Source organism: Salarias fasciatus, chromosome 17 (assembly GCF_902148845.1).
Source record: "Salarias fasciatus chromosome 17, fSalaFa1.1, whole genome shotgun sequence".
NCBI classification, from domain to species: domain Eukaryota; kingdom Metazoa; phylum Chordata; class Actinopteri; order Blenniiformes; family Blenniidae; genus Salarias; species Salarias fasciatus.
Window position 1 is genome coordinate 17,895,171 of NC_043761.1, and position 51,641 is coordinate 17,946,811.

Below are 51,641 nucleotides of genomic sequence, written 5' to 3' on the forward strand. Positions count from 1 at the left end.
CTGATTTTATTATCTTTATATAGCTTTTTCTCTGAAATACAGATATAAGTCATAATATTATGATCAGTCAAAGTTTATATATCATCGATAAATTAATATAATTAATTATGAACTTTATGGGATTCAAAAAGTGGGAAATTGGATATTTTACACCCTTTTGTGGGGATTTCTCATCTCATAAACACAGTCATTCATACACACACACATAAAGCAGAGTCACCAGTTAACATTAAAAAAAAAATAGGATTAAATTTAGACTGCTTGCTGACAACTGGGAGAACATGATCTGCATCAGACTGAGACAAGGAGAGATTTTAAATATATACAGGATCAGGGCTGAGAATCCCTGACTTACCACACCAAACAGAAGCACAATTATGATAAAGTTTCTACAAGAATAAATATAAAGGCTGAAGTCAAAGTATATATATCATCGATAAATTCGATAAATTCATATAATTAATTAAGAACTTTATGGGATTAAAAAAAGTGGGGAAAATTGGAATATAAAGGCTGAAGTCAGTATAAAGAAAACAAATCAATGAGAAGTCCCAAAAAAATTAGATTCAGATACTCCAAAACCTGCAGAGAAATTCTGATATATAAAATAGTGTGGCAATAAAATAAATTTAAAATAGCAAAAGTTTTCAAATAAAATCAAATATAAAAATGACATTTCTTAGAAACTTAGATTCTCAGTGAATTTCCGTTTGAGGCAGAATTGGGTGACGGGCTCAGAATAAGGGAAATGGCTAAACACTGCCCTCTCGTGGTAAATGTAGGTACAAGCTTTCATTACTGTTCCTGTGTGTCTTCTAAATACTTCTGGTTCTCATAAAACTGAAACCTACTAAAACGTTCAGAGTCAGAAACTCTGAAATTTTATTAGAATATTATAAATATATTTATATGTAGCGTTAACTCCATTAGCTTTGTTAGCTCTGTTAGCTCACACTGAACACGCTGAGCTCTCAGCTCTGCCTCGCTGCCTCCGTTCACTCAGACAAAGCTTAACAAAAAAAACATCTGTGCACAAAGTTCACCGTTGAGGATCGCGTGACATTATTTCCATCTTTATTCTTTTTCATTTTAAAAAAGTCCAGCCGAATGTTTACATCTGTCTTCTTCGGCTGCTGCTTAATGGAGCGACTTTGACCACTGAGTGCTCCTCACTGCCCCCTGGTGGCACAACGCTGCACTGCCCGATGCTGCACAGTGGACAGTCACCGGGTCCGTTATTTCACATTTGTCAGTAAGATATTTATTAATCTTGCAGATTTTCCATAAAGTTGAAAATGGTGGATAAATCTGTTTCAATGCGGGTTTTTATCTGTTTGTTGAGGGAGGAGGATCAGAGAGAAAATAACGAGATCCCAGGAGTGGGAGCCAGTGCACTCAGGGGGTTTGGAGATCAGACCGTGCTCATATCATCTCTGGCAGATGGGAATGCTCAGTCCCGGCCTTTTATGCCATTGGACACATGCATGTCACACCACTGGATGATTAACACCGCCTACAAGCTGAAGTAATTAATGTCAGTTATGTGAGATCTTTTTCCAAGATCGGTCCACAGGCTCACCATGGCAGTGGAAAACCCAACATCTCTGTCCTGCAGCTGTTTTAGTGGAACAGAGGGAGAAGTGGTTTGCAGTGACACTAGAAAATTATTCATTTTACTTGCAAGTGGTCTTAATGTTTTGGTTGATGTTTGTAAAATACCAGTTTCGGCTTTACAAAGCGTCATGATGACCTTCAAATTTCAATATATAATAAATAACCTTTGGCTGGTCCTATTATTATGGCTCATATCTCCATTTGAGAGGAAAAAGCTATATAAAGAACATAAATCACTCGCTTATATGAAAGCATTGCAATGCACACGCGCGCGCGCGCACACACACACACACACACACACACACACACACACACACACACACACACACACACACACACACACACACACACACACACACACACAAAACCAGAAAGATGTGTAACTTCTCTGAATTTCTGGGTGGGTCTTTGCCACTTAAAGAAAAATAAAAAACCTTGATGAACTCCAACTACCAGAAGATGGATGAACGAAAAATCCTGTGTGAAGATCTGGAAAAAGAATAATTATGTGTGAAGTTTGGGAAAAGCTTACAGTGAAAATACTGATGTTTAACTGTCATTTGACCCGGAAATTTGTCAGTTCTCACTGAATCTATTTCTATTAACTTTGCTTGAAGTGAATGTGAAAACTATTTTGTGACATTCAAACAAATAAAACTAAATATCTTCATTATTTTCTGTCTGATCCTCCTCCTTCTGTAAACAGATAAAACTCCGCATTGAAACGGATTCCCCCTCCTTTTTCAATTTTATGGAAAATCAGCAAGATTAAATATCTTTCTGACAAATGTGAAATAATGAACTCGGTGACTGTCCACTGTGCAGCATCGGGCAGTGCAGCGTTGTGCCACCAGGGGGCAGTGAGGAGCATTCAGTGGTCAAAGTCGCTCCACTAAGCAGCAGCCGAAGAAGACAGATGTAAACATTCGGCTGGACTTATGGAAACTTTCTTAAAATGAAAAAAAAAAAAAAAAGAATAAAGATGGAAATGATGCCACGCCATCCTTAAAGGCGAACTTTCTGCACAGTTTTTTTTGTCAAGCTTTGTCTGAGTGAACGGAGGCAGCGAGGCAGAGCTGAGAGCTCAGCGTGTTCAGTGTGAGCTAACAGAGCTAACAAAGCTAATGGAGTTAACGCTACGTATAATTATATTTATAATATTCTAATAAAATTTCAGAGTTTCTGACTCTGAACGTAGGTTTCAGTTTTATGAGAACCAGAAGTATTTTTTTAATGTGTATTTTCGGATGTTCATACACTTTACATTGCTTCGACAGCTGTTGTAGATGTTTTTGCCTTTAATCAGGTTTTGGTCATAATTACAATTTCTGTTTCATTCTTTGACTTGAATTTTATTTTTGTATTATGCATAAACATTTGTGTGTGTGTCATGCTGAGAAGCACAAAGAAAATAAATAAAAATTTTATCACAAAAAATGAGAACCAGAAGTATTTAGAAGACACACAGGAACAGTAATGAAAGCTTGTACCTACATTTACCACTAGAGGGCAGTGTTCAGCCGTTTACTCAACAGTGTTCCCTTATTCTGAGCCCGTCACCCAATTCTGCCCCAAACGGAAATTCACTGAGAATCTAAGTTTCGAAGAAATGTCATTTTCATTTTTGATTTTTTTGAAAACTTTTACTATTTTAAATTCATTTTATTGCCACACAATTTTAATTGTCAGATTTTCTGTTCAGTTTTTTGAGGATCTGAATCAAAATGTTTTTGAACTTCTGATTGATTTGTTTTCTTGAGAATACTGACTTCAGCCTTTATATTTGTTCTTGAAGAAACTTTATTATAATTGTGCTCCTGTTTGGTGTGATAAGTCAGGGATTCTCAGCCCCGATCCTGTATATATTTTTTTACATCTCTCCTTGTCTCAATCTGATGCAGATCATGTTCTCCCAGTTTTCAATAAGAAGTCTCGATTTAATCCTCAAAGTTTTTTAATGTTAACTGGTGAGTCTGCTTTATGTGTGTGTGTATGAATGACTGTGTTTATGAGATGAGAAATCCCCGCAAAGGGTGTAAAATATCTAATTTCCCCCACTTTTTTCCCATAAAGTCCTTAATGATTTTAATTTATCGATGATATATAAACTTTGACTGATCATAATATTATGAATGATATCTGTATTCCAGAGAAAAAGCAATATAAATATAATAAAATCAGTCATGTGAAAGTGTTGCAGCGTGCACGCTCACACACGCACACACAATGATTTTACAGGCTGCTTTTTTCATGTTATGTAAACGGTCACATTGCATAGTTATCTTTTATCTTCATCTCAATGAGGCTTTAAAACATCTCAAATAATTTTGAATAATCAATAATAGTCATACTGTCCACTTCACTGTTCCTGTTGCCGTTGTCTGAAAGACTCTGTGTGAGTCTTTGCCAATCAAACAAATAAAATGAAATATTTCTATGATATTCTCTCCTATCCTTCTCCTTCAGTAAACAGATAAAACCCCACATTGAAACAGATTTCCTCGCCTTTTTGACTTTTTTGGAAAATCAGCAAGATTAAATATCTTTCTGACAAATGTAAAATAATGAACCCAGTGACTATCCACTTATGGGACATCGGGCAGTGCAGCATCTCACCACTAGGGGGCAGTGAGGCGCATTCAGTGGTCGAACTCGCTCCAATAATCAGCAGCCGAAGAAGACAGATGTAAACATTCGCTGAAATTTTTTAAAATGAAAAAGAATAAATATGGAAATAATGTCACGCCATCCTCAACGGTGAACTTTGAGCACAGTTTTTTTTAAGTTTGTTTGAATGAACGGAGGCAGCGAGGCAGAGCTGAGAGCTCAGCGTGTTCAGTGTGAGCTAACAGAGCTAACAAAGCTAATGGAGCTAACGCTACATATAATTATGTTTGTAATATTCTAATAAAATTTCAGAGTTTCTGACTCTGAACGTTTTAGTAGGTTTCAGTTTTTTCAGTTCAGTTTAGTAGTTTCAGTGTGTATTTAGAAGACACACTCGGAACAGTAATAAAAGCTTGTACCTACATTTACCACTAGAGGGCAGTGTTTAGCCGTTTACTCAACAATGTCCCCTTATTCTGAGCCCGTCACCCAATTCTGCCCCAAACGGAAATTATTCTTCCTTATGTCCGAATTGTTTAAAAAAAAAAAAAAAAAAAAAAAAAAGTAGTGAGGTTATTTTTAAAAACATAAGGAGTAGAAAGTACCGATGATTACATGAAAATATAAGGACTAGGAGTAGAGTTATTTCAAACAGGTAATGTACAGTTTTAGCCATGAATACATACTTATTGATTCAGTCTCTTTGACATTTTCATCTGTTTCAGTACAAAACATGCTTTTTTTCACAATACACATCAATGAAAAATGAAAACTGATCTATTTCCTCATTCTTCTCTCATTTAAAGAACTATCATCTAATTTTGAACAGTCATGGACAACAAGAAAAGAAAAAGTGCTTGAGATTTAAACTGCACAGAAAACTTTCAGCTGCATTCATAAAAAGGCCTAATCAAAACATAAGAAACATGTTCTGACTCTACCGTGCCTACAGAATCCAGATGATTTGACTTTACTGAGGATAATATTGAGCAATTAAACATTAAATGTTAAATTCCCCCCAGAAGCACACATCTATCACATCTAGTTCCATTAACGGCCAGGTCAGTTAACTATGTTTGATTATATTTGATTTAAAAGTAGATTTTTAGCTTCATTTTAAGTTTGACAGCAGCTGAAAACACATATAGGTAGTGTCAGATGTTTGCAATTGAAAGCCATCCTCAAGTCTCTTGCTGTTTAAACACATTAAGGAAAGACTGCATTGCCTTTATATCAACATACCTCTGTGAGAAGCAGAGGATGTGAATTTTCAGAAAAAAAAGCTTGAGAGCAGTTTTTTTAAGTTCTGAACTCAAAAGTTCAAGTTGAGCTGCTGTCAGGGAAAACCTTTTTTCTGCACTTTCTGGAGCTAAACTTTGCTGCTAATCAATATTTCACTGGAATGGCAGAAAGTTGTTAAATAAATCTGAATCTGAATAAAGTGAAATTTCCTGTTTTTCTTGAAGGCTTGTTGAAAATGTTTCACTATCATGACTTTTTTCAGTTCAGAGGGAACTCCATTCAGGAAACGTTCAGTGGGGAAACCAGGCGGAACCCGTGACTGCACTGGTCATCCTCCCGCCCCGCCCTGTCGCTCAAAGAGCTGTCAAAACGAGACGACCTCCCACTCCGATGATTCTCTGCAGTAAAGATCCTATCAAATCCACAGAATCCACTGATCAGATTTCTAAACAGATTGAGTGCTTGAGTGAGAACAACTGCATTTGTTCACCAGATGTTCAAGAAATATAGACGTTTGTTCTTGAGAACGTTGACATTATTGATGTGTAGAGCCGAGGTGGTTTGGAAGAATCCAGGTGTGGATCAAACAAAGTGAAGGAAAAAAAAGAGAAAACTCCTGTGTACAGATCATTTCTCACTGTGTTTCATGAAATAATGCACTGTTGATGACAATAAAGCTTCTTGATTCTTAATCACATATTATTTCACAACTTATACGTAACTTATACTGAAGTTTCCCAGCCTGAAAAGTGCAAAAGTAGTGAAAATCTATATCTAGCGCTTCCCTTTTCTGTTCTTTTACATGAATAATAACAGTTGAAAGAAAAAAGAAACAAAAAACAAGAAATTTGTAATTTAAAAAAATGCATAACTTAAAAAGAGAGAGAAAAAAATGTACAAATAGATCTAGTTTTACGACCAACAACTTGCTTTTCCAAACAACAACAAAAATGTTTTAGAAATCATGTATACATTTTTCACGAGTTGGTGGAGACGGTTTAATCGAGCTTAGTTGTGTTTCATGAGTTTGTAAATAAAAACAACTGACGAGCTGAGAATTCAATTCATTCCATGTCGAGCCATGTAAAAAACATATATTTTGTTTTACTTAACCATACTCTGGAACAAATTACCAAAAAAAGAAAAGTGAGCCTTCGAGGTAACAGATCTGACTCTTTTCAGTGAGTCGTAAGGATCAACTCTCCAAACAGAGTCGAAATTCCCGTCTCTACTTTAGGACTACAAACGGCGTGAGGCCACGCCCACTTTCCCAAACCGGAAGCGGTCACAGATTTCGCAGCGGAGTGGCTCATCTTCTTCTCACACTACCTGCGGCGCCTCTTTAGCCGCGCTCTGGCGTCCTTGGGAGACGCTGTCCTTGTTAAACTTTAACCGGAGAGGACCGGGGGTGTTTTCTCCTCCCGCTCCGCTGGCAGCATCCCCGCAGGAGGAGCAGCGAGGAGCAGGGAGGATCAGGGAGGAGCCGGAAGGAGGTACGAGTCCTGTCTCTGTTAGCATCTCTGCGTTAGCTTCGGGGGAGGAGAGCCGCTGTCACCGAGCTGAGCCGAACTGAGCCGAGCCGGGCCGAACCGAGCCGAGCCCAGCCGAGGATTCACGAACTGCCCTGAGAAATGACATTATTTACATTGTTCCATGAATCAGAGCGTCCGAGTCTGGAGCCTTCCAGGGACGTGGGGCCACGGCAGGTGGTCTTGAGGCTGTGAGATGGAAATGAGCCTGGTTTGTGTTTGTGGGTTTATTCTGTCATCATGCTTGTTCAGGGGACTGACACTTTGTGGTGATTTCATTACTAAAACAACTAAAAAACAGCACTGAGTAGTGGCCCAACATGAACAAAAACAGAGTTTTCAGTGTTTCTTCCATTTCTGTGGAGCCAGTCATGAATTTTAAAATGCAGACTATAAACAAACCTTTCTGAAACTGAAACAGTAATACAAGGCATTTTACTTTGAAACATTATCAAGTGAGGAGGGCCTTGTCGTCTGCTGAGCCATGATATCCCTCTGTTCTTGGTCTCAGGTGTTTCTGGGTCAGAGTTATGAGCTTCTACAGTGGATCCTCAGGTTTTCTTTACGGGCGTCAGGTCTGGAGAAAGTGCAGATGATTGAGGAAGGCCCGAGGGACCGTGCAGGTGGTGGAGCGCGCAGACCGCGCTGATGGGAACAGTTTCCAGTGCCTGCAGTTCAGTGGCGGTCATCCTCCAGGTCCACAGTGTGGGATGTGAACCAATGGCCTTAAGGCCACATTGAGTTCATTTGGAAAGGTTAGAGTGGGTTTTTGGTTCATCCTGTAGTTCTACCTGAACGTCCTGAGTGGGTGGAGGTGGTGGACGCCTCCTGCTGTGATCCACCATCGGCTCCTTGGAGGCTGTTGTGTGTTCGCTGAGTTCAGGTTTGCAGATCCTTGATCTCTCTGCTGTAAGATAATGTCTGCTGGACCTGTCCTGTGTATGAAAGTGTCTTTATTGACACACGCACACAGTGTGACGCATGTGTGTCCACACACCAAAAACCAAGCTCACCCAAAGCCAAGTAAATCATTTACCCCAAAGTGGCACATCCAGCTGAAACCCTCTCTTATCAAGACACACACACACCGGACACACACCATATCCACCTGTGTAATTCCCTGCTTCGTGTTGTGTCATTGAGCAGCAGCAGCAGCAGGAGGAGGAGGGAGTGCGGTCTGAGGAGTGAAGACATCAGTCTCAATAAACGATGGCAAGGACTGAGTGGAGAGGATAAAACCCACATACACACACCTGAACACACACTCTCTGCCTCCTGCGATGGACCAAGAAGCAGCAGCTGCAGCAGCAGCTCGGGAGGACGCCGAGTCGCCGCTCATGTACAGGATAGAGCGGCCCGTGTACGACGAAGCCTTCATCCGGACGTCTCTTCTGAAGCGTAAAGAAAAGTCCTCCACCGTCCGACAGCGGCTGGCCGAAAAGATCCAGTAAGTCACACACACTTTCACCCAACTCTCCAGACTCAAACCTGCTCAGTCTGCTCCGGTACGTTCAGACATGCGAGGGGAATGTGGCTTAACGCCTTCCTCCCTGAGGAGACACACACACACACACACACACACACACACCCACACACACACACACACACACACACACACACACACAGTCTTGTATTTCTATCCTTGTGGGGACCGTCCATTGACTCCCATTCATGTCTAGCCCCTAACCCTGACCCTAACCCTAACCCACACCACAACAAAGCCTAACCCTAAAGAAATGTTTTTGCACTTTTACTTTTTTCAGTAACAACAACATGGTCAAGAAAACACTGTTTCTCCTACTTAGGACCGGAAAAAGGTCCCACAAGGCACGTCGTTCCACGTTTTGCTATCCTTGTGGGGACATTTGGCCCCAACAAGGATAGAAATACAAGAACACACACACACACACACACACACACACACAGGCACACACACACACACACAGCCATCCAGTGATAAAACCATAAAGATGTGACACTTCTGAGAGCAGTCGGACGGGCCGCGAGTCAGATGAGCTGTGACTGGATCTCTTTAACAAGACGCTCCACTCCTCCTGAGAGCAAACAGTGTGTGAACGTGGAGGCCTGTAATCAGAAGGAAAGCTGCTGTTTGTGTGTGTTTGTGTGTGTTTGTGTGTGTTTGTGTGTGTGTGTGTGTGTGGCTGGTTTCTCTTTCTGGCCGTTGAACCTGTAAAAATGTGTCTCTGCTGGCGTCAGCGGTGTTTCTCAACTGGAATGACACAGTACAGAATAACTGCAGCTGCCTCTCCACTCCTTTCTCCAATAAAACACTTGCAATGGATTACTGTTATGAAAAAAAAAAAAACGCTGACTCATCGTGAACCGCGGCAGCGTCTTCCTCCACTGACATCCCTGCTATAGAGCATCTTCCTCCTCCTCTCACTGACGGGACTGACTTGTCTGGTTTCCCAGGTGTTCGTCGCAGAGAGCCAAGGCGCTGGCTCTGAGCTTTCTGCCCATCCTCACGTGGCTGCCGAACTACCCGGTCAAGCAGTACCTCTTCTCGGACGTGGTGTCGGGCCTCAGCACCAGCGTGGTGCAGCTCCCTCAGGGTCAGTTCCCCGTGGCGTCCGGCCGCCAGCTCCCACTCCCGGCTGCACGCCGCCGGTGTTTTGGTTGTTCTCTGTTGACTGAACCCTCTCCCGCGGTGCTGCTCCTCAGGGCTGGCCTACGCCATGCTGGCCGCCGTGCCTCCAGTCTACGGCCTGTACTCGTCTTTCTACCCCGTCCTGCTCTACACCTTCTTTGGCACTTCCAGGCACATTTCAATCGGTGAGAAAATCTCCTGGATCTCTACGTACAGTTAGCCGCTGCAGCTTCATCACACTCGACCTGTTCAGAAGAAAAATGTATTCTTTACCCGCTTTAGGTCCAAAGATAACACTAGCTCCTGCTGACTCAGCTGTTCTGCCAGAGTGTGTGTGTGTGTGAATGTGTGTGTGTGTATGTGTGTGTGTGTATGTGTGTGCGCTCTGCATGACATGCCTCCTGACGTGAGCGGTGTAGAAAGCGGAGCCGGTGGCCTTTAGGCTCGGACAGGTCGCTGTCCGCTCTGATGCCAGGGTGCACGTGACCGGCTCCGAACTGAGGGGCCGTAAAGCCTCCGCGGACCCTCTCTTCTCCTCCCAGAGTTCCTCCGTCTCAAATGTCGGCACGTGACCAGTGGGTCAGCTCCAAGTCTGCCAACCTTTGGAAACAAAAGCGCTGATCTGTGCGCACACACACACACACACACACACCCCGACAGCCACATGATGATACCTGAAGAGCTGGCAGAGGTCTGGAGGGAATAACTGGGCCGCTGTTCAACTGCGAGGCAGCGTGGGGGAGAGAGACAGCGGCTCTGCAACTCGCCGACATTCTGCTCGCAGCACCACAGTAACGGGAACGAAATGTTGGTGATAATTACAGTCATCAGTCGGGTTTCTGCAGGGAGTGGAGGAGTTCCACTGTAGTGAGGAGGGGTTTGTTTCTTTAGGACCGCGACGCTGTTTGGTTTGTTTTAAATGACTCGTGCTGATCCACATTAACACATGTTTACACTCACAGCAGGAACCCCCCCCCCCCCCCCCACAGCCCTCGGCAGCTCATCTGTCTGGCTTGTTTCTTTTCAACCGCACGCTCCAAGAGTTCTCAAATGTCAGGCTAACCTTTAAGTCCGTCTAACAGAATGAGTGCGATAAACCAAACCGGCCTTTAAAGAGCTGCTGAAGACGCAGCGCCGCCGTTTCTCCTGCAACAGGACAAAAGCTGAAGTTCTGGCCCAGCGGGGGAACGATGTGGCCTTTATGCTGCACACACTTTAATGAAGCCCTCCTGCGTGTGTTCCCGACCATCAGGCACCTTTGCGGTCATCAGCCTGATGATCGGCGGCGTGGTTGTGAGGGAGGCCCCGGACTCCATGTTTTACGTCCTGCCTGTCAACGGGTCCAACGCGTCCCTGGTGCTGAACGTGGAGGAACGTGACGCCCGCAGGGTGCAGGTGGCGGTGGTGCTCACCACGCTGGTGGGATTCATTCAGGTGAGACCTCAGGGGAAACGGCGTCGGCGTCTCTACAGCGAAACTGAGCCGGTCCTCTGCGCCGCCGCCGTTTCAGATCGTCCTGGGCCTCCTCAGGTTCGGCTTCGTGGCGATCTACCTCACCGAGCCTCTGGTGCGAGGCTTCACCACGGCGGCCGCCGTGCACGTGGTCATCTCCCAGCTGAAGTACCTGCTGGGGGTGAAAACGCAGCGCTTCTCCGGACCGCTCTCCGCCATCTACGTGAGTCTGAGCGACTCCCAGCTGTGTGTTTTCAGAAACGAGGCCACGTCCGCACGACAGAGGTTTCAGTGGAAACGTCGTCGTGTGGACGGGTCCTGAGAGCGCCGCGTGCGTCTCCGCAGAGCGTCCAAGCCGTCCTCAGCGACATCGCCAGCACCAACGTCACCACGCTGCTCCTCGGCCTGGCGTGCCTCGTCTTCCTGTACGGCGTCAAGGACGTCAACGAACGCTTCAAGAAGAAGCTGCCCATCCCCATTCCCGGGGAGATCATCATCGTGATCGTGTCCACCGGCGTCTCGTACGGTTTGTCCCTCTCGGACGGCTACCGGGTGGACGTGGTGGGGAAGATACCAACAGGGTTCGCTGCTCCTTCTTCTTCTGCGGCACTAAACACAGGATGTGACGGCGCCGTGTCCGTACTGAGGCTGTTCTCCCATGTGCCCTCAGGCTCCTGCCCCCCTCCGCCCCTCACTTCTCCCTCCTGCCCAGCCTGGTGACGGACGCCTTCGCCGTGGCCATCGTGGGGTTTTCCATGGGCATCTCGCTCGCCAAGATCTTCGCCCTGAAGCACGGCTACAGCGTGGACGGCAACCAGGTGAGCGCAGTCCCTCTAGCTCAGCCCGTCACGCCAGTCCGGAGCTGATCTGACGAAACCCGCTGAGGTTTAGAAAATCACAGCGTTGGTGGAGCTGCAGCTGAACTCTGTGCTCGCTGACGCAGCCGAGGCTCTCTGGAGTTCACTGTGGTTGGCGTTTCAACACCGGTATTGACGCAGTGTTATTCAAACACTGCAGGGTCACTCCTAGCTTTCTTTTTTTTTTTTTTTTTTTCTTCTTCTCCAGGAGCTGATCGCGCTCGGCCTCTGTAACTTCATCAGCTCCTTCTTCCAAACCTTCGCCATCACGTGCTCCATGTCCAGGAGTCTGGTGCAGGAGAGCACCGGAGGGAAAACGCAGGTAAAGAGCGCCCAGGTTGACTCACTCCCGTCGGGAAGGGAAGGTGTGACGCGCGTCTTTTGTGGTCAGATCGCCGGCCTGCTGGCGTCGCTCATGGTGCTGCTGGTGGTCGTGGCCATCGGGTTCGTCTTCCAGCCGCTCCCCCAGGTGGGTCACGGCTCCGACCGTCGGTCCAGCCGGAGAGTCGCCCGCCGCTCTGATGTCCCTCTCGCCTGTCTCTCCCAGACCGCGCTGGCCGCCATCATCATGGTGAACCTGCTGGGCATGTTCAAGCAGTTCCGAGATATCCCCAGTCTCTGGAGGACGAGCAAGATCGAACTGGTTAGTCCGTTTTTTTTGGTTTTGATCTTGCATCTGTCTTCATGTCAACAGAGAGCAGCCTCCAGGTGCATGTAATTTGACACCAGCTTCATCCGCCTACTTCCTTTAGCTGCCACAGAAGAAGTCAGAGATCAGATCCATGATAGTCGCACCTCCTGTAGCTCCACCCACAAAAAACAAAAAAACTCCAGGAAGCATCATCGTGTCTGTAATTGGACACCAGCCTCATTATAAACTTATTGGCAGCAGTTTCCTGTTGAATGTCTCCTTACTGGTGTGAATGAAGGGACTCCACACCCCCATCCGCTGGTGGACTGCGGTACTGCAGGGCTGTAGCTGATTCCTCTTCCTCAGTTATTTCACCGCGGTTCAGATTTCTTCTTTTTGTTTTTGTGTGTGCGTTTCCTGTCAGGCGATCTGGCTGGTGGCCTTCGTGGCCTCGGTGCTGTTGGGTCTGGATTACGGCCTCCTGGTGGCCATCGCGTTCGCCATCCTCACCGTGATCTACAGGACTCAGAGGTACGGCTGCAGCTTCCACTCCACCCAGCTGGTTTTACTTGACGGATGTTAACACCGCCCGCCTGTGTTCAGCCCTAAAAGTTCCGTCCTGGGCCACGTCCCCCACACGGGCCTGTACTGTGACGTGGACGAGTACGAGGAGGTGAGCGGTCGACGTTTAGCAAACCGTCTCCAGGTCCGCAGACGCAAACTGTGGATGTCTGCTCCGTTGGTTCCCAGGCAGCCGAGTACGAGGGGATTAAGATTTTCCACTGCAACGCCTCAATCTACTTTGCGAACTGCGACCTCTACGTGAACGCCCTCAAGGAGAAGGTAATCCCAGCCGCTGTGTGCGAGATTAAGTTCCCCGAAATCCACAGAGGAGGAGAGGGGATCCCAGCTTTCTCACAATTACAGAAAAACGTTAAATCACTGTGAGAAAGGAGGTTTATTGTGAGATCAACAGACTTCAGGTCAATCTCTTAATGTCCGGATTGAGCTCCACATACATGAATTAGCTTCCTTTGATTTCGCTTTTTCTTTCTCTGTCTTGTTGTAGCAACAAGTCCATCTGATCGCTCTTGTTTGCTGCAAAATATGGCGTTGCATTATGCGTGTTTCTATAAATTCATGGCTTTGATGCTCATGCTCGTTGGAAAACTGCTTTTAGTTGGTGCCTTTGTGCAGTCTGGGTTCTGTATTCAGGTCTCATGAAATGAAACTGGACTGAAACATGCTGTCTAACATAGATAACAGGATTAAAAACAGGCCTGGCAGCCAGTGAGCTGTTGATTTTATCGTCTTGTAACAGTGTGATGAGGGTTTGAAACCTCCTCAGGCTCTGTGACGTGGGGAGTGTTTTCCTTCACACTCCCGGTGATTTTCGGGCCCGGGCTTGTTCAGCTCCAGGCGAACCCGACGTGTCGTTTAGCGGCTCTGATCTCCAGTTTGTGCGCAGACAGGAGTGGACCCCGCCTGCATGAACGCCGCCGGCAAATCTCCCCCGAAGCCGAAGGGCAAGACAAGCAGTAACCACTCCTCCCCGATGAGGATCTGTGCCAAAGTGAGTCCTGCTCCGGGTGTTTCCGTTGTGGTGGAGGACCGTCGATACACTGCCGCTGAGGTGTTCAATCTCTGCAGTATCAGGACGAGGCGGTGACCCACGAGGTTCTGCGTCAGAACGGCGGCCCGGCGGAGTCCAACCCCGAGGAGGCCGTCTTCCTGCAGCAGCAGCAGCAGCGCGCCGCCGTCCACTCGCTGGTCCTGGACTGGACGCCCGTCTGCTTCATCGACTCCGTGGGAGCCAAAGCCATCAAGCAGGTGGGGTGAAGTTCCGCCTCGCCGCCTTCGGAGCGAGCCGGAGGCGCCGAGCCTGACGCCTGACGCCTCTCCGCAGGTCATCAAGGAGTACGCGGCGGTGGAGGTCGGGGTGGTCATCGCAGGCTGCAGCAGTGAGTCCGCGCTCCGCCTCGCGTCGTGACGGTGGGAGGGTGGGGGTTCTGACGCTCTCTCCGCCCGGATCCAGGAACCCTGCTGTCGGAGCTGGACGCGCTGCAGTTCTTCGGTGGGAACGTGGGCGCCGAGACGCTGTTCCCCACCGTGCACGACGCCGTGCTGCACTGTCTGCACCGCGGCCGCCAGAGAGCCGCCGCCGCCGCGCCCTGAAGCACTCCAAAGACCGGAACCACTCATGTGCCCAAAGCAGCGACGGTGAAGAATTCCAGTGGACATTCCCACGGCCTTGTTCCTCCACGCTGCACTTTCCTCCTCCTGCTGCAGCTCGCCGGGCCTGAGCCGGCGCTGATCAGAATGTTAACTTTCCCTCAGTTTGTGTTAAACAGGTCAGGATGCTGGTTACTGTACGTTTGCACTGCCGTTTCAGACACTTGGTGTAGTTGTGCTGTTCTTTTTCTAGGAACACCAGGTGCCTTTTCATGACGCTCAGACACTCAGATGTGGAATAAAGTTTATTTTTAAGTGAACAAATCGATTCGACTCGGTTTCTCCGGACACCAACATGTCAAAACACACACACGCACACACACACTCAGTTGTAGGTCATGTATCTGGGGGTGGCGCTGAACTTGGCGTAGGACTTGATGACCTTGTTGACGGCCTCCAGGAAGTCCTTCTCCGTGGCGATCTTCCTGCGAGCCCTGATGGCGAACATGCCGGCCTCCGTGCACACGCTGCGGATCTCAGCACCTGGTCGGGTTGGAACGAAGCCAGATGAGATTTTACAGAAAACAGCTCAAAGCTCAGGTTTCTCACTGAGCTATAAAGTTTACAGAATATTAAAATAGGTTTAATCCAAGTAGACGTTCCTGCAAAAATGTATCTTGTTACACTGCCCTCATGTGGCCAAAGCTCCACTCTACCGAAGTTACACCGTTTTCTCTTTCTTCTGTCATGTTTTAAAAAAAAAATCTTCTTGTTTTGAAAGAAAATTCTCCTCAAAGTCTGAAAATGTCAAGAAACTTGAAAAGTTCAGGAGTAAAGTGTTAAAGCGGAGAGGAAAAAGGAAACATTGGGCAGAAAGTTTCATTCCTTCAGGTCCAGAGCTCATCTTGAGGGACTCAAATAAAAAACTACTCTGATGTACTCCAGGTTTGCTCCTTTCAGTCTTTGTCCTAAACGCAATGAAGTGTTTATCTCTTCAGCAGTGGTCAGCCACCAGAGAGTCGCTGGAATCTCTGGTAATAAGCTGGAATTGAAGACCAGCAGTCGGAGCCAGCTGGCCCATCAGACATCTGCAAATGTTAGGAGCTCTGTGACCTCCAGGGGGCGCCACAAAACGGAGAAAAAATTCACCCTTAAAGCGATACTTCAACATTTTGGCAAATTGGCCCATCTAGGGCAATTCGGTAGTCATTTAGAACAGCATACTTACTTTTTTTGTGAGGGCGAGCTGTTGTTTATTCAGCGGTGCGTCTGAGGAGAGCTTCACGGCGGACATAATGGAAGTGGACGGTACAGTTGCTTCCCTCGTCAAACTCATCAAATACTAGGGGTGTTTAAAAAAATCGATTCGGTGATATATCGCGATATGACGTCACGGGATTCTCGCATCGATTCAAAATACGTCCATATCGATTTTTAATTATGTATTTACCCGGCAAATATCCATTGCGGCGTCTTTTTGTGTGCTGCACTTTTACTCCTGGCCACTAGTTGGCAGCACACCACACCAAGAGCTTTGCAGAGCCTCCAGTCCGCCAGAGGAAGAACAGCATCTCGCGAGAGCTCTCCCGGTGGTTTCTTTACACTACCGTCTCGCGGTAACTGGATCACACAACAGTCTCCTGCGGCGGAGGAAGTGGGAGACGCTCCGAGGAATATTTATAAAGCCGGAATCTGGACGCACTTTGGCTTTTACAACCAGGACGGAGGGACAGATAAGAGCCACGCCATTTGTAAAATGTGCTTTGCAAAAGTCAAATACCGCGGAAACACCACCAACCCACATGCATTTGAGCAGGATGTCCCCATGCAGGACACCCTGAGGGACCTGGACAGTGTGAGGGACAGGCTGCGTCCCCCCAGGTGTGAGAAGGAGCGTTGCCTCCTCAGCAGGTCCTTCCTCCCTGCTGCTATCAGATTCTACAGCCAGCACTGCTCCAACCAGTCCAAACACACACCACACTGTTCTAAATGACACTCCTGTGTATTTGTCTTCTCATGTCTCACATTTTTCTATAATATTGTACATATGTCTGTCCTATATGTATATTTAAATAATATGTAACTCATATCTGTTATTAATATTATAGTTTACATATGTGTTCTGTCTTAAATATATATTTAATTTATATTTGATTTATATCCGTTAGTGTATATCTGTTATTTCTTTATATCCGTCTGAAACTTATATTTAAACTATATTTAAATTATGTCATTTAGTTTGTATCTGTTATTTAATTATATTTATCCTAAATTTATAGTTAATTTTTCTATGTATGGTTGGACCTTGTAAATTCTCATATTTTGCATTTCTTTTTTTTTTCCTCATTGCAATTTCCCCCTGTGAGACAAATAAAGGAATTTCAAATCAATTCAGTTCAAGGTTTTAAAATGATTGCACTTTATTTTCTCAAAACATGTTACATTATTGAAGGTATATGTAGCCTTTATTTTTATTTACTGTTTAAATGAAAAAGTAGCCTGCAACTTGTTTGCTGTTAAATATAGTTGCTTGAGTACTTCTGTTGCATTTGGGATGAATAAAATGTGTTTCATACAAGTTTTCTCATGAAGTACTACTAGTTTACAAATTTATTGTTCCTAAAGTATCGCAATAATCGTCATGAACATTGGTATCGGGATATATCGGGATACATCGAATCGTGACCCATGAATCGTGATACGAATCGTATCGCCAGATACTAGGCGATACACACCACTATCAAATACACAATCCAACAACCCCACAACACACTTTGGTGGACACGTTATAATCCGCACATTCACTACGCTGTGAAACACCAACAAATAATATTGTAGCGTTACGACATTGAAGCAAATATTGGGAACTACTTTTTCTTTTGAGATCACTACGCCCAGACGCCATGTTTAGTAAGTAGTTCCGTCTTAGCAATCTTCGCAAAAAAACTCTCAATCTCGTAATTTTGCATTAATATTTCACAGCGTAGTGAATGTGGGGATTATAACGTGTCCACCAAAGTGTGTTTTGGGGTTGTTGGATTGTGTTGGATTGATGAGTTTGACGAGGGAATCTACTGTACCGTCCACTTCCATTATGTCCGCCGTGAAGCTCTCCTCAGACTCACCGCTGAATAAACAACAGCTCGCCCTCACAAAAAAAGTAAATATGCTGTTCTAAATGACTACCGAATTGCCCTAGATGGGCCAATTTGCCAGAATGTTGAAGTATCGCTTTAATTATAGAAAAAAAATAGCAATTACTACTAAGTTAGAAAATGGAAAAGCTCGCAATGATTCAATTGTAAAATTAATTTTACTACAAAGATAACAGAAGAGAAGCCTCCACGTTCAGGTTCTCCTCTAATCACTAACACTCCTGTCTTCAGACACAACTTTAACATATTTAAATTCCACATGTGCAAACATTGGGCTATCAACACTTATCTAAAAATAAACACTTGAATCTACTTTTATATCTGATTAATATGCAAACTGGTTATTTAAAGTCATGTTGATGTATTTATGATTCATTACCATTATAATCATTTATTGACTTATTTATGGGATTTTATTTTGTCGTAATATTGTATTTCAGCCTTTATTGTATTTATTAAGCATGAATAAATTAAAGACAAAGGTAAAAATAATGCTGTTTTAGAAGAGTATGTAAATTGGTGCCATATAACATCTGGCCTCGGACGTGTGTGTGTGTGTGTGTGTGTGTGTGTGTCTCTCTCTCTCTCTCACCGGTGCTGTTGGGACAGAGGCGAGCCAGCAGCTCGAAGCGGATGTCTCTCTCCACGCTCATGGAGCGGGCGTGGATCTTGAAGATGTGGGTGCGGCCCTGCAGGGTGAAGTAAACACTCGTGTGTAAGAAGTCATTTTATCTGGAATCACGCAGAATGTTTGGACCCGGCGGGGCTCACCTCCAGGTCGGGCAGGCTGAACTCGATCTTCCGGTCCAGACGCCCGGGTCTCATCAGGGCCGGGTCCAGAGTGTCGGGCCTGTTGGTGGCCATCAGCACCTTGATGTTTCCTCGGGGGTCGAAGCCGTCCAGCTGGTTGATGAGCTCCAGCATGGTCCTCTGCACCTCGTTGTCTCCGCCGGCGCCGTCGTCGAAGCGGGCGCCTGGTGGGTTCAGGTTCAGAGGGTCTGGGTCTCAGAGCCATTTCTTTAAAGCACCAGAGAAGCTGTGTGACGGGGCGGCGGCGCGCTCGTACCTCCGATCGCGTCGATCTCGTCAAAGAAGATCAGGCAGGCCTTTTTGGTCCTCGCCATCTCAAACAGCTCACGCACCATCCGAGCTCCCTGCGCGCACACACACACACACACACACAGCATTAGCATTACTCCTCCTGTCCACTCAGCCTGCACTCGGCGGTCCCGGTCTCCGGCAGACTCACCTCTCCCACATACTTCTGCACCAGCTCGGAGCCGATGACTCTGATGAAGCAGGCGTCCGTCCGGTTGGCCACGGCCCGAGCGCACAGGGTCTTTCCTGTCCCGGGGGGTCCGAACAGCAGCACGCCTTTAGGAGGCTCGATACCCAGATTCACGAACCGCTCGGGCTGAGCACCAAAGAGACAGGAAGTGGAATTATGCAGCTGCAGTCCTGCCTGGACTGAGGGGACAGAGATGAGAGAGGACTCACGTGGAGCAGTGGAGTCTCCACCACTTCTCTCAGCTTCTCGATCTGCTCCTTGCATCCTCCCACATCACTGTAGGTCACGTCAGGCTTCTCCTCCACCTGAAAAACACACAAGTCTTTAATAAGGACTGGAAGCTGACTACGTCCAGCTGTTTCAAAGCTATTTAGCTTCAATATTAAAGCTCGGAGGAACAATCACTGCTTCTGACCTGCATCATGGTGACAGTGGGGTCGATCTTCGGAGGCAGAGGAATGTGGATCTGATACTTGTTTCTGTCGACCCTGGAAGAACACAAAGACATTCAGAAGACCGACGCGTCGGCTATTCAACACTGGTACGAAGAGTCGGACTTACCCGACTCTCATGCCCTCCTCGATGTCGGTTGGAGCCACCTGGTCGCTCAGATCGACCACAAACTTGGCAAACTGTTTGACATTGATGATATATTTTGGATCCTCTGAATCTGCATTGATGATCTTTGTGCATCTGAAAGAAAACAATATTCAATGTTTAAATTTCCAGACAGTGTGCAGATATCAGAAAGATCCACGGGAGTGGGTCAGAGTAGAGACCGAGGTCGTTTTACCTTGCTACCTGCAGCGGCTGTTCACTCTGCAGAGTCTGTTTGTCTGCAGCCAGATCCCAGAGCGCAGGAGGAGCCAGGCCGGTGTCAGACTCCTTAATACCTGTTAAAAATACACATTCAGCTCCAAACGTTTTCTTATGACTGAGTGTTTTATTGTGTTCTTATTGTCAAGCCATTCTTCACACATACAGTAGACACCATTATGAGATTCTAAAATTATTTTCATACTTACTTATTGATATTTTAACCTTATTTTCCAGTTAATTATATTCTATTCATTGAGGAGCAATGCTGTAAAAAAGATCTCCCTCTGGGATTGATACATTACTTTATGTGTTATTTAAAACATGCTCCAACAGTAAATTAATATTATTGAGTCCAGTGAGGTAAATAAACATCCTCCTGTTTCTATACTGTGGAGTTGTTGATGCTGAGAGGCAGAGCTTCCAGTCTGAGGTACCTCAGGTTTGTCATCTTTCAAAGCGTTTCACTGACAGGTGGTTAACAGGGGCCGTAAGCCACTACTGGGTACTACTGAGTAATACTAGCTGGTGAATGTGAAGTAGTGAATGTTATTAATAGTGTAAAGCGCTTTAGGGACTGCTCAATCGGTGGAAAAATGCTAAGTGGAATCCATTTCCTGAGCTGAACTCTGCCTTATCACATAGATTTCTACAGCTACGGAGCTTCAACACAAACCTGTGAGCTCGTTGATCTTCTTGAGCAGCTGCTGGATGTCATCCTCCACTTGTTTGATCTGTCTGGAGTAGGTGCTTTGACCCTAAAATCGGAGAAGTACGTCTCATTCCAGCCTTCCACTATAACAAATACAACCGAAAACGTGCGAGAGAGTCGAGTTTTTTTTAACTCACGTATGTTTTGAGCAGAGCGATGTCTCCCTCGTCCAGAGCTGTGAAAATATTAGCATGTTAGCATCGATCCTACTGTAGGATGCAGAGATTTCTACAAGATTAAAATCAACCGTATTAATTACAAACATGCTTAGGATGAGGTTTTATGAATTATTTGTAATACACGCGTTGATTTAAAAAAAATAATAATAATGTACGCCAACGTTAGCTAAACAGTTAGCTGGGGTTCCACTTTTAGCAAATTAGCCCTTAGAAAATGAGTTGTTTATCTACCTCTTATCGGCGCATCATCTTTTTCCTCCTCCTTAATCTTCCTCTGGTCGTCTCCTAAATAATCCGGCATATTTACCAGAGAATGAAAGGTTTTCTTTGTGTGGAATAACTCTGAGCTGCGTCGGCTGCTAACCTCAACAATTACACAGCAGCTTTGACTAACCGGAAGCAGCAGGGGAACCAATCACAGGACTTACTTCCTGTAAAGCTGTTTTACTAAAGATACATATCTTTATGCGGTTAAAATTTTTGATAAAACTTATTTGAATTTTGTGTTTTTTCAGTGTGTATTATTTGTTTTGAGCTTCAACCTAACCACAGAATGAGTGAGATCGGAACGTAAAGCTTGGAAGAGTGGAACGTTTAGCGTGTCGCCGTGGTGTCAACCCGGAGCGGTTAGCACGCACACAGCGGCGGGGTGTAGGAGGCCCATGTGGTGCGTCAATGAGCGGGACTCAAACTGCAGCACATCGGACAGCTTTCTCTGTGTAACCGGGGCCGCGGGGTGTCGGTGTGGGCCGCCGCGGGAAGATGCTGCCCGAGGCGCAGGACGGGGAGGAGACGACGGTGTTCGCCGCCGCTGCCGGTAAGGAGAGAGGCAGGCCACACCGGAGCTAACTGCTAGCCGCGGCTAGCCGCTGTCACACCGGGTCTCTGCTGGGAGGCTTAGCACAATGCTAGGAGGAACGAAAAGAACAAAGTTTCCCTGAGACATGATTAGATTGATAAATTGGAAGGCTGAGTGTGTGTTGGACAGTGTCTCTGTCAGCTCACTGCTTCATCGTGTCGCCTGCTGCCAATAAAGCTCCTGTTTTCCTCCTTCACCGGCCTCTTATGTAAAGTATGAAACCTTCCAAAAAGTTTGACACGGGTCTTTGTCACTGGAGAGCCTCAATTTGTAATGCTTCCTAGTGGGTAATAAAACTCTTGTTTGCTGTTTGTACATCTGACTGGCGCCAGTGTTGCTGTCTAAACCACAAAGTCCAGAAAAAGACCAGATTGTCCCCAGACCAAAACAAGATCCAGACTTTAAGGAGCAGAGACCGAATCAAGAATAAGACCTCAAAAATTTGAATGCTATGTGCTCTGGATTCACCTAAACACTCTAATGGGAAGAGAATGTATCTCCACACAAGTTGGATTAAATGGTTTAAGTCCACCAACCTGTGGCTCATGTTCAGTGTCCACTGGAGATATTTACTGATAAACGCAGAGTGCAGGGAAGCTGGAGGGTCTCCAGGAGATGGACACGTTTTCCATTCATTGTTTCCTTCAGCTGTTTGTTCTGCTGCTCTGCAGAGTCTCTCAGCAGGTTTTCAATGTGGCTGATTCCCTCTCCCCCCGTTTCCACTGGATGATGAGAAGCCGTCTCTCTCGCAGCGTCTGTGCAGGTCCAGGTGGAGCCGGTGGGCCGCTGGTTCGAGGCCTTCGTGAAGAGGAGGTCCAGGAATGTGTCGGCCTCCTTCCAGGAGCTGGAGGAAGAGGAGGAGTCCTCTGAGGAGTCCGAGGACGAGGAGCTGCAGCTGGAGGAGCACCCGCTGCTGCGAACACTCGACCCGAAAGACTGGAAGGTGAGAGAGGAGGATGAACATAAACGTGTGGAAATACTTCCATTACAGCCCTGTCATGTAATCTGTCACAATGTCGTCGGGCTCATTTGGATTTTTTACATTTCTGTTTCCGTGTTGATCAGTCGGATCAAAATGAGGAAAAATTGAGCTTGTGTTGACACCAGTGGTGACTCTGACTGTAATCTGATGTGTTTCAGAACCAGGATCACTACGCCGTCCTCGGACTCCCACACCTGAGATACAAAGCCACACAGAAGCAGATCAAAGCTGCACGTGAGTATCTCTCCCGCCCCGGATCGTCTCGGCGCTCCAGTTTGACCCCTGCTGACCTCTGCTGCTCCTCTGCAGACAAAGCCATCGTGCTGAAGCATCATCCAGACAAGAGGAAAGCCGCAGGAGAGCAGATCGTGGAAGGAGACAACGACTACTTCACCTGTATAACTAAAGGTAGGCAGACTCACTGCTGGGAACGTGTGTGTGTGTGAGAGAGACGGGTTGAGCTCAGTGTGTGTGTGTTTGCGCCTCAGCTATAGAAGTCCTGTCCGACCCTGTGAAGAGGAGAGCTTTCGACAGCGTGGATCCCACCTTCGACAACGCCGTGCCGTCCAAAGGCGAAGGAAAGGAGAACTTCTTCCAGGTGTTCGCTCCCGTTTTCGAGAGGAACGCCCGGTGGTCTTCCAAGAAGCTCGTACCCAGCCTGGGAAGCCTGGACTCCACTTTTGAAGACGTGGATAATTTTTACTCTTTTTGGTAAGAACATGTTGGTTTTTTGTTTGTTTGTTTTCGTTCCAGCTATTTATCATGGAAACTAGAAGTCTTCAATCTGCACTCTGACAGGTACAACTTCGACTCGTGGAGGGAATTCTCCTACTTGGACGAAGAGGAAAAGGAGAAAGCAGAATGGTGAGCTGCAGCTCGTCACAGCTGTCCATCGTCCACCGGAACACGTTTGTCTGAGAACTGTGGTTTGTGTGCAGTCGAGATGAGCGCAGATGGATCGAGAAGCAGAACCGAGCCTCCAGAGCTCAGAGGAAGAAAGAGGAGATGAACCGAATACGAACACTAGTCGGTAAAGTCATGAACACAAAGACCTGGAAGTGTTCCGTTCACTGTGGGTGGAAAAAGTGTGAACTCGCTCGTCTGTCGCAGATACGGCCTACAGCTGCGACCCCAGAATAAAGAAATTCAAGGAAGAGGAGAAAGCGAGGAAGGAGTCTGAGAAGAAAGCAAAAGCTGAAGCAAAGAAGAGAGAGCAAGAGGAGAGGGAGAGAGTGAGTCCTTCATTCAGACACGGTTGGATGAGAAGTGGAAAGCCGGCGGTCCCTCGCTGAGCGGCGCCGTGTTTCCCTCCGACAGGTGCGGCAGGCGGAGCTGGAGGCGGCTCGTCTGGCCAAAGAGAAAGAGGAGGAAGAGGCCAAGCAGGCGGCCCAGCAGGCCAAGAAAGAGAAGGACATCCAGAAGAAGGCCATCAAGAAGGAGCGGCAGAAACTCAGGACCACCTGCAAGGTGAGTCCGCTCAGACCGCCCGGCCGGGGAAACAGGGTCTGGAAGCACTTCTGCTTTTCCTCCACAGACCTGGAATTACTTTTCTGACAATGAAGCGGACAGCGTGAAGATGATGGAGGAGGTGGAGAAACTCTGCGACCGGCTGGAGCTCACCAGGTACGACATCGTTCATAGATACCACAGCAGCGCCCAGCTGAACGGCTTGTTTTAGTTTTAAAGCATGTTTTGACCCTGATGGGTCTGAATGATCTTAACTGGACTCTGGTTTATTGGTATTTAGACCAAGAAATGCTCAGCTGGTCTGTTTCCCACCACATTAAAAACTGACCTTGTTTTCTGTGGCAGCTTGCAGTCACTGAATGAAATCCTGGCTTCAGCCTCCAAAGACGACAGCAAGGCAGCCGTGGACAAACAGGTAAACAAACAAAAAAAGTTTCAAAATAAAACGATGCGTCGTGTGTTGACTTCCTGTTTCTCCTCCTCAGGTGCAGGAGGTGAACGCTCAGCTGCAGAGGGAGAAGGAGGCGGAGGTTCTGGCCCGGCAGGCGGCCCGCGGCGCCGAGCAGGCCAGCGGGGGTGGGGGCGGCGGGGGGAAGGGCTGGAACGAGGAGGACCTGCAGCTGCTCATCAAAGCCGTCAACCTGTTCCCTGCAGGAACCAACGCCAGGTCAGGACGATCCGCCGCTTTGACTCATGGGAAAACAGCCTCGCTCCCTTCGCGCCGCTGACGACGGCTCTCTCTCTCTCGCTCGCTCTCTAGGTGGGAGGTCATCGCCAATTACATGAACCTGCACTCCACCAGCGGCATGAAGAGGACCGCCAAAGACGTCATCAACAAAGCCAAGAATCTGCAGCGACTCGGTGAGCTGCAGACCGGAGGCCTTTTCACTCCGCTGTCGGAAGAGTAAGAGTGTTTCCATCGCGCTGAGCCGTGTTCCTCCCGCCTCCTCAGATCCAGTACAGAAAGATGAGATCAACAAGAAAGCCTTCGAGAAGTTCAAGAAGGAGCACACCTCAGTGGCGCCCTCCATAGACAACGCCATGCCCTCGGAGAGGTTCGACGGTAAGAGAGGAGAGAGATTGTTCCGAGTCTTTTCGTCTGTGGGGAGAATGAAACCACCGGGTTGACATGTAATGTTGCCGTCAGCCTCGGCCAGTGAAGGCAGCGCGGCGCCCTGGACCACCGAGGAGCAGAAGCTTCTGGAGCAGGCCCTGAAGACGTACCCGGTCAGCACGCCCGAGCGCTGGGAGAAGATCGCCGCCGCCGTGCCCGGACGCAACAAGAAAGACTGTATGAAGAGGTACAAGGTACGTGGAAGGGCTCCGGTTCGGCCGCGGCTCAGCGTCGCTCCAGCCTCCTGATCCTTAAAGACGCGACGCCGTTCTTCTCTCCGCAGGAGCTGGTGGAGATGGTGAAAGCCAAGAAAGCTGCTCAGGAACAAGTGGCAGGAAAGAATAAGAAATGACAAGAACCACAAAAAAAAAGAATTAGAGTATCTGTGTTATTTTAACATTATTGTGTTGGTCTTTATTTTATAATAAAACTCCCGAGGAAAAAGATCGAACTTAAATATTTGTTGTCGGGGAGGGGGTCAGAGTCTCTTCTGTTCAGATTGTGCTGGTGTCCTCTACTTTTCCTCTCTCTGGTCTGTGGAGCTAAAATCCTGCCACAACCTCGCAAACACACGAATCCTGTTTTTCTCACACCCAACGATTCACAAGTACACTCTGTGGTTTGTGAATACAAAGCATCATTCACATTTTGATTCGTAAATAATAAACCTATAAAGTAAATAAAACATTTTAAACAAATACAAAACATTTCTTCAATTACAAGAAAAAAGTATACAATTCAAGTAATCAACCAATCTTGTCGCCTGAGAGGAAAGTTTAGGGTCCGACTTGTCCAGGACAAGGAATTTTCCAACAGACGTGAGGCGCTGCACGGGCGCCGCCATGTTGTTTATCTGGACAAGTGCGCGAGGGCCATTTCCGGTGATCTCATTTCCACCGGAAATGACGTAAGAGGTCAAGTAACAAAAACTAAAACCATCCCAGAAGTGTTATATTTTCAATAAAGATAAAAAAAAAAAAAACCACCCCAGAAGTGTCAAAAGCTTGCAATATCACAGTGTCCACCAGGGGGGGCTCCAGACGGCTGTGATTCCATAGACTCCAATTCAAAATGAAACATCAATAAAACTGGATTGGCTTTTTTTTTGTTTTCTTTTTACAGTTTTTACAGTTCAGAGTTGTTTTGTTCATTGCATTTCACTGTCCGGAGGAGAGACCAGGTGGTTCATCTGAAAATATATCAATATTAATTTTAGGATAAAATAATAGGGAACGTGAGCTGGGATCAGACCGTCGTGACACAGGTTAGTTTTACCCTACTGATGATGTGTTGTTGCAATAGTAATAGTAATAGTAATTACTATAGTAATTACTATTTATATAATAGTAATAGTAATTACTATTTCAACAACACATCATCAGCAGGGTAAAACTAACCTGTCTCACGACGGTCTGATCCAGGTCACGTTCCCTGTTAGTGGGTGAACAATCCACCGCTTGGTGAATTCTGCTTCACAATGACAGGAAGAGCCGACATCGAAGGATCAAAAAGCGACGTCACTATGAACGCTTGGCCCCCCAAGCCAGTTCTCCCTGTGGTGACTTTTCTGACACATCCTGCTTAAAACCCAAAAAATCAGAAGGATTGCAATAGTGGTGCAGTGGTTAGCACTCGTGCCTCACAGCAAGAAGGTCCTGGGTTGAAATACCGGCCGTGGCTCAGGCCTTTCTGTGTGGAGTTTGCATGTTCTCCCCATGTGTGTGCGTGAGTTCTCTCCGGGTACTCCAGCTTCCTCCCACGGTCCAAAAACATGCATGTCAGGTTAATTGGTTACTCTAAAATTGCCCTGAGGTGTGTGAGTGAATGGTTGTCTGTCTCAAAATGTCAGCCCTGCGACAGACTGGCGACCTGTCCAGGGTGACCCCGCCTTCGCCCGCAGCAGCTGGGATCGGCTCGAGCCACCCATGACCCCGAAAGGGAGAAACGGTAGAAAATGAATGAGTAATTTTTATATAGAGTTAAAGTTTTTACAATGAGGGGGCGTGGCTACTTGATTGACAGGTCTGCTCTGGAATGATTGACAGATCCTTCCAGCTGCTTTCAGGAGGTTTACTTTCAGGAGCTGACATTCAGATTAAGTTCTCCTATAATTGTTATTTTCCACAGTTACTCAGTTTGTTGACTAGTTTTAATGAGTTGTTTCATTGTAACCATGAATAGTTCCTGGATTAACTACTCAAAAAAGACCCTCAAAGGCATTGGCGGTTCTGGGGAGGGGCCAACAGGAGCCAGTGCCCCTGCAGCAGTGAGTCTGGAAACCCCGGTGGATTCTGTTATCCAGTTTTTTCTGTAATTTCTGCATTTGTAGATAGTATTACAGTAAATATGATGTGCGCCCGACAGGCGCTTCTCCCCACAAACTCTCCAGCCTGTGAATCCCTGAAGAGAGAGCCAAGATCCTGCGCTATCTGCCGGCACGGTGCGGCGGCGGATGTTCCCGGTGTTGGTTGTGGACCTGGTCAAATGCATAAACACTGTAAACATTATTATTGACGAGTAAATGATATGAAACACCATGGAACCAGTTCACAGAAGACCAGCACATGATCACACAACAACACAGTCCTGGGCTCTGTCAGCCCCGCCCCTTATCACACTCTGGCCCCGCCCCCTCGCTGTCTTTTTGTCCTCTCCGGCTCCAAACTTCCAACATGTCAGCCTCTGAGCTGACTTCATCTTATGATAATAGAAACAAACGGGTGGCGCCACGAATGGTTGCCACTTGAGTAAAACTGAGCTTTATTGTCAGTTCGGGGGTAGAATCCAAAATTCATCCAGCTTGTCCCCATACCGAGGAGGCATACATTACCAAACATAAAAATAAGATAAATAGACAATAAAACGAAGAAAAAGACTGCAAACAAACAAAACAAATTGACTTGGAGGAGCCATTTATCATTTGGACCACTAGGGGGAGCAGGATGGGTGAAAGCCATAAGGAGCACAGTGATGAGCTGCAGGTGTGTGAGAGGGTCAGCAACAAGTCTTCTGACCGTGTTTGTTCGGTGTGTGGGATCGTGTCGTGCTCGGCAGGTGGGAACTTATGTGTGAGCTCTCCTGCTCCAACTGTCTAGCTCTAAACTGTGGATTTATACGCACAGAGGGAAATGAACGGGTCACCGCACCCAAACAGTGAAAGTGAGTGGAAGTTACTGACTGACTCGGCGTGGACACGCATCCAAATCAGTCCTCCCTCTCCACCCTCAGAGGAAGTCAGAGTGGGAATGGGCTGCACAGATATAATATAATGTAGCCGTAGAATAATGACAGGTCTACATGTGTATGAAATATCAGACAAGGCCACTCATAGTGACCTCCATCGTTCACTTAACTTTCTATCTCAAATTTCTGCTTTGACTCAATAAAATCATCTTCGGTAACACTTTACTTTAAGCACCCGGTGTAACACATTATAAGTACTTATAAACACTCCTACATGATCACAATGCTTTATAACTCACTATACAGCACAGGGTTAGGGTTAGGGCTCGGTCCTAGCATTCTGATCATAACTATAGCTCCACCTGTTATAATGGCATTATAATGCTTTATAAATATACTTATAATGTGTTGTTCAGGGGGGCTTCAAATAAAGTGTTACCTCATCTTTACTCTCTACTCTGCTCTGCCCTTTAACCCAATTGTTAAAAAAATTTTTGGAGACTATATTATTATATACATACATACAATATTAATATTGTAACGCCCTCAGTGTGTACACAGGAATGAAGAGGCAGACTGTTTTGCTCAGGATGCCTTCATTTTGAATCACACACACTTCAAGGGGTGTGCACAAGGTAACACATGAAATCAGAACTTCCCATGGTCCTTTGCACCGCCCCCGCCTCCTTGCTCTTCAGCAGCCGCTACAATATTTGTTCTCGGGGAAGGAGTCAAAAATCTCTTCTGTACAGATTGTGCTGGTTTAAATTCTTGTATTTGTTTTCGTGTTTGTATTTATTCATTTCAGGCAATTACTATACAATAATGCACAAAGTAAAGAAAACATATTCACAAAAGCAATAAACAATGTAACAAGTAACCAAATAACAGAGGATTTCATTACGCCTGAAAGGGAGTGGGAAGAAGAAAACTTATTTAATCACACCCCCAATTATCCTTAATACAATCAGAAAAATTCTCACTTCCATAGTTACATATACACACATAGAGATTAATAATTCATTGATTTCGATCCACAAGACGAAACTTTGAAACAAGGTGGCGTTACCACTGGTAACAGATAACACATACTTAAATACAATACACACTTATATACCAACAATGGTAATGAACAGTATACCAAGAATGGTAAAAAAAACAACATAAACACACTCAGTAATGTTGATGTGAATTCAAGACCCACATTCTATATACTGCGACCAAACTGTACGTTTATATTGGAGTTTGAATCTATGAACACTGAGTATCCAGGTTGTTCCACAACTTAACCCCACATACAGATACACAAAAACGTTTACTGGTAGATTTAGTTTCTGGTATTTTGAAATTTCCATACCCTCTTAAATTATGAACTGTCTCTTTTAATTTGAAGAACTGTTGTATATTATTTGGCAATGTTTTATTAAATGCTTTGTACAGAATAATTGATGTGTTATATTTCACAAGATTATTGAATTTTAATAACTTAGACTGAATAAAAAGATTGTGAGTATGTTCTAGGAATCTAGCCTTGTGACTGATCCGCACAGCTCGTTTCTGCATTATGACTAGGGGATATATTGTGCACTGGTAAGTGTTCCCCCATACCTCTCCCCCTACACTGTAAAAAAAAGTACCCCCCATCTACTCAATAAAATTAAGGCAACACATTACAAGCAATATTATTAATTAAATTCAACTATGTTTGATATTGAGTAAATTTAAGTGAAATAAGAAGTGTCATAATTACCCATTTAAAATGAGTAAATTCTGATTCAAAACATAACTGATAACTAAACTAAAATATTAATTTGAATTGAAATAAACTGAAACTTAGAAATGAATTATTTATAAAAAATAATTTAATTCTACACTTCAATGATATACAGTTTAGTAATAATCATCTAAATTAATCAATGAATTTATTTAATTATTCATTATCTGCCGCTTCTTCCCTTTCGAGGTCGCGGGTAGCTCGAGCCGATCCCAGCTGCTGTGGGCGAAGGCGGGGTCGCCAGTCTGTCGCAGGGCTGACACATACATACAGACATTCACATCTAGGGGCAATTTAGGGTGACCAATTAACCTGAATTGCATGTTTTTGGACTGAGCACACACGGGGAGAACATGCAAACTCCACACAGAAAGGCCTGAGCCCCGGCCGGTATTTGAACCCAGGACATTCTTGCTGTGAGGCACGAGCGCTAACCACTGCACCACCGTGTGGCCCCGTTAATTATATCAATTAAATCTTATTTTTAATTAATCACAAATTCAACCATTAATGTAGAACTCTTGACTTTATTTTAAATGCCGCCAGCATCCTAAAATTGAAACAGTACAATGCTTGACCACAGTATAGTGCAAATGATACAACCCAACATTTGAATACCTAAGCTGACACATCCTTGGTTTTCTGTCCATTATTTTTTAAAAGGCAGTAGTTAAATGATGGGTAAAATAAATATACAGAAATCATCCAATGAAATGAAAGTGTAATAAAGTGCATGGAGACCATATCAATAATAAAAATCAAGAAAATAAAACACTCCACATTAAGCAAAACGTATGAACACACTACTTTTTCTTCCACGCAGGTATCGTCAGTCAATGTAATCTGTAGATATTGACAAATGCAGCATGTAAAAAAAAGCTGAAAAAGAGGGGGGGGGGGGGGGGGCGGGTCCTGAATCAAACTGTAGGGTAACACCATAACAATGTGCACTTCAGAGCAAAAGTCTGATCCCAAAGTGTGTTAAACGCTTTGAACCTGCTATACTTAAAGGATAGGTTCGGTTTAAACAGTTTTCACGTTGTTTATAGAATGAAGTACCACAATATCCTCACCCAGAAGGCTTTTCTGATCCAAACAGTGCTTCAGGAGAAAGTTAGATCCAAAATCGAGCGGCACACATCCCTATACTGTTAGCAGATGGGGCATGTGTATATCCGCTCCTAAAACGGCTTTAATCGTCCAAAAACTCATTAGTTTCAACAATATTTCATCATAGTCCGCTCAGCCTCTCCTCCACCACAGCCCGGTGTCGCCAGATATGTCATATATGCAGATATATGTTCGATTTGAATGTACTACTTGGCGTTCACGCGTATCTAGACACCTACATCTACATAGCAGGGATCAGAAACATGCGTTCGAATCGGCAGTTGAAAAAAAACACACAACAACGCTGCAGCTTCCACAGCTCCTGCTTATGTCACACCACCGCCTCGACATATAGACATAGATATCTAGATGTAGGTGTCTAGATACGCGTGGACGCCAAGTAATACATTCAAATCGAACATATATCTGCATATATGACAATCTCGCGACACCAGGCTGTCGTGGAGGACAAAAAAAAAAAGAAAAACTTAAAAGAAAAGAAAGACAAGACAACCTATACCTTCAGCTTCATCTCTCAACATTTCACTCGGTGAAAGTTATTTACACAATTTTAATGTATTAAAGTGGACCTATTATGCTATTTTTCAGTCACGTCATATAGGTCACAGACACCTAAAAACATAGTGTATAAGTTTTTTTTGCCCCAAATTCGTCCTATGTTCGGAGTTTGAGCGTTCTAAAAAGTGGCTCTGTGGAGCCTTCTTCAGAACAGTCTGTTTTTGACAGCCTATTTTCCGTGATGAACTTGAACGCATCTGGCCAAGCCCAACTTGTAAATTCACTGTCGTTCAGAAAGCACCTTACAGGAAGTTACACCGGAAGTTTCAAAATAAAACACAATGCACGACCTCACGGACGTAAACTTTTCCCTATATGTTGTTATTCCGCCGCCTCGGGAGGAGAGAATCAGCTCAACAGGGTCCCAGACAGTAGCGAACGCGGAAATTACCGTTTTTATATAGAATGAACCAAACAAAAGGAACTATTGGATAAAGAAAAGCTCTCATTTGAGATCAAAACATAAACCATGGACTCATCCTTGCTGGAAGTCTATAAATTACAGATCATTGTGGCTGGACGAGCAGAGCGACCTTGCAGAAGCGAAATGAGGTGTTTTTTTTATTTTATTTTCTGTTTATATGATGTGTTGTTGGTGTGACATCGAGAGCAGAGAGGCTCTCAGAGCAGCAGCCCTCTTCATCCGGACGGCGCTGCCGGTGTGTGTTGACTTTGCGCCCGGTGCGCAGTGCGCCTCCGCTGGGCTCCGGAGCTTCGCAGCCTCCCGGCGAGGAGAGGAGCGGCCGGGCGAGCCGTGCGTCTCCGCCGGCTTCGGGACCAGCTTCCGTGGAGCAGCTCCGGGCCGTTTACCCTATCGGCCCCAACTCGGCCCTGGAAGTCAGACGCCCGGGCGCCGTCACAGCCGCGGCCGACTCAAAGCGCCTCTCTGCTGGGGAGAGGAGCTCCGCTACGTTCCATCCGAGCTAACTGTGGCTAAGTTAGCGAAAACTGTCAGCTGGTCAGCTGACCCACCTGAAGACGGTGGAGGAGCTGACTATATGAAAACACTGGCGATGGATGAGAAAATACAGCCGAAATGAGCGACCTTGTCAGTACCCGATCCGTACCCGGAACACGATCCGTACCAGACGCCTCTGCGCATGCGTCAGCACCCCGCACATGCGCAGAAGTGGGCGTATTTTACGACACTCTGCGGTGGTAATTAACTATAAAAATATATATTTTAATTGCTGCCAACTGTCACACATTGGCTGGATTTACACGCTCCCACGCCACATCCTCCATTTCTCCCGCTGAAATGTCTTTTCAGGGACTTTGTTTTCGATTTCGGCTCAAAAGTGATCTGTGATCTACCTGTTCAGCCTGTGAACTCGCGATCGTTTAGTTTCGTCTCAGAGGCCGTGCAGAGACGAACTAACGCCGTCAGGTATGTGTGTTTTCAGTATTTATGCTCTTAAAGTTATAATTACATTTTCTAATTAGTTTATGTCTGTTGTGAGAACATTTTAAGGCGTTTTGAGCGCTTTGTGGGCCCTATTTGGAGGGTTACATGATTAATTAGTGAAGCTGCTTCACTCCGTCCTCCCAGCCTGCTCCTTGTTACCATCTGGTTTGTATCGATGCTGATCAATCAGGGACTCCAGAGCAGGATTCATTATTGTTTATCAGTTTTGGGATACACCTGTTGTTCTTATGAGTTCGTTTGCAAGCTGAAATGTGATCAAATAAAACTAAACAGACATATCTCTACAGTTACTATGCATTCAATAATTCATGTCTACAGGACTGTCTCAGAAAATTAGAATATTGTGATAAAGTTCTTTATTTTCTGAAATGCAATTAAAAAAACAAATGTCATACATTCTGGATTCATTACAAATCAACTGATATATTTCAAGCCTTTTATTATTTTAATATTGCTGATTATGGCTTACAGCTTAAGAAAACTCAAAAATCCTATCTCAAAATATTAGAATATCATGAAAAAGTATACTAGTAGGCTATTTAACTAATCACTTGAATCGTCTAAATAACTCGAAACACCTGCAAGTGTTTCCTGAGCCTTGAAAAACACTCAGCTTGGTTCAGTAAACTAAATCACAAGTATGGGGAAGACTGCTGCTCTGACTGCTGTCCAGAGGACCATCACTGACACCCTCCATCAGGAGGGTAAGACACAAAAAGACATTTCTCACAGAGCAGGCTGTTCACAGAGTGCAGTTTCAAAGCACATTCACAAAAAGTCTGTTGGAAGGGAGAAATGTGGCAGGAAACGCTGCACAGCCAAGAGAGATGACCGCAGGCTGAACAGCATTGTGAAGAAGAGCCGCTTCCAGACTTTGGGGGAGCTTCAGAGACAGTGGACTGAAGCTGGAGTCCAGGTATCAAAAGCCACTGTTCACAGACGTGTCGGGAAATGGGCTACAATAGCCGTATTCCCATGGTCAAGCCACTTCTGAACTCAAGACAACGGAAAAAGCGTCTGACTTGGGCTGTGGAAAAGAAGCACTGGACAGTTGAAGAGTGGTCCAAAGTCCTCTTTTCAGACCAAAGCAAGTTTTGTATTTCATTTGGAAGTCAAGGCGCCAGAGTCTGGAGAAAGGCTGGAGAGGAGCAAAATCCAAGTTGCTTGAACTCCAGTGTGAAGTTCCCACAGTCAGCGATGGTTTGGAGCCATGTCAGCTGCTGGTGTTGGTCCACTGTGTCTCATCAAGTCCAGAGTAAATGCAGCTGTGGACCAAGAGATTTTAGAGCACGACATGCTTCCTTCTGCTGAAAAGCTCTATGGAGATGATGATTTCATTTCCCAGCATGATCTGGCACCTGCCCACAGTGCCAGAACCAGCAGTAACTGGTGTACTGACCATGGCATTACTGTCCTCCATTGGCCTGCCAATTCCCCTGACCTGAACCCCGTTGAGAATTTGTGGGGTATTGTCAAGAAGAAGCTGAAAGACACCAGACCCAACAATGCAAATGAGCTAAAGGCTGCTATTGAAGCATCCTGGGCATCCATAACACCTCAGCAATGCCACAGGCTGACTGCCTCCATGCCACGCCGCATTGATGCAGTAATTCGTGCAAAAGGATTCCCAACCAAGTACTGAGTGCATTAATGGACATTTTCAAATGTTTGATTTTGTTTTGCTGTTATAATTTTGTTTTTTTACTTGGTCTGAGGAAATATTCTAATATTTTGAGATAGGATTTTTGAGTTTTCTTAAGTTGTAAGCCATAATCAGCAATATTACAATAATAAAAGGCTTGAAATATCTCAGTTGATTTGTAATGAATCCAGAATGTATGACATTTTTTAATTGCATTTCAGAAAATAAAGAACTTTATCACAATATTCTAATTTTCTGAGACAGTCCTATATGTGTAGAACTTAAGAACAGTTTTATGGTCGCTTGTTAACGATTTGTTTTCACATATTAAAAAAGGGGAATTACAACACACTTGTTTGTGATATTCACCTGTTCGGAGACTGGTTCACTCCTGTAGGTTTAATAAACCAACATGAGGTTTGATAAGACAGGGCCAGTGGCAGGAGGGAAGAGGGAACAGGTTTTATCAAGATCAAAATAGCCTCAGGACGACAGAACTCGAACAGCTTTGTTGTTTGCTGATTCAGTGAAAGGAAAACAAGAAAACAGTAACATTTAAGAGCTGATTCTCTCTGTTCTTTGTCCAGTCTTCATAGATGATGGGGCTAAACCTGTCCCAGAAGTTTGCCACCATCACAGGGCTGGTCCTGGTCCTGGTCCTGGTCCTGGTCCTGCCCCACTCCGGTGCAGATGCAGTGTGTTTTCTGTGGTGGGACTAAACAAGACCAAGACCAGGAACAGCTTGGCTCTGGTTGGAGTCCTGGAGTCCTGGAGCCCTGCTTCCAGTGGCAGCCCTCCCCCTCCCCAGCATCTGGGCCTCAAAGACCACGACTCAGTACAAGAAGACTCAGAGCTTCAACATTTTGACTACAGCATCCTTTATCCACAACCTGAGACAGAGTAATGGGATTACAGTTTGCACATAGATACACCAGCCTTACAGTACTACACTGCTAAATAATATTACATAGAAATTGAATAAGTTTTATTATTCCTTGCTCCTTTTCAGACCTTTTTTGTTTGTATTCTGTTCTTTGTTTTTCAATTCATTTTTTAAATGTTTGAAATTAATTCCTTCTCTTATTCATACATGCAAATTACATTTTGTTGTCGGTGGATTTGTTCTCTGCACACTGGAGTTGAGTGTAATCAAATGTAATTAAAAATAACTGCAGCGACAAGACTTTTCTCTGGTCTGTGTAACAGTGTGATGTGATGAAATTACGCAACTGTTGTGTCAGATGTTTACTATTGAAACTGTGTTGGTGTAACGTCACATCTGTCTGATAATGTACAAAGTCATAAAGTGTGGAGAGCCAGGGACCAGGCCCCGGAGAGCCTGGTACCAGGCCCCGGAGAGCCTGGTACCAGGCCCCGGAGAGCCTGGTACCAGGCCCCGGAGAGCCAGGTACCAGGCCCTGGAGAATGGGACTCTGCCTGCAGGAGGACTGCAGAGGCTCAGACACTGTCCAGAGAGGCTCCATTCACCACAGGTACATTTAGCTGAACTGAAGTGTGTGTTGTGACACACAGTGAAAGCCTTCTGATTCAACAGTCTATTATGATTAAATTCTTTTTAAAGCTTCTTTTCACAATTAATGTTAATAAAAGCAGATGTGCAGCCCATGGTTCAGTCAGATAACACTGTCCACATAAAGAAAGTGATAAAACAATGTGGGTGATGTCAATAAGTATTAATCACAAGCAAAACTTTGAAATAAGAATTACTGTGTAATAAATAATTTTCATAATGTATTCCATTGCTGAGACTGACTGAGGACGCTAATATATATTTTAGTCTTCATTTGGCATGTTCTCCCTGTGTTGTAAACTGTTTTCTTGTCTGTCTCATCTGCTGATCGTCTGCCCGTCCTGCAGGGGGAGCTCTCTGTTGCTCACACTGAGTTTTCTTCCATCATTCCTGGTTGAGAGTTTTCTTGGGAGTTTTATCTCAGTGGATGTGAGGGTATAAGGACAGAGGATGTTGTTATGATGCTGTGTAAAGCGAATACAGACAAAATATTTGTAAAAATGGCTTTACAAATAAAATTACCTGGCTTTGTTTAACCATTTAGAGTTTAGCTTGATGGTATTTTTAATATAAGATGTTTAAATGATCATTTCTGTGTGAGATAATAGGATACATTTATCTTTCTAAACTAGACAGACACACAGGTCGTTTTTTAAGTATGTAATTTTGCTAAACTTTAAACGGACATACGCCTTAATAAAGTTTGTCCCAGTAGAGTTGCCGTAACGAGCTGTCTCGCCGTAAATCATGTCGTGATGATGAGGGCACATGCGCAGAAGCGTCTGGTACGGATCGTGTTCCGGGTACGGATCAGGTACTGACAGACCTGTCCGGGGGCCGGCCAGGGTCTGGATTCTCTTCCGGGGGGAGTGGCGTTCCTCTTTATGACGTCAGGAAGAGGGAGATTTCAGAACCGCGTGTTTGAGTGTATATTTTATTAAAAGTGGAGCCACAATTGAGGGAGGTGACTGAATTTTTCACTTCTGGGGGATCATACAGAGGCTCTGGGAGGCAGTATGACTGTAAATACACCTTTTTAAAGTGAATTTTGCATAATATGACTCCTTTAACAATAGCCTATTAAAGAAGCATAGGAAAGGTAACCGCAGAAAACTGTAACCTATCTGCAACCTACATATTATTTTGATACTTTTTACATGAGAAAATAATGTACATTTCTACAACTTAGTTAATAATTGTCATATTGCAGATAAATATGGAAAAACCATGCAAGCCTTCAAGTGTCTTGTGGGCGGGCAGCATTCAAAAGACAACTTCCTGCTTCAACAGGAAGTGGTTCTCAATTAAAAACTGTTCAAAAACATTAAGTTGGATTCATTGATTTATCTCTGTGTTTGGAATCACATAAACAAAATGCATGTTTTTTGTCTAACTAAAATAAGTAGATATTTCTCCTAACATTTTTATGTTTTGTTTAATCAAATGATTGCGACAAAAGCAAGAACATAATAATATTGAATATCATTTACCTATTAAATTGATTATAATTTACATGGCCATAGATTCATTTATTACACTGTAGTTTTCCTCTCTCTGGTCGATGGAGTTGAAATCCTGCCACAAGCTCACAAACACACAAATCATCTTTTACTCACACCCAACCATTCACAAGTACACACTGTGGGTTATGAATACAGAACATCATTCACAACTAATGATTTTGATTGGTAAAGAAGAAACAAACCTATGAAGTAAATACAACGTGTTTAATAAATACAAAGAAACATTTCTTCAATTCCAAGAAAAAAATATATAATTCAAGAACAAACTAAAATCTTTCAAGTACAGAAACAATTTTCCGACAACGTGACTTTTGGCAGACTTTCTGTTGGCCCTGAGTCATCAGGAGACAATGTACAGCAGAGCATTGTAATTTTAAGAAACTGAAGCCTCAAGAAGAAAAAGGGCGATGCTGCTGGATGATGCTGGAGAACCAGTGCAGGATATTTTTGCGACATTCCCTGACAAAGGAGAGCCGAAAGACCAGGATAAAGCAGTGGAGCTACTTGGAGCGGTCCAGAGAGAAAGACACACAGCACAGTTGCTGCATCGACCTTCTGGAAGCTGGATCTCAATGCAGGATACCAGCAACCTGAACTATCAGCTGAATCCAGACACAACACCACGTGAGGTCTTCCAACACACAACCCAAAATGGGCTGCATGGAATACCAGGGTCAGAAACTCGAGAGAGGAAATCACATTTGGAGCCACCAAGATGCACATTGTGGCCTCTGCAAGGGTTTCTGGTTTTGGCCGCAGGAAAATCACAGCATACTGGCCACAGGCCCACGCAGAAGCTGAACAGTTCACCAGGACAGCAGGAGACGCCTGCTCCAGCCTGTCACCATAGAGACAGCTGCAGCAGTCGGTTGCTAGGCAACTGGAAGAATGACGTCATCAGAATCAAACATGAAAGCACCAGTGTCCTGCGACAGGAGAAACTGTTCACTTAACAAGCACAGAGCAACAGAACTCCACTTCAAGAGCGACTCAGAAAGATTTTTACCCGCGTTTCTCTCACCAAACCAGCATCACCATGAACGTCCTGTCCAGAGTCGGTCAAACTCTCATGCGTTCAGTCAGCCAGGCTGTGAGACCAGCTGCAGCAGCATCGAGGCAGAAACACACCCTTCCAGATCTACCGTATGACTATGACGCCCTGGAGCCCCACATCTCTGCAGATATCATGTGGCGCCACCACGGCAAACACCATGCTGAATATGTGAAAAACCTCAACATGATACAGGAACAATACCTAGAAGCACTTCAAATGGGGGATAAAACAGCCCAACAAGTCCTTAAACCAGCTCGGCTGTTAAATTATGGAGGCCACATTAATCACAGCATGTTTTGGAACAACCTCTCCCCAAATGGAGGGGGTGAGCCTAAAGGTGTCCTGATGAACGCCATCAAGCGCGACTTTGGCTCCTTCGAAACTATGAAACAAGAGATGTCTGCTGCCTCAATGTCAGTGCAGGGCTCAGGCTGGGGCTGGCTGGGTTTCAATAAGGTGACAGGAAAACTGAAAATTACAACTTGTGCAAATGAGGCTTTACTGCACAATGTAACCGGCCTGAAACCTCTCCTTGGTTTTGATGTGTGGGAGCATGCATATCACCGTCAGTACGACAACAGCCGATCAGACTACATCAAATCTATCTGGAATGTAATCAACTGGGATGAAGTAAGCAAACGATTTAACAAAGTCTAATCCTCCAGTTTCACTGAAGTTGCACCTAAATCAGACAATGTATTAGAATAGCACTGAATTTCAGGGTGTGAAGAAGGATCAGGCTGCTGTGAAACAGCAAAAATTTAAATGATCGAAACAAAAAGCAAGATGACCTTTCTACAAGACGATTTAAAATTGCAGAATCCTTCAAATTGACTTAACTTGAACTTAAAACAGATAATGTATTAGAATAACACTGAATTTCAAAAAGAGAATGTGAAGGATGCCGTGAAACAGCAAAAATATAAAAAATAATGGCTGCAACAAAAAGCAAGATGACTTTTCCAGCACACTAAACAAGCTCCAATGCACCAAAAAGAGAGATTCCCAGATAGAAAAAAAAAACAGAAAGCTTACAGCAAAAAAAAAAAAAAAAAAAAAAATAGTAGAGGCAGAGAACCAAATTAAAAAGATAGAGGATTGGGTTCAAAACATGGAGCAGGTTCTTGCTAAAATGATAAAAGTGATAAATTGGCAACAAGGGAAACTACAGGACTAGGAAGGGAGAGAACAAAGAGGTAAAGAGAGAGAGAAACATGTAAAGAGAGAAACATTTAAAGAGAGAGATAGAAATATTTAAAGAGAGAGGGAAACATTTAAAGAGAAAGAAAACATTTAAAGAGAGAGATAAACATGTAAAGAGAGAAACATTCCGAGAGAGAAACGCGTAAAGAGAGAATCATGAGTACTCTGAGGAGAAGCGGCTTTTAAAGCAGAACCAGACCTGCTTCCAGACCTGGCTGCACCGGACGGAGGAGGAAAGGACGGCAGACATGAAGAGCAGCTGTCAGAGTGATCACCCTGAGAGGAGGCCTGACTGAGGAGCTGTCCTGCACCGCCTGGGAGATGAGGAGACCGTCCAGACCACCAGGGCCAGACCAGGAGCCAGAGAGGGACATCCGGACCAAACTGCAGGCCTTGAGGAGACAACGCCCAGACTCATGAGCACAACACCAAGTTTTTCACTATTCAAAAAGCAGAGTAGAATTTAAACAGTAACATCTCTCTTTTCAGCCTTTCAGGGGCTTCTGAATGCAGGAGAGGAAAAACAGCAGGAAACTTGGAGAAACTGCAGGCCTTGAGGAGACGGGATACAGTCAAGTCGGCACCTAGAGAAGTCAGCCTTGCCGGGGGGGGAGGGGGTTCTCAAGTGGCCGAGTTGGTCGGTGCCGACTTGACTGTCAGCTGCTTACCAACTCAGCCAAAAGCCTCTTTTTTTTTTATCACGATGTCGGCTGCGCCGCGGCCGGCCGGCCGGGCTGTGCAGCAAGCCTCTTTTTATCACGATTTGCACAGTTTTTTTCGTGCCGCTGCGCCGCTTCTCCTCACGCAGCAGGCGGGAGACTGGAGGACAAACTGTGTGATTCTGGTGACTGACAGGTTAGAGGTGGATGATGTACCTGGAGCTTCATGTTTGACGTTCTGTTTCAACCCAGTAGCTTAGCTACGAGCGCGCAGCGCTAGCGGCTGTCTGGTCATGTGACCGGTCCCCAAGGCATTCTGGGAATCGTAGTGCAAACAACATGGGTGGTCCGATATGCACAATAACCCGCCGCGTGCGTCTCATATGTGTGGGTGGCCCATGTGATTACGGGGCGGGTTATTGTGCATATTGTGTTGTTTGCACTACGATTCCCAGAATGCCTTGGGGACTGGTCATATGACCAGACAGCTGCTAGCGCTGCGCGCTCGTAGCTAAGCTACTGGGTTCAAACAGAATGTCAAACATGAAGCTCCAGGTACATCATCCACCTCTAACCTGTCAGTCACCAGAATCACACAGTTTGTCCTCCAGTCTCCCGCCTGCTGCGTGAGGAGAAGCGGCGCAGCGGCACGAAAAAAACTGTGCAAATCGTGATAAAAAGAGGCTTGCTGCACAACCCGGCCGGCTGTCTGTGGCGCAGCCGGCATCGTGTTTAAAAAAAGAGGCTTTTGGCCGAGTTGGTAAGCAGCTGACAGTCAAGTCGGCACCGACCAACTCGGCCACTTGAGAACCCCCCCCCACCCCCCCACCCCCCCACCCCCACGAGGCCGACTTCACTAGGTGCTGACTTGACTGTATCTCGGGGGCGGTGCCGAGTTGGGCAGTGCCGACTTGGATTGGTGCCGACTTGACTGTAATCCGAGGAGACAACTCCCAGACTCATGAGCACAACACTCAGTTTTCCACAATTCAAAAAGCCAAGTAGAATTTAAATGCATGTTCTGTCAGTAACATCTCTCTTTTCAGCCTTTTAGGGTTTTCTGAATGCAGGAGAGGAAAAACAGCAGGAAACATGTGGAGAGAAAAGGGTGGAGTCACTTTCCAGGAGGCCATCAGGGGGTCTAAACCGGGTCCTGAAGGGCCGACGTCCTGCATGTTCTATCTTCCTCCCCGCTGCAGCACACCCGATCACACTGAGGGACTCATTAGTGGGCTTTTTTACAAACTTGAGGATGAACATCAACATGAGATCGAGGTGTGTTGCAGCAGGGAGAGAGGAAAGCATGCAGGACGGCGGCCCTCGGGGGCCGGAGGTGGCCCCCCTGCATGGTGGGAGCCCCCTAGCCCACTGCTGACTCCACATCAGCCCTGTTTGACCATCACCAGCAGGAATTAGCACTGATTTACTCCGGTTTCTCCCATCCAGCAATAAAATATCAATAAATAAATACATTTCATTGTACTACTGTAATTTCATTGTATTGCTACGTGCCATTGATGATTGTTCCTCTTGTAGCCTCTGTACCCTGTGTTTATATATGAATTGTATGTAGATCCAAGAACCTGTCTGTCCTATCTCCTCTTTCTGTCCCCTCACCCCAACCGGAACAGCAGAAAGCCGCCACCTCTGAGCCTGGTTCTGCAGGGTTCTCCTCCTCTGAGTCTGGTTCTGCAAAGGTTTCTTCCTGTTAAAAGGGAGTTTTTCCTTTCCACAGTCGCTTATGCTTGCTCATGTGGAGCTGTTGGGTTTCTCTGTAAAAGTGTCTAGAAACGACCATGTTGTAATTGGCACTTCATAAATAAGGCTGAATTGAATTAAAGACTCAAAAAGCACAGCGCGCATGGAGGAATTATTCTTGTGAAACTGACCTCAGATGGAGTTTGAACAACTCACTTTCGGTTGAGACTATTTTTTCTCCTGTACTTCCTCTGTTTCTGTCTCCAACTTGAAATGTACTTGCCATGTTTTACACAACACTGCTCCTGACTGAGATGTACATTCTGTTATATTTAAATAAAACCTGCTGAAGAACCAATTTGAACAGAGAGATCATTGATGAGAGGTTTCATAATGATATTCATTACCCACAGACTCATTAAGAGGCTCGAAGAACTGCTGACATGGGCCAGGATAAAGATGAAACCATGCAAGTCACACAGCCTCTCGAGCCGGAAGGGCCACAGGAAGGATAATATCATGTTTTCAGTAAACAGTGAGGCCATCCCACTCCTGAAAGACCAACCAATAAAGAGCTCGGGAAGGCTGTATACCGCGGACCTGTCAGACAAGCAGGTGGTTACATCGGCCGCAATGCAGCTACCTGATGGCCTGAAAAAGATCGATGAATGCCCATTGCCGGGGAAGTTCAAAGTTTGGTGCTACCAGTTCACCCTGTACCACCGTTTGATGTGGCCGCTTAAATTGTGTAACATCACCTCATCCTCAGTTCTGAAAATGGACACCAAGGCTAACTCCTACATCCGGAAGTGGCTTGGACTTCCTCGCTGCCAGTCCAATTCAGCTCTGTTTGGACAGAACATCTTGAGGCTTCCAATGCAAAGCATCAGTTTAGGCTTTAAACTGGAAAAGGTCCGCTTGGTCCTAGAGCTGAAAGATTCTGCTGATCTAGTGGTGCAAAAAGCAAAGCCAACTGTTAGCACTGGAAGAAAATGGGACGCATCCCAGGCAGTAGACCAGGCCACTACCCGACTGAAACACCAAGAGGTTGTGGGAATGGTACAACATTGGAGAGCAGGCCTCGGATGGGGAACAACAACTAAGATGTGGTCAAAAGCCACCAGAGCAGAGAGGAAAAAGCTGATTGTCCGAGAGGCCACAAAAAAGGAGCATGAAGGTCACAGGCTCAAAGCAGAGAGCCAGTCTCTCCAAGGCAAGTGGACAACATGGGAGGGCGTAATCGAAAGAACCATCACATGGGCCGACTTGTGGAAAATGCCTCAAGCCCGGCTAAGTTTCCTGATTAGGAGCAGGTACGATACCCTCCCAAGTCCACAGAACCTACATCTGTGGTACGGCACAGACGACCTTTGCCCTCTCTGCGGCCACCAAAATCCCAGCCGACAACACATCCTCTCCTGCTGCAAAGAAGCCCTGACGCAGGGTCGTTATGGGTGGCGACACGACCGAGTACTGCGGAAAATAGCCGAAGTGATCGAGGTGCGCAGACTGCAGGTGAACAAGTCCAGCCCAGTAACTCCTCTGCACCAGCCTGTTCAGTTCATCAGAACAGGGGGAGAGGCACTCAGTAGTTCAGTGCGAGAGCGGTCTCTGTTGTCTCCAGGAGGAGAGAGGCGGCGAACAGCTGATGTTGGTCCCCAACTCAAGTTCCCAGAACACATCGTCATGTCATCACTTCGGCCAGATATTGTAATCTGGTCCAGTTCTGCCGAGTGTGTCATCATGGAAGAGCGGACCATTCCTTGGGAGGAAGGGATGGAGGCAGCATTCGAGAGGAAGAGGGAAAAGTATGCTGAGCTGGCCTCCTCTTGCCGAGAAGCGGGTTGGAAGACATACATCTTTCCAGTTGAGGTCGGCTGCAGAGGCTTCACTGGAAGTTCCACCCAGCGGTTCCTGAAGACCTTGGGGATTAGTGTCCCCAGCCTGCGGAAGGCCATAAAAGACCTGGCTGAAGAGGCAGAGCAGGGAAGTTTCTGGCTCTGGTTACACAGGAAAGATAAGTTATGGGGAAAAGATGGATCCCAGGTCAGCTGCAGGGGGCAGTAGGGAGACGTGCCTACTGCTGCTCCACCACCCTGAGATGTTCTGGGATTAAAGGAGCGAAACATCGAAGAAGGGTGGATCCTGGCTGACGACCCTGCAGCTGTCCAAATGGCACTGGCGGAAGTGCGTCAAGCAGCAATGCTATGCAGGTTTTTACCTGTGCTCAATTCTATCAGCTCAGTATAGTAAATGGTAAATTTGCACCTTTAATTTTGAATTACTAAGAGATCAAACAGTGACTCAAGTGAAAATGACCCCCAGCTGAGCAGAACAGTGAAGTGTGGCCCTGCCATATTCTGACTGACAATGTCTAATTTTAGGGAGATGAATCTTGTTGGGCTTTTTGTGCAAAAGTGGTTATTCAGAATGGAATCCAAGATGGCTGGCAAATGCACAAAGAGCGTGAGCTGGGTTTAGACCGATGTGAGACAGGTTACTTTCACCCTACTGATGATGTGTTGCTGCAATAATCCTTGTACTTTGGGCTGTAAGTGTCTCTGGAGCTGGTGGAGATGGTGAGAGCCTCGAAAGCTACTGAGGAACAAGAAATGACAAGAACCACAAAGAAAGATGAGAGAATCTGTGTTATTGCAACATTATTATGTTGGTCTTTATTTTAGAATAAAACTCACAAGGAAAAGATCTGTCTTAAATATTGTTTCTCTGAGGGGAGGGGAGGGGAGGGGAGGGGCTGCTGTACATGAAGGTTCTGCTCAGGTTCTCATCCAGAACATCCCGCTGCGGATCTGGTTGTAGTCTGGAAGCTGCTCGATTGGACCTGAGAGCCAGAAAAGAGGAGTTTAGTGTCACTGATCAGACGAGGATGGAACCAGAGCTGGGAGGAGGAGCCTCGTACCGACTGCAGTGACGGCAGGAGCCCGCTGATAGATGTATTTGGTGCAAACCTCCTTGATGGTGTCGGCGTCAATAGCCTGCAAACACACATTAAACACTCAAAACTCAGCTCAGATTGTACTGATCTGAGGTCAAGCCAGTGACCTCTAACCCTTCCACTCACGTCGATGCGAGCCTCCAGCTCGTGCAGCGGGATCCTGCGGCTGTAGCACAGCATCTGTCTGCCGATGTCCTCGCAGATCGGCGTGGATCCTGCAGAGAGAACAGGGTAAGAACGGCCGCTCACACACTGCAGACGTCACCGCCGCCGGCCGGTCGTCGACTCACCGTCCAGGTGCAGCAGCATGTTGGTTTTGAGCAGATTCTTGGCTCGGGCCACTTCGCTGTCGGTGACGCTGGTGCACAGAGACATCCTGAAGGAGAGGAGAGCAAACAGCACGGCTCACATTCATCCAGTCACACACACACAGACACACTGCACTACGTCGGTGACGGCGCGCTCACCACTCCATCTGGGCGAAGTGCATCATGTCGCTGATGGTGCCCGGCTCGCACACCGTGTAGAGGCCCCACAGGCCCGTGTCGGTGTAGCAGGTGTTGAAGGACTGGAAGCTGTGGCACAGGTTGCCCTGGCACGCCATCTGAGCCAGCTTACTGGACAGATTCTGGAGGAGCAGAGGAAACACGGCGGCAGCTCAGCCTCAGGCTACTCCGGATATCAATAAAAGCACGTGCGCACACGCCACCTCAACGCTCTCGTGTGTGTCTTCATTACAGAGGAAGCAAGAAGGCACATGAACAAGCCGTGGTCTGATAGAGCTCCTTCAAATGACGCCTCGTTTCACCGTGTGCTTCATAACTCACAGATCACGGTGCATTTTTGCTTCACTATTTACATCTTCAAAGGCTGATCAGAGTTATTGACTGTCCACTTGATGCTACGATGCACATTTCACTTCTCACCACGCCTCCTCCAAACGAGCGGTCCCAGTTCCCAATCAGCGTGTTGGCCACCATGAGGGGGATGGTGTCGGGGTGAGACCAGCCCACCGCCTCCACTGCGATGGCGATGTGAGCCAGGGGCATTTTGTCATCGCGCACTCGGATCTGGACGACGACAAGACGCTCAGAACAACTCAAACTCTTTCCAGTCGGCTTCACGCGATGAGGCTGCGATCGTAGAAAACCTCCTGCTCACCTCGCTCCCGGTGAAGCGGCAGGCAGGGAGAGCCGGGGCTTCGCCCTGATATCTGCCCGGAAGCTTTCCAAAGTGGTACTTGGCCAGATCGATGAGCTCGTCGTGACAAACACCTGAAACAGGGGAAGGAGGCTCAGATTCAGAACACTCAACATTTCCATGACTGTGGTGTGCGCTCTGTAACGGCTCCTGAAAGCTCCAGAAAATACCATGGAAGGCTGACAAGAGAACAGGAGAAAATATAACAGGCTGAAAACAGCTACAAATGAAATATCAGCCAAAATAAGTGAGAACTGTAATAAAAAAGTGATGTAAGTGAATCCAGCTGTGCGGTGTGATGCAGACGACCTCTGACCTCCGGCAGCAGCCAGCACGATCCTGGGCCCTTTGTAGTGCGTGGTGATGTACTCCACCAGGTCTCCTCTGTTGATCGTCCTGCACCACAGGCGTCAGAGCGGCTCAGAGTCACGGACAGAGCAAAGCGTGCACGCCGAGAAGGAGCTCTGCTCACTTGATGTTCTCGGTGGGGCCGAGGATGGTCCTGCCCAGCGCCGTGGACTGGTACGCCGTGGCGTGCAGGTAATCGAACACCACCTCCTGCAGGTTGGTCTCCACCTCCTGCATCTCCCGGAGGATCACGCCTCGCTCCCGCTCGATCTCCGCCTCGCCCAGCGTGCTGTTCTGGATGATGTCGGCCAGGATCTCCACAGCTTAGGAGGAGAAGCGCGTCACCAACGTCACGACACCAAGACTCTTCCTGACAGGATTCTCATTTCTTCAGGTTTTAAAGACATTTTGGACACAACGTCCACTTCTCTAACAGGATCTGGTTTAATCTGCAACAAGTTGACTATGTCCTTCTGTAAATCAAATGTAGCCACAGAACGTCTGTTTAACTTGGTTTTAAACGACACCCTGAATTAGACGTGATTCGATTCTCACTGCGGCCTTCTTCACTCCTCACTCGTACCTCGTGGCAGGTCCTTGGAGAAGGCCTTGGCGTAGTACACCGTCTGCTCCCTCGACGTGTAGGCGTTGAGGTGAGCACCCATGTTCTCGATCTCCAGCTCCAGGTCCAGCTGGGAGCGCTTCCTGGTGCCCTACACACACACACACACACACACACACACACACACACACACACACAGCGGAGACTCATGTTAGCTCTTCTGACGACAGAGGGCGTCCATTTGAGAGGAGGCAGGATGCTGAACGACTCTTTTTTATGCCTTGAAGAGACGAACAGGAGAACCAAGAGTTCCTCATAACAGTTTGGTTTTACTTTTGGTAATTAGCATTAAATTACCAAAACATGGATCACCAAAGGTAACTGACCACTTTAGTTAACTTTTTTTTTTTACTTTATAAATTTGCCTAAATTGTCATTTACCAATTAATAATTACAGATCATTAACTGTGAATCACAAACAAATCAATTACGGTGTAATAAACTGTTTAGAGTGAGACAAAAGTAAACTATTTAAAATCAATTATTAATTGGAATAAATTATTGATGCATTAATTATGTCAGACAATCAGTTGTTTGGGAATGAGTCAATCACAGAGCAATTTAACCATTAGATCATTGACCGATGAGGTGTTATTGATCAATCAATGTAAACATGCTACGCATCGTTCTGTGCTGTGAAAACTGTGAAAATATGTTGCATATTATGTATATTTTATTGTACATACTTTTTTCTTTTCTTTTTGATCACTTGCCTCTGACAACATATTTTGTTCACTTGTATTTAAAAAAAATAAAAAATTAATATAAACCCCCCCAAAAAGGAAAACGTTGCACAATGCAGAAATGTCATGAAATTAACCTAAAATGCTCCTCAATGACCAAAACTGGACAAGATAGCCTCCATGACCGACCGACAGAAGTCCAAAATAAGAGAAGCAGAAAACAAAGCCAAGAAAGAGGCTGCGAAGAGAGAGGAGGAGAGGAGGGAGAGGGAAAAGAGAAAGAAAAATATTACCCACCCCAGAAAGAGGAGAACATCAGAGAGGAGAATAAGAGGAGGGGAAGGAAAAGAGTGAAGGAAAAGAGTAATACCGACCCCGAGAAACAAAGAGAAGAATGTCAGAGAGGAGAAAGAGAGGAGGCAGAGGAGAAAGTAGGCCTGACCTTGAGAAAGAGGGGGAAGAGCATCAATAAAGCGAGAGATGATGTTAAAAGCAAAGAACACGACTCCTCTGGCAAAGAACAAAAACTTGTATTGATTTGAGACTAAAATGCAAAATCAAAATAAAAGGAAATCTGATGAAGCAAAAAAACGGATGTAAAGCAAATGTTAGGGCCGCACGGAGGCACAGTGAAGGTCCTGGGTTCAAATCCCAGCCAGAGTCTGGGGCCTTTCTGCACTGAGTAGCCATGTTCTCCCCGTGTGTATAACCATCATGCCTTCTTTCAAACTGGAATTCTTGGATTGTTCTGCCTCCTGACCTTAAACGCCATGTGCTCCAAGAAGTGTGCCGTGCCGTTGTTCCTCTGGTTCTCGTAGCGGCTGCCGGCGTCGATCCACAGACCCACCTGAGAGAGATCAGCCGTAACATTCAGACCCCGCAGCTCATCAATAGAGACGATTAGAAGTCGAAATGGAACAGAGAACGAGCACACATTAAGAATGTGGAGAGAAACTCAGTTTGTGGATAAACCGTGCAGAAATACAAACTGTTAAAGTAATATTGTCCTGTTTTGTAAGTCTGTATCACACTAAAAACACAGATGAAAAACTATAAATACAGCAAAAGAAATATCTCTGCACTATATCTGCAGGTGAGACTGTTTGGTTCCTTTCAGAGGAGCTCCTGCTGAACATTTCAAAAACCAATTTATTCACTTAAAAAAGGAAATCGGGTTCAAGTAGTCACTGAGATCACCTACCTTTGATTAATCTGTATTAAAAAAGAACATGAATCTTGACTAAGAGGTGGCTAGAAGGAGCTGCTCTACATTTCTCTTCCCAAAAAGAATTAAAAACTGACTTTAAAAGATGGAATAAATGGAGTAAAACGAGCTTCGACATCATCAGAAGAGTTGGATTCTGGGATAGCGGTCAGAAGCTGTATTCTGGGTTCAGAAACAGGACTTTTTAAACCTTCATTTAATAACTCACTGTGCAGGTGGTGAGCCCAGAGTCCTCTGAAGCCACCCGGAGTCCATTTTCTAACGTGGTCACTTTAGTTTCAGGAACATTTAGCGCCACCTGCTGAGCAGCTTGAGTAGCCAAGAGTCTTTTGGGCCCTGCTGGAAGCTGCAGGAGAAGAGGAAACACTGTTAGTTTATAAACCCAGCGGCCGCTTTGCTTGTATGGACACTGAGGCGAACGTCTCCTTCCACCACATCCCAGATCTGCTCCATCTGAAGATGACATGCTGCTCAGGGACATGGTCAGCGACAATCCTCAGGTAGACTGTGGAGTTTAAAACTGCTCCGTTGATACTAAGAGAATAAAAATCTCCTCCACCATCAGAGCAGCAACTGAACCGTCCAACATGCATCCAGTCTTCTATGGTCCAGTCTTGGAGTTCCTGTGTGAACTGTAGCCTCAGATTCCTGCTCCTGTCTGACAGCAGTGCCAGTGACACTGACTGTGGTCTTCTGCTGCTGGAATTAGTCACTGAAGTGTTTGCATGGGCAGCTGGTGAGTGTGAAGTTTATTCACACCAAAATAAACATTTTTTTTTTTTTTTAACTGATTTCAAACAATCCCTGAGGGATCTCACTACACAAGACACAATAAAAAGCGTTAAAACCATTTGGAAAAATGACTCAACAACGTGGAAAAAATAGCTGTTAGTCAGACATTTCACAGTTGTATCTCCCTCCAACAGTCAGGGACTATTTGATCATAACGCTGGTTTTGTTCTGTTCATATAACAGACTGTAATCGGTTATGGATTCTCCATCATATTTGCTTTTAATCATGTACCTTTGTCGATCAAGATAAATATTTATTTAGTTTTACATATATATGTTGCAAAGTCCCTTCGCTCTTAGTGAATTACTTCCTGTTGCCACATACAGATCATGTGAATTCGGTGGATTTAAGATCACAGCACGGATCCATCCAGCCCTCAACCAGGAGTTCAGGCTTCTGTTCTGCTGGTCTGATGGGGTTTGACAGATTTTCTTGGGTGGAGTCTTAACGAGGCAGTCTGCTCAAAGCTACATTCTTGTCAGTTTTGAAACTGGGGATAATCCTAGTTTATTACACAGCGCATCTTTCTCCTGTACTGTAGCTAACTGTAGCTAACAGCTAACAGTGCCGAGCGGTCACGCAAACAGGTTTACGTCGCTAACTTCGCCTCTTGCTGACCGCAGAGGTCGAACCACGTTAAAGGCAAGTCTTTAAAGCCGTTTTCTCACCCTGGTGACACAGTTTGTCGTCAATAAATGTCTCTTTAGAAGGAATTTTCCAACAGACGTGAGGCGCTGCACGGGCGCCGCCATGTTGTTTATCTGGACAAGTGCGCGATGGCCATTTCCGGTTACGTCATATCCACCGGAAATGACAAATTATATCCACCGAAGAGGTCAATACCGAAATAAAACCATCGACTGTATAAAAAGTAGAGAAGCACGTGGCTCCAAAACATTTTTTTTAAATTAAGATTATAGATAACAAACAGTACAAACAAAGATCAAACATTTAGACAGACACACACCATTCACACATGTTATTACATTTAGGAAAAGCCAATTATACCGCCAGGGGAGAAAATATTAAACAAAAATAACAACGTTCATAATAAAATAGAAAAACAACAATAAGTCAGGGAAACACCAAACAGATGTATGCTGATGATGTGGTCATTTATGTTCATGCAAAAAACAAAGAATTAGCAG

The 51,641-nt window shown here is 45.7% G+C and overlaps 4 protein-coding genes and 1 pseudogene across 7 annotated transcripts; 3 read left to right on the forward strand and 2 right to left on the reverse strand.

The window, feature by feature from the left end:
* The first annotated feature begins 6,757 nt into the window (after positions 1-6,757).
* slc26a5 (solute carrier family 26 member 5) lies at positions 6,758-15,045 on the forward strand. 3 transcript variants are annotated; one of them, XM_030113365.1, is made up of 18 exons: positions 6,758-6,956; positions 8,139-8,439; positions 9,426-9,565; positions 9,675-9,785; positions 10,853-11,034; positions 11,111-11,275; positions 11,398-11,633; positions 11,723-11,870; positions 12,118-12,231; positions 12,301-12,378; positions 12,457-12,552; positions 12,965-13,071; positions 13,144-13,213; positions 13,291-13,383; positions 14,009-14,113; positions 14,191-14,370; positions 14,447-14,501; positions 14,576-15,045. In XM_030113365.1, exons 2-18 carry the CDS (start codon positions 8,273-8,275, stop codon positions 14,713-14,715), a joined length of 2,187 nt encoding a protein of 728 aa, XP_029969225.1. In that variant the 5' UTR covers positions 6,758-6,956; positions 8,139-8,272; the 3' UTR covers positions 14,716-15,045. The 3 variants fall into 3 exon arrangements, with proteins under 3 accessions (XP_029969225.1, XP_029969226.1, XP_029969227.1); XM_030113366.1 differs by having other exon boundaries at positions 8,145-8,439; XM_030113367.1 differs by having other exon boundaries at positions 8,148-8,439.
* On the reverse strand, positions 15,006-21,290 carry psmc2 (proteasome 26S subunit, ATPase 2). The gene is made up of 12 exons (XM_030113368.1): positions 21,094-21,290; positions 20,821-20,858; positions 20,648-20,729; positions 19,949-20,048; positions 19,717-19,848; positions 19,571-19,643; positions 19,365-19,460; positions 19,117-19,281; positions 18,934-19,021; positions 18,639-18,841; positions 18,460-18,556; positions 15,006-15,255 (listed from the first exon to the last, which is right to left on the reverse strand). The coding sequence occupies exons 1-12, from the start codon at positions 21,161-21,163 to the stop codon at positions 15,098-15,100; spliced, it is 1,302 nt and encodes a 433-aa protein (XP_029969228.1). The 5' UTR covers positions 21,164-21,290; the 3' UTR covers positions 15,006-15,097.
* Positions 21,291-21,486: 196 nt separating this feature from the next.
* dnajc2 (DnaJ (Hsp40) homolog, subfamily C, member 2) lies at positions 21,487-26,026 on the forward strand. The gene is made up of 16 exons (XM_030113390.1): positions 21,487-21,679; positions 22,474-22,664; positions 22,862-22,937; positions 23,013-23,111; positions 23,192-23,414; positions 23,502-23,567; positions 23,642-23,733; positions 23,814-23,935; positions 24,021-24,170; positions 24,238-24,326; positions 24,516-24,585; positions 24,656-24,837; positions 24,931-25,031; positions 25,123-25,233; positions 25,318-25,478; positions 25,568-26,026. The coding sequence occupies exons 1-16, from the start codon at positions 21,625-21,627 to the stop codon at positions 25,634-25,636; spliced, it is 1,857 nt and encodes a 618-aa protein (XP_029969250.1). The 5' UTR covers positions 21,487-21,624; the 3' UTR covers positions 25,637-26,026.
* A 13,062-nt stretch (positions 26,027-39,088) lies between these two features.
* On the forward strand, positions 39,089-39,763 carry LOC115404696 (superoxide dismutase [Mn], mitochondrial pseudogene; annotated as a pseudogene).
* Positions 39,764-40,503: 740 nt separating this feature from the next.
* On the reverse strand, positions 40,504-51,285 carry pmpcb (peptidase, mitochondrial processing subunit beta). 2 transcript variants are annotated; one of them, XM_030113575.1, is made up of 13 exons: positions 51,162-51,285; positions 49,909-50,046; positions 49,236-49,322; positions 47,754-47,883; positions 47,295-47,493; positions 47,139-47,218; positions 46,784-46,896; positions 46,549-46,692; positions 46,090-46,250; positions 45,913-45,998; positions 45,749-45,837; positions 45,587-45,662; positions 45,316-45,508 (listed from the first exon to the last, which is right to left on the reverse strand). In XM_030113575.1, the coding sequence occupies exons 1-13, from the start codon at positions 51,243-51,245 to the stop codon at positions 45,444-45,446; spliced, it is 1,452 nt and encodes a 483-aa protein (XP_029969435.1). In that variant the 5' UTR covers positions 51,246-51,285; the 3' UTR covers positions 45,316-45,443. The 2 variants fall into 2 exon arrangements, with proteins under 2 accessions (XP_029969436.1, XP_029969435.1); XM_030113576.1 differs by lacking the exons at positions 45,316-45,508; positions 45,587-45,662; positions 45,749-45,837; positions 45,913-45,998 and adding an exon at positions 40,504-40,701.
* Between the last annotated feature and the right edge of the window lie 356 nt (positions 51,286-51,641).

Bases quoted from the DNA above. Each gene is read 5' to 3' on its own strand.
- pmpcb (XM_030113575.1), bottom strand. From the start codon at position 51,245: ATGGCGGCGCCCGTGCAGCGCCTCACGTCTGTTGGAAAATTCCTTCTA. The intron at 47,884-49,235 runs GTCAGGAGGCAG...GTGTGTGTGTAG, and splicing joins TGGAGCACATGGCGTTTAAG to GGCACCAGGAAGCGCTCCCA. The intron at 45,509-45,586 runs GTACGAGGCTCC...TCTGGCTCTCAG, and splicing joins TCCTGCCGTCACTGCAGTCG to GTCCAATCGAGCAGCTTCCA.
- dnajc2 (XM_030113390.1), top strand. From the start codon at position 21,625: ATGCTGCCCGAGGCGCAGGACGGGGAGGAGACGACGGTGTTCGCCGCC. The intron at 23,415-23,501 runs GTAAGAACATGT...GCACTCTGACAG, and splicing joins GATAATTTTTACTCTTTTTG to GTACAACTTCGACTCGTGGA. The intron at 24,838-24,930 runs GTCAGGACGATC...CTCGCTCTCTAG, and splicing joins CCTGCAGGAACCAACGCCAG to GTGGGAGGTCATCGCCAATT.
- psmc2 (XM_030113368.1), bottom strand. From the start codon at position 21,163: ATGCCGGATTATTTAGGAGACGACCAGAGGAAGATTAAGGAGGAGGAA. The intron at 19,644-19,716 runs GTAAGTCCGACT...GTGTTCTTCCAG, and splicing joins GAGGAGGGCATGAGAGTCGG to GGTCGACAGAAACAAGTATC. The intron at 15,256-18,459 runs GTGAGAGAGAGA...CAACCCGACCAG, and splicing joins CCTCTGTCCCAACAGCACCG to GTGCTGAGATCCGCAGCGTG.
- slc26a5 (XM_030113365.1), top strand. From the start codon at position 8,273: ATGGACCAAGAAGCAGCAGCTGCAGCAGCAGCTCGGGAGGACGCCGAG. The intron at 9,566-9,674 runs GTCAGTTCCCCG...GCTGCTCCTCAG, and splicing joins CGTGGTGCAGCTCCCTCAGG to GGCTGGCCTACGCCATGCTG. The intron at 12,553-12,964 runs GTTAGTCCGTTT...GTTTCCTGTCAG, and splicing joins GGACGAGCAAGATCGAACTG to GCGATCTGGCTGGTGGCCTT.